We start from the raw sequence: 72,089 nt of genomic DNA on the forward strand, positions 1-72,089 counted from the left end.
TAAAATTCTCTTATTATGTTTTTAACACAATAACAAGTCGAATTTGGTTGTATGACATTCAAATGCTTTATAAATATAATTTTTAAAGAATTAGACACATAAAACTGAAAGAAAAAGATATACTGACTCTAATTAATATTTTATATTTCACCATTTTCATGACCTAGGCATTGTCTAACACTAGTTTATTTCTACTTATTAATGCTATATACAAATACTTATTATTAAATTAACATTATCTCACTGTGCTAGAAAGACCACCACCCAGGTCATGAAATTGGTTTGGAAGCTCCAAACACGCTTCGCAACGTGGACTTCAACCATGGATATGAATCCTAATAAGTCCCCCGGAAATTTTTGCCTAACATTTAATATAACATTTGACCTTTTGAAAGTCTTTATGTTGTTTTGATTCAATTTAAAATAGATTTGATTAATTAAGCACAACGTTTGAGAATTTAAATACTTTATGAAATGAGGCAATCGCTAGGATAGACATAAACCAAAGAAGACATAGGAAAAGTGAATATTGATACCATTTTGAAATAAACAATAAAGAATAGGTCAAATGATTTTTTCAAAATAAAATTTCGAATATGTTCTGTACGTTCGACATTATATTTAAAATTTTACATGTAGACACCTTACTTAATCAGCACCATTCCGATTTTTCGTACAATCTTAATGAATATACACTCTTTTTCGTAAGTAAGGAAGTAAATGCGGTCTCTGAGACTAAAATTTTTAACTGACTTCAAAAGAAAACTGACATTGGTCAAGACTATATTTAAGATGCTATAATATATTATACAGTCTGAAGTCGGTACCTAATGTAACTAGTAAATTCAGTGGCATCCTATTATATATTGCACGCCTCATAAGCGAAGCGTTGAGGTGGGTACTACTGTCACTTCGCGCAAAACATCTGATTTTTCAAACTTAAAATGTCTTTATGTATCATACATTGCACTTGTAAGATAATACATACACACACATATTAAGAAAAAACACTATTTTTAACGTTCATGATATTTTTGATGTCATTTTTGTTATTTAAACTAGTTAAAAAACAGTTTAAAAAAGTTCTGTCTTGGACGTCCGTGTGTCTGTATGTGCGGATCCTTTTTCTTGTTAACACGATAGCGACCGAAATACTTTACTAATCGAGTCTTTTTTTTTCTCTTACGCTTGAGTATGCTCAGGAATAGAACCCTTTCATTTTTCAGGGTCTGATTCGATGTGGTTTAATTGTTATTAAATAAACAAAAATAATAATTAATAAATATTTATTAAAAAAAAATTATGAGGCGTGCACTTTTGGATTTTCCAAATTATTTACATCTTAACGGAGTTGATTAGTTACATATTTACAAAGAGTTAATTTGATTATATATTGATATGATTAGATATTCGCTTACTATTCTTCTTCATCGTACTTACTATTTTAAGAGTGAATCGAAACAGTCTTTTTAACGGTTCAAAATTTTAAGATGAAGAAGTATTGGAAATTAATGCCAAAAGGTCAGTATTTAAAGGTGATTTAATTTATCGTGTTGATATTTCTTTTTGTATCAGTGGAGGGTTAAAAGTTTAAAAGGATTTTTGAATCAAACTGCTGAATTATATTGCAAAGTAATAAAATGAATTTGAATTTGTTTGTAATTTGAATTTCGAAGGTAAGTAAAATCTATTTTATTTCAATACTTTTAAAAAATTAGCGGTTAAAACCACACATTTTATATTTATTTCGTTTGTTTTTTCAGTTATGGCAATGAGCGAAGACTTTTACTTCTTCTTCTTTTTTTCAAATGGCAACTCCCGATCCCAGTGACGAAGACTTTTTGCCAGTGTCGAGTTAAAAAGTTTAGCAGTTGTCAAGCTGACATGCTGATTTTTAGGTCTATTTTACAGTTTTTAATCATGGGTCAATTCCTAAGGTCAATTCAGATGAAACAATTTTTACAAAATTTTATGTACCTATCGTAGAAATTTGCCAGTGCACATAGATTATTTTTACGAATTAAAACGATTTAGATAGTTTTTCTTTCCTATAAGTTACGTATGAAAAGTTAAATTTAAGTAGGTTATAAGTTTATTTTTATATGTAAATTCAGATGGTCGTTTTTTTTTTTAAATATATACACATATTTTACATATATAACCGTGCGCGAGCGCACGCAATATTTAGTCTCATCAAAATTATAATTTTTCGGGAAACGTTTCATTATTTTTGTAATTGTGATCAATTTTCCCTATAGGAAGCCAGTAGAAAAAATTGTACACATAAATTGGAAAATTAAAAATATTATATGTACTTAGATACACTTATGTGTACACCCATAACAAGCAACCCGCCCGCCCAACTTTGCCACCAGCACGTGAGCTATCATTTAATTTTATGTTTTTATAGACAAAATGCTCACATTAGAGAAGCGGTATAAAACGGTTGCGCGAAGCTAGAGAAGAAAACATGGATTTTCAGGAAAAATTTAGCAAAAAATTTTTGACGTAATTTTGTTGTTTAAGTATTTTTTACGTGATCAGTAGGTATATGCAAAACTACAAGTCCCTTCGCGCTTAGTATACCAATAGTGGGATATAATATAAATAAAAATGCTTCACAATTTATTCCATATCCAAGTCCCCAAACATAATATCGTCTAGCCCAAATTCGTCAGCACTTTGTATCTGTGAAATTATACCTTTTTTTCGAATTACTATTATTTTTGGCATATTTGTACCATAGTTTGTAATCGGTAGATGTAATAAGAAAAGTATCAATATTATAGATACGTTAAGAAACAGAGCAATTTGACATTTATTTACATATGTATAAGGTATTGTTTTACACGCACACATTGTAGAAGTGATTTATTTTTGAACTATAACTAATATTATGGACCTGTTAACTCCAATTGAGATATTTATAGACGAAAAACTTAATTTAAGATCGCTTTATAATGATGCTCTTAATTTAAAGTAAATTTAAAACAGCCATTTTCAGTCCCGGAGAGTATTGTTAAGATGCATGCAGACGTACCTTGCTATCTTGATGGAACGGGATTCACGCCTTCAAAAGTACCTGTAAATAAATAAATTAATTCTTAAACAAATATTCTTTACTCAAATGTAATCCATCTAATTTGCACTTGAATATCTTCTAGTGTTGATTGATTCTATCCAATTAATTGTATATGCCCCTTAAAAAGTCTTTTAAATAAAAAAAAAATTAAAAAAATTGTTTTTCGAAACTACCCACCTTAAATCGGTTTGTATTTGGCGCATTCTGGTTGCTCGAAATGATCATAGAAGTTGTCAGTCACGTACTGGCACATGAAGTGGGTGATGAGCCGCTTGATGATGGCGATGAAGATGGAGTAAACGAAGATCTGGCAGTAGAAGCAGGCGAACTTGTTCATGTAGCTGAAGGTGATCGGCAGCTTGGGCATCTTGGTTAACTCTGTTTAAGATTGAGGGAGATTAATCATTGTTTTATAAAATGACTGAAATATTTTTCATCTAATCATAAAGTGCACGAAAATATTAAATCCTTAATTTCTCTCTCTGAATTAAATAAAACCGTTATTTAGCAAGAAAAGTACAAGTCCGATCTTATTGGCCAGGATTAAATCGTCGATCGATATTTAAATTTGTATCGTATCAGTTATTTAAAAAAGTAAAGTATTTTTTTTTTGTATCTGGCAGCATAGTTACCTACTGTCAACATTTGAATATTGAAATCAAGAAGCATTGAAATTCGTATCAATAAATTTACTCAAAGAGTACAAATACTATGAAATTTACTGGCGAATTGAAGTATAGTTAAAATATGATAAAATTATTCGCATCCTGATTCCTGAATCTAAAAGCGCATGCGCCCGCGCATGTAATTTTCTTAATTCAAATTGAATCAATTGATTTGAAATACTAAAAAAATCCTTAACTGTTGATATAATATAGGAAAGAGCCTAAATATAAGTATAAACGCATACCATTAACCACATGGAGTAAATAAATGAGTAGGTAATATTATAATTGTAAGCTATAATTTCGAATGTAAAAAGGAAAAAAATACTATTATTAAAATTGCTAGATAAATTGGAAAAATGATTTAGTAAAACCTTTATTTAGAAATTAAACTTATTGTATTCTCTTATATTCATGGCTTATTCCTGCGCATACGCATGCGTAGGTATATTATAGACTCAGATAACAACTCAATTGCTAGCAACCGTTTCGAAACCGTTCTTTCTACCTGGCTGCGCACTGCTAAATTTTAATACCGCTTCTTCAAAATTTTATACTAAATTTCGTAGTAATTTTGCCAGTGAATTAAGATTTCAAATTTTAGTAATCGGCAAATTATTAAGTTATTAGCACAAATCCAGGTAAAAGGTAAACATGTGCACGCGCACAGTATAATAAAATTTCAAGTTAAAGTCGCGTATAATAATTGAAATACGTAGCCAACTGGCTACGCTAATCCACAATTAGTATTTAGTATAAGCTGATAATTGATTTGCGATCTGAAAAAAAATGAAAATTGCACTAATTGTATGTAGTGCCCAAGTATAACTTCACGTATCATGAACCGCATGAAGAAATTTTAAAGTTTCTAGCTGTAATTTAATATGCGCACACGCATTTGTCAAATGCAAAGAGGAGGGAGGGGGGAGTGGACAATTAAGTTTTTTTTTTTTGGAAATGTAAAAAAATACGAACTCGCAAGGAATGAATGTAATGATTTGATTTCAATTAAGTATATCAATTGATACCAAAAAAAATTATGATTACCATCCTGTTCGGCGCTTGCTAATCAGCAGCGGGTGGGGGGCGTGGAGGAGAAACTTGGTAGGTATATGATCAACTTATGTAAGGAGGAGGGGGAGGAACACAACAAGCAAGGGGGGAGGGGGGACCAACAAATTAAAACTTAGCGAATATTTCGCTTAGATTTTTTCAACCCACCAAAGGTCAAAGGGTGTGGGGGGTAGGGTAGGTAGGTAGGTATTTGACCTACTTATGTAAGGGGGAGGGGGGAGGATTACAAAATGGAAAGGGGGAACGGGTATATTAAAAACTTAGACAACATTTCGCATAGATATTTCAAATGGAAAATTACAGCTGCAGAAGATCGAAAAGCCTTCATTTTATTTCATTTCATCATTAAAGATATAAAAATTAATAACAGGATAAGTCTCAAAAGGGGAGGGGGCGAGGGGCAATCTCTCGTCATATAATAATTAATGATAATGCTTTTTATAATTTGCTCTATTCAATATATTTTTTCTGAGACAGAATTTTGGTCATAATATAATAAATTAGAATTAAACGGTAGCGGAAAGCGCGAAAAAAATCATCGGACTTTTTTAGAAATAGAGATAAGTTAAATAAAAATTTTAATAATTCTATATTTTCTATTTTACGACGTCAAATGTAACTAATTTTTAGCATGAAAAATTAAAGTAGATTTTTACTAATTTCTTCTTTGTTCTTGACAAAATATAACGTAATTTTTTGTACCATAAAAAATTTAAGAAGAATTAGATACTAAATATCATATAAAATAAGAAAATAATATTTTTTAGAGAGCTTTGTACAATTTTCGGCGGAAAATATTGAAAATAACCTACAGTTCAAACTGATACTTCACGACGTGGTGGGCGTGGCGACTGACACGCCTTACCGCGTTTGACCTGTTGCTTCTAGTTGAAACGGCTTAACTTTCGTAAACATGTGTATGCGTATAAACTTTTGCAATTTTTTCGAAAACGCGCTTACCGATTTATTTTTTTTACACGGACGAATTTTAAATTAGAGAAAAAACATCTTAAAAAATTAAGATACGAAATTGAATTAAAATACGAAAAGTACAATTTAAAATGAGTATGAGTTTCACAAAAATCGAAGAAATTATAATTTTGTTACAAAATTTGAGCAAGAAAATTTTTATGCATAAAATAAAAAGATATTGTATAATTAAAAAACATTTAAAGAAAATTAAATATTTTAAATTTTATAACGCAAAAAAATTAAATGAACAGATAAATTTAATTCCTCCTTCAAAAAACGCTCTGAACAAAAATAAATTTTACAGAAAAAACAAATTAAACAATTGAAAATATTAATGAAAATAACGGTAAAAATGAAAATAAAGTAATACTTACCAAATCCTGAAGAACCGGGAAAATTGGAATTTTAATGGACAAAAAACAATAGGTATTAAATTTAAATATTTCGCCACAAAAATCGGAGGTTTGCCGCTAAAAAATTGGCAGAAAAAGGAGCGCGAAAATTTAAAATGGAAAGAGAATTTTCCGAAATACTGAGGAATATCAGAAAAATCTGATGAAAATTCAGAACTAATAAAAGCACTGACTCTAGTTAAAATGAGCAAGTGGCAGACTAGCAGAGTTTCTTCTTGATTTCAGTGATAACTCTTCGGCGACTAGTCCAGGACTGACGGAGGGCTAAAGCGCGGCGCTCTTATATAGGTGCATCCACCCGGGGGGTGGTATGACGCAAGAGCACCCCCCCAACCTGTAGCTGTGTTGCACTCCAACTTTTGGGGAGGAAACCACCCCTGCACCCCTTCCACCCATCGAACTTACAAAGATTATAAAAACTAACAACTATCGCAGATATTTCACAACATATTTTGCGTTTAAATTACGTTTAACCTTAAAAAAGTTTATTTTGAGTATTAGACTAGTTTTTCCTTCCAAAATTGGCCACTAATTTATAATTATCCAACTATTCTGAAAAGCTATTTAGAAAAAATTCAATTGTTAAAAAATATTACTTCTGTCGGTCGAAATCTTTAAATATATGGAAAATTCATTTAATTTAACATAAATTTAATTCAAATATGATTTAAATAAAATATTACAACATTATCAAAAAGCTATCCAATGATAGGTCAAGGTCAAATTGAATGTATAAGACACTCGGAACATTATATTGATCCTTCGAGACGGAAAAACTTGTAACTTTTCGTGAAAGAATTAAATATGTCTTTATTTTATTATAATGTATGATATTAAAAGAACTTGGAGATAGTTTTAGCTATGAACTAAGAAATATTCAATAACTCAATTAAATTATTATTACTTTATATAAATTACATGAAGAAAAAAGAACGAATATTATTATTTTTTATTTGTAAGGTTATCTATCATACGTGTCCCAATTTTCGCAATTATTTTTCTTTTGTAAATTCTTCCTTTAATAATATTTTTATTTATTATATAAAATTCATTTGGAGATATTTTGTGGCATACATTATAAAAAATATATGTAGGTACATAACCTAAAATGTCTGATAAATTTTGCGTATTAATCTATGGTAAGTCCTTTTACAAATAAGTTACAAAATCGATATGCATAACGTACATAATAATACGTTCTATACAAATATCAGTCCGATTTCTGGGAATTTTACAAAGCCCACACAATGAAGGAGGGCGGGCCACGCCCCCTCGCAAGCCCCGCCCATCGAATGCCCCTTATCCCACCCGACTGAAATTATATTAATTGGAATTTTCTAGAAATTAATCGATTCGGCTTAGCACCTACGCTTTAGTACTTCCATTTTACACGTGTATTTTGTAAGTACTTTTCAGCATGTAATCGACTTGTTCTAGTTGTTATATAGGTTAAATTTAACTGTAAAATTAAATAAATGGACACTAAACTTGACCTACATTTGTTAAAAATGACATAACGTCAGCGGCTTTTATGAAATAGGGTAAAAAAGTTTACAGCGACCGCATTAATTATGTTACTCTTACTTTCTGAACGGGAACAGGAAAATGATTCAATCATTTCTATCTGTAATTTAATAAGAGGATTGTTTCGTTTTATCATTATAAGAATTATCGTCAGAACCTTTGTTGCTGAGGGTAAATTTAGCAAATTATTATCAGACAGCTTTTAAAAATCGATAGGGTTCGATGGAGAGTTTTAGTAGGTGTTATTTTAGTATATAAAACATTTCTTCAGCTTACCTATTATTTTCCTTATATAATAGTTATGATTACCTAGTTATTTTTCTTCTGAAGGTCCTAGTTCCTCACAAAATCTTAGCAGGTACCTAAATTAAGTTAATTTTAAACCTATCACAATAGATTTTCAAAACTGTAAATTTTTGGTAGGTAGAGGAGACCGGGTTTGGTTGTCTCACGGGTTGGTTGTCACAGCGGTCTTAACACAAAACTGAACTATCGAATAAGTCTGTTGAACGGCGTGGCAAGAGCGATACAGTGACAACGCTGTCCCAACTTCGCGTCAGACCGCTCCGATCTGCCGTGAGGGCCTCACACGTGTTTATTGTTTTCGCACAGCAAAAGTAAATTTTTGTGCTGCTGTGTCGAACCTCGTAATTATACGTTCTTGTTTTACAGTAATAATCTTTCAGTTCATTTGATGATGATGAAATGTGTTTTATAATATCGTAGTATTGTTTTTTAGATATTCATTGATCGGAATTTATTTTCAATTTTATTTTTCTAAAACGTGTTATGGGGCTCGTTGTCACAAATTTTTCCCTGTATGCGAGATGACTTTATTTGCGTTTTGAGGTTGTTTGTTTTAGCCGTAAATTTTCAATCAACACCGGAAAATCACCCTAACAAACCTGCTGGAAGTCCATCTGTCCTTGATGACTCTATATTGACTCACGATTATTATTGTTTGCTAAAATTGTGATTGATGAATATTCAGACTGAAATAAAGACCGTAGACACGGTTTCATTTGGTTAAGAGTTCTTAATTAAAAACTATTCCGTAAAATTATAAGACCAAAGTGTGACTTTCTATTTATAAATTGCCTGTTATTTAGTATGTGACTACCTACCCTAGGCATTGTGACAACCATCCCTGACCCGGGGTTATAAGTCACATTTTTCTTTAGAGTGAAAATACAAAATATTACACAAAAATACGTTTATTTCTTTTGTAACAGAATAATTACACTATCTTTTGGTATACAAATATCATTCCTAAACAACGTATTTTGGAAGTTACATAAAAAAAGTTAAAAATGTGACTTTCATCCCCGCTCTCCCCTATGTACAATATAAATCTGTTACTATTAACTTCCGACGGATTTGCCTTAGAAAACTTTTTAATTATTTTTTTACAATACAATGTCTTAGTTAAGTATCATCAACAATCAAATTTATGCGTAGATAAATCTTATTTTGTAATAAATTTAAAAAAGAAAACTTCCCTGATGCACTAAAAAGTGTCTATTTTATGCAAACGTATTCTTGCTTCGTTAAAACAACTGTGATTTGTGCCTCTGTCTGTGAGTCTGTCTTCCTAAAATCATATAATTAAATTGATTTACATATTTAAATTAACATTTTCAAAACTCTACATCTTAACCTCAAAATTAACGACTGTTGCAATTTGAATAAACAATGGCTTTTTTCCTTTGCTATATTATCTGTAGTTCCTAAACGTTTATTACTTCTGTAAAACAGGACAAAATGGAATAGGCCGATTTTAATTACGCTCCAAAATACCTATGTGGGTGTTTCATAACCAGCTTTGAATATGGTTGTAATGACAACTGGGTCAGATAGACCCATAATATCATTACCTTGTGTCAATTATGTGTCGTGATTGTCGTCCAAGCTAATTGGATGTGGGTGTATTTAACCCTGTGTGTGTATATTCATACATATCATTCGATACAAAATTAACGAGAATTTGTAATACACAAATTAGAACAGGCATTGTTTATGCAGAATGTACAGGATAAATTCAGATTCATGGAACTCTAATATTAATTATGGAGAATTTAATTAATAAAATCATGTAGGTATCTACCTACACTAAACACCTACATAAAACAAACGAGAAGTTATTACGATACAATAGTTCCTTAAAATCTACCTACCTTTATAGGTATTATCTATAGATATATTATGCTTATCAAAAAGCACTTATATTATGTAATTACAAAGCACTGCATAGTACAAGGAGGTAGGTATAGCATACAGGTATTTAGGTATCTATCCTAATTTTAATTGCGATAGTCGATATCCATTGCTTATTAGACGAATAGGGCGGCCAATTTGAATAGTTTGAACCTACCATAATGATGTGATGTGATGCTGCTCTATCTTGTTTGTATTACCTACCCTCATATTGTAATATCATTATTAATAGATCGGTAAACATGGATTTAAAGTTTATCTCAAAGTTAGTTACTGATTTTGAATCTCTTCAGACATGTTTATTACAATTTATAACTTTGAGCGCAGTTTCATGAAGTTTTAAATTACCCGTTAATACTTATATATACCTATTAAATATGAACAGCTTATTTTTACCCAGGTAATTGAAATTCCATGATACATAGGTACAGTAATCCAAAAGTAATAATGCGCATAGAAATCTTCGTCACTGTTCGGCAACTGTCATATTCCCGGAGCGTCCGAAGACGATATCTATATAGAGTGGTTAAATGCATTTTCTTCATGCATAATTTAGTCAAATTATGTGTTTTGTGCTAAAAGAGATTAATATTGATTTGTAAGTAACGATTTTGTTTCGATAATTCCTTGTAAGTAAATAGCGAGGATAACCCCACGATTGCGACTAAGTATATCTTTGTTGGATTGATTTACTTGGAAAATTTTTATAGTATTTTTAGTGTCAAAGTGTCTTACTGAAGCTGGTGTAATGATGGAAGAAAAGAAGGTTAAAATAACACAACATTTATACTGTATAAAATATTGTTTTCAAACACAGTTTTAGAGCGGGGGCACACGATGCGTTGCGGCGCCGCACCGCAAAGATTTCACCGTGTCAGTGGGCACACGAGCGGTGCGGCGCGGTAACGTTGTTATGTCGCAGCGGCGTCGTAGCAGGGTTGCACAGCGTGTCCTTCCTTGTGATGCAAAACAACTGAGCGGTGCCGCTCCGACGTCGCACCGCATTCACCCCTCCCCGCCTCGTCTTGGTGGTTACAAGTCCGGTGCGGCGCCGGAGCGCATCGTGTGACATGCCACAGATATTTCTATGTAAGACGACGCAGCGACACCGCTCCGGCGCCGCACCGCCGCCGCAACGCATCGTGTGCCCCCGCCCTTACATTTAAACCATATAAATCTAATCATTAAAATCTCAGCTCAAAAGTTTTTAAAGTAGTGTTCATTCTTCAATATTATGACATTTACAAAAAATAAAAACAATTAAAATCAAAAGGGATTATCTTTATTTCTGACATTTTAGATACATCGGAACTTTCATTATGCTCTTCTTCATTTTCACTTTCCCTACTGCCATCACCTGTGTAAATCATATTTTCATCGATTAATTCAATTCACCTTTTAAAAAAGAAGGGTATGTAATAGCAGCTCTATATAATTCCACACAGCGAGAACACGTGCAGTCACCACCAATATTTAAAGACGACTGACGGATTTTTCAGTTTTTTGACTGACAGGTTACCGTCACCTACCGCCTGATTTGTTTTTGATTGTGTATGACCGTGAATTGACTTCTATTTCTTTTGAACAAGGTGTAAAATGCAAGTGCATTTTTTAGGGCTCTTACGATTAAATGATTCGAGTGTTTTCACAACAACACAATTAGCGAAGATTTCTATGCGCATTATTACTTTTGGAGTACTGCGACTTACGCCAAAATTAGAAGTTTCTACAAACTTCTTCCTACCTATGAAAATGTTTATAAATTTTAATAGGTAGGAAGAAGAAAATTTAAAAAATAACAACCTCATATTGCTTATTGCAAAAGGTTTTCAAATATCGCTTCATTTGATCTATTTCAGGATGTATTGATTTAAGGATTAGGGGATTACCATCAGGTAATATCGCTAATTGGCTAGTTCATATTAACGAGCTTTATGGAATATTTTTATAGCCCTCTACCAAATGAAATAATTTTTAGCTACGGCTTATATCAGCTGAAACTTATTTCTTGTTCGTGTTTTGTTGTTGCTAACCCATTTAATATGTATATCTATAATATTAAATGTAGGTAAGGTATATGTAGTTTACCTACCAGTATACCACTGTAAAAACTTTGTCAATTTGAAGGAACCTACATAGTTTTTTCGACCATATAGGTACACTCGACATTATACTTAGGTATATTCGACCTTTATGTGCCTTTAATGCTTCTTAGATTAAATTGGCTTTGAATTTACATTTATGATATCGCACGCTGAGAATGAAAGTGACCTAATACGAAATTCTTGTTTTTTGGGAATCATCAAAAAAGTGTTCGTAATTTACAGAACTATTTACAAATCATGTAATAATTTGTTCGCATGCAAAGTTATATAAGATATTAAAGTCTGATATCATTTTAGAGGATATTGTCCACCCATACAATCCATAAAAAATAAATTAAATTAAATTTAAATATTTTTTATCTTTTTTTAAAAATTACCATTAGATATTGCGTCACTTTAGTACTGAAAACTTGTAAATCATCTTTGACTAGTTTGGGAATGAGTCACTTTAGTATTTTTTTTCTATGCATGCATTTGGACGTAACCTGAATTATGTCAACTTAGTATTAAAATATTAATGAGAAGTAGTCTAATGAAACCAAATGTTAACTAAGAAATTATATTTATTGTTTGTTTCAAGACTCATTTTTACTATTTACTTAATACGTATGGGCAATTAACTCTAATATTGGTATTATTGATCAAAAAAAAATTATACTTTAGTATAATTAATTAAAAAAAGTAATACAAAAGTGCAGTTTTAGTTAGGAACTAGCGGTCCGCCCCAGCTCCGCCCGTGGTACATATTTCGCAATAAAAGGTAGTCTATGTTCTTTCTCAAGGTCTAAAGATTATCTGTGCCAAATTTCATTAAAATCGGTTCAGTAGTTTATGCGTGAAAACCATACATACATACAAACCTTTCCTCTTTATAATATTACTAGCTTACCGCCCGCGGCTTCGCCCACTTTGTTTCAAACCTAATAAATTATACACTAAAACCTTCCTATTTAATCACTCTATGTATTAAAAAAAACCGCATCAAAATCCGTTCCGTAGTTTTAAAGATTTAAGAATACAAAGGGACATAGGGACAGAAAAAGCGACTTTGTTTTATACTATGTAGTGATTAGTATAGATTTATTTTGCACCTCTTAAAGTGAAAGTTTATCTAAAAATTTTGACTCAGAGCAGATAGATAAATAGCGAACAAAACGCAAGTAAGATCCTGGGAAGTACTAAGTAAAATTCTACTAACAGCTGCGAGTGAAAATCTAGGTAATGAGATACGATGCAGAAACAAGTGGCCGAATGCCAAAAGGTTACTAACGAAAAGAATGAAGCATACCTATCGTTACAGCAGACCTACACTTGCAGACGAGAGAGAGCATAAAGCGCGACGAAGGAAAAAAAATAACTACACAAGAGAAAGAAGAAGAAATGTGTTGATGTCAACTAACTTGAAGAGATTGCTAAAAGTTTCTCAACGAAAGACTCGAGAAACTTTTACAGCCAAACTAATAGAGGTAGGAAAGATTTCAAACCTAGAACCTCAGCTTGTAAAAGTAAAGATGGTGAGCTACTAAATAGTAAGAACGATATTATTAAAAGATGGAATTAGTACTTCCAAGAACTGCTAAATAGCACAGAAACTGCTGAAACATCTTCTGCCATACAAAATTATACTAACATCCCAGATATCTCGCTGCCTACAAATAGACGAAGTTAAATTGGCCATTAGGAAACTCAAAAATCATAAGCCACCAGGAACTGATTACATCTCTGTGGAATTGCTTAAATATGCTGAAACTAGCTTTAAGGAGAAATTTTATGAGCTGATAGTCCAGGTGTGGTAGTCTGAAACGACGCCCTGTTATGTTATGGGTTTTAATGACAACAACGATTATTTAGCACAAACTTTTCTTTATTCTTTCTAAAAGCACATTGCCTTACACATTGCATAGGTACATTAACCACAGACTTAGTACAGGGTTGCCACAACAGTGACATAAGAAAAATTATAGTTAAGTTTTTCTAATATAATCTAATACACCCGATGAGTGGAACATCGCAGTAATATAGGGTATATTACAGCGGTGTGTACAGCACAAAAAAGGTGACATATTTGATTGCCAGAATTATCACGGTATATCTCTTTTAAACACGGCATATAAAATCTTCGCCTATGTCCTTTTCAATAGAATATCTCCATACACAGAAGACAAACTAGGCGACTACCAGTGCGCTTGGGGCCCTAACCGTTCGACTACTGATCAGATTTTGAAACACTTGAGTTCAATGTCATAACACACCATTTTATTTTCGTGAATTTCAAGGCTGCATACGACAATGTTCACCGAAATTTCCTGTACCAAGCGTTGACTGAGATCCGCATTCCACCACAATTGGTGTTACTTACAGCAATGACGTTAAAAAAAAAAAAATGTGTGCGTGTACTAGAGTACACACGTAAGAAGTGAAACTTCTTTATGTCCTTATTTTTCAAAAAATAATTTACTATATACAATATTAAAGAAATACGTTAGTCACACGCTCGTCGCTACCTACTTAAATATTTACACCGGCCGCTGCTGCAACTCGCTCGCTTCGCTCGCTCGGCTCGTGCGGTAGTTCAAAAGTTAACCTAAGATGCTCGTCGCTTCGCTCCTCGCTACCTATTTAAATATGTATTTACACCGGCCGCTGCTGCAACTCGCTCGCTTCGCTCGCTCGGCTCGTGCGGTAGTTCAAAAGTTAACCTAAGATGCTCGTCGCTTCGCTCCTCGCTACCTATTTGAATATTTACGCCGGCCACTGCCGTTTTCAGCTTATAAAGGATTTCGACTTAGGCGGATTTTGTTTGGACAGAGAGTTTGAGGTTTATTCTTATAAATTTTGAATTAATAAAATTATAATTGAACACCTGACACCAATCAAGCAAACACGTGTTTACGTGAGTCATAGATTTATTATCGTATACTCCTAAAATGTTTTCTAAGAAACAATAGTGTACTTACATTGTCGGCACGTTCTTAAAGTCGGTAACTTATTTTTGTTTGAACAATAGAGGTAATAAATTCCTAATGATCAAGTTGTAAAGGTTGTAAAATAAAAAATATTCTATATTAAAACGTATATATAATATGTGCGTCATTAATTTCTGACTGTTTCGAAATTTGGTGCAAAATAAAATAGTGTGTAAATAAAATTTGTAAAAAATCAATAAAATAAAACAATTGAGTAAAGATCTATAGGCATATTATGTATGTATTTATACAAGATATGTTTAATATTTATACAGGGAACTTCTCAACGTGTTATCTATGAAATTATACTTTTACTCAATTGTTTAATTTTATTTACACACTGTTTTATTTTGCACCAAATCTCGAAACAGTCAGAAATTAATGACGCACATAGTACATAATATATACATATTAAGACAGAGGTTAAGCTTAAATAACTTGAAAAATAAATAACATGATCACGCCCACGTGTTGGTGTTTTAAAATATTCAATCATAAACTGAGAATAACTGTAAATATTTTAGAATTAGAAAAATAAATATGTACCACAATAACATTCAAGTATTAGAAAAAATTTATACATAATTCCACCCACGTGCTAGTGTATCTATACATATTATCTATACATATTATAATAAAATTGAAAAAATTGAAAAATACAATCAAAAAGTGAGGTTAATTTTAAATAACTTAGAAAAATAAATACCATAATTACACCTAAGTATTAGAAAAAGATATGTAATTACTTACTTTTTTTTTTAAATTCACTGGAATTAGAATAATTAAAATAAACACTTTGATTGTGCTGATCACTTTAATATAATATTATCACGTCACCATAGAGCGTTGGAAATAAATACGAGTGCAATAGAAAAACGGTCAAGTAAAGTGGTAGGACGTACGTTAAAACGATACGATATCCCTACTCCGCTGGAGAAAGTATACGTCGAATCACGCGTGGTAGGGATAAGAAAAAAAATGTCACGAGTACGGCGTAACGCAAAAATGTAACGCGCGCGGCGTAACGCAAAAAATGTAACGCGCGCGGCGTAACGCAAAAAATGTAACGCGCGCGGCGTAACGCAAAAAATGTCTCACAAAATTTTTGTCCACCCCCGATAAAGAAGTTTCACTTCAATAAAAAAAGCGTCGTTCGGATCCATTCAGTATCTTGCAACCTTTTAGGGCAATGGAAGGCCTTAGGCAGGGTGATGCGCTCTCCAGCCTTCTGATTAACATAGCCTTAGAAAAATGCATCCGAGATTCCAGAAATTGAGACATCGGGCACTTTATTTTTCGAATAGATACAAATACTGAGATACGCGGATGATATAGACCTGGATCGGGAGGACGCTACCAGCAGTGATCCTCTACTGCTGTTAACGCATATCTTGCTATAGACCAAACTGCCCAAAAGCTCGTTCTACAAGTCAAGTTCGTGGCTGTACGTGACTTTGTGTACCTGGCATAATTAATAACAAACCAGAACGAAATATCTGCAGAAATATGTAAACGAATTATGGCTGCTTCGGCCTTCTAAGATATTTTTGATCGAAACTGCTATCCCGAAACATAACTACTGCTATAAAAGACCCTACTAAGACCAGTACTAACATACGGGTCCGAAAGTTGGGTCCTGAGCAAAAAAATGAGGATTGCCTGCTGGTGTTTGAGCGAAAAATCCTTAGACGGATTTTCGGTGCTGTGCTGGAAAATAGACATTGGAGAACGCGGTATAACCATAAGCTTTATGAAATGTACGAGGAGCCGAATGTCTTATAGACCATAAAACTAGGACGTTTACGCTGGGCCGGATACGAGGCACGTATGGACGACAAGAAGGCACCTCTGCGTCTTCTCTATGGAAAACCAGATGGGCCGAAGCTCCGATGGTTGGATGGCATCGAATGATTGCTGTGAAAAGCTGGAGAACTCAGACAAAGGACCGAGAGATCTGGAAGAAAATACTGGACCAGGCCAAGGCCCACTAAACAAATTATTATTGAAACAACGACATAAACTTTAATACGCCATAAAATTAACATAACGAAATATTATTAAAACGGCCTATTTATACATAATACACTTAAACAAAGAAAGCATTTAATAAAGTACAGGCATAACGAGAAATATGTCGTTACCTTTAGAATAGTTGATAATACAAAAATGACTTAATGTGATTTAAGTCACAATTCAAAAACTGCATTTTAGTACGAAAGTGACCTAATACGAATAACGGTCTTTTTAAGATTAGAACATTGACAAAATATTTACTTACCTTTCGGTAAATAAACGCCGCAATCAGGATTGAATCACTTTAAAACTAAGAAATGTAATCACCGTGCCGACATAATACTAAAACGGTCATCACTATTTTAGCGGAGGGACGTTTAAAATACCCAAATTATAAAGAGACGCAACATACGTGTTTTTCGGTTTCTAGGTGACATAGGATAGTTTTTGATTTATTAAATGATAGAATACCTTATTCTGAGTCATTTTATGAGTATAACTCATTTTTGCAAAATTTTGAATTAGGTCACTTTCGTTCTCAGCGTGCGATATCAGAATATGGCATAAAGTCAATCCTATTCTTTGTTGAATCTATTAAGATAGACATGTTAAGACATGTGCCTACCTACCATGCGATCTTTTTGAGAAAAAATTGTTATTTTTCCATTGCTACATTTAATAAGTAGGTATATATAGGTATTATACACAGTTTAATACTCCCAAGTCCTTAGACATAACAATTTACAAGAATAGAATATTGTTATCTTTAACGTTTGGTAGTCATAACAATTTTCCCTTAATACTTGCGTGGGTACTAAATAATTGCCCTTCTTATAGAATACGGCCCTGGAAAAAAATCCCACTGATTTTCTTATAATTCTCAAATAATTTTTTTTTTTAAAGCTAAAAATTCTTTAAAATACATACAGATTTCTTTTTTTAAGCATTGCTAAATTGCCCAATATTTAGGATTCGAATTACCTGCTTGGTTGATTTCGGGTTTCAGGTATTTGAGTTTCTTGTCGAATATCATTGTTGGAAGTCAGTTTAGACAATGTAGGTATTTTGACGCGTCCGCGTTAAAATGTAGAAGCCCTTCTGGCTAACATTGAGAGACACCACACAAAAAAAATAAGTATTTTGATTTCGAATGAATCGCTTGCATTCAATAAATTTTATTCGTTGAATTTGATATTTTTAGTTTCATTCTACTCTGCAAATAATTATAATTTCATTCGTTTTTAAGACAAGCCTCAATAAATTTGGTAGGTACTTAGGTACCCGAAGATTCTTTTAACTTTTAAATGTATAAATAAAACACATTCTTTTTGTGATATAAAAATAAAATTTATTATACAACTACATAACACCATTAACTATAAAAAAAGATTTTAACAAGCACCATTATCCTATAAAAATAATAGTTTACAATGAGTTTACATAATATACTTCCTTCTACCAATAGTTTATCTTACATACGATTTTAATTTTATTTTACAATGCATTCACTTCTTCTTTTAGTCTTTGGAATGTTCAGAAATTAATACTATCAAAATTATTCAATAACTATGTAATTTGAAAATATCTTAAATAATACAAAATGCGAAAAACATTGTAACATTGAATCAACTGCTTAATATCAAATTATCATCGTAAAAATTGTATCAAAATCATTCCAATCACAATACATAATATAATCTCAATAAAAGTTCATTAATAGAAAAACATAATAATAAAATCTGATATAAAAACAAAAACCTCTACACAAAGTTTATAAAATAATATGCATACATCATTAAAATAGTCTTTGTCAACTTAACTGATAAATACACCATGCTTTGCCTACAATTTAGCAGATGCATTCTTTTTAACAATTTTGTTCAATATAACATGGGCTTCATCATAATAAGGGTTGAAATGTTGTTTAACTTTTGGTCACCAAGCTGCTATGTTAGGAAACTTCTCAGCGGGATCAAAACCAGCCATTCCTGAAAAAGAAAAAGTATTTAATTATCTGTATCTTTGTAATTGTAAGATATATAAAATACTAGCGGTCCGCCCCGGCTTCGCCCGTGGTACCTACATGTTCAAACTATCCTATCTCTCAAGTTGGATCGAACTGCACATGGTGTGCGAATTTTATTATAATCGGTTGAGTGGTTTAGGATTCCATTGAGGACAAACATTGTGACACGAGATTTATATACATTAAGATTAGTACAGCATACTTATTGACGATTAGATGAGGTGTGAATGTGGTTAATTTTTTGACTGATAATTATTATTATTTTTTTAATTTAAATAACAACATGCATTATTTAAACTAACATTCTCAATATTATAACATTCATAATTTTCAAATTCAATGTAATGTATAAAACAAATATGCTTTCAGCTGTCTGTGTGTCTGTATGCTTAGATTTAAAATTATGCAACAGATTTTGATAGGTTTTTTTTTTTAATAGATTGAGAGGTTCTTGAATGTTTTAGCCTATAACTTGTTAAGTTTTATACAAAGCGATTGAAGCCGCCCACATAGATATAGTTAAATAGAACCCATACTTGGTAGTTCCAATTCGACAGCTGCCATCAAATCAGCCACAGTAATAGTGTTGCCAGTTACAAACTCATGTTTCCCCAACCACAGAGTATCAAACTCTTGTATTGCGTTGAACATTCTTCTTTCATAGCCTGCTAATTGCTTGGGATCTGCTGGCTCTCCTGTTGTTATTGGTGTTAAGTACTGAAATATGTATTTATTTATATTACAACAGTTGCAAAAATAGCAATTGTCAGGCTTGCTTTTGTTATTATAAAGAGGACGTAAAATGAGATATAATAAGTCTGAAACTATATAAGTATCATTTAATGGTGGATGGTTGGTCTTAGCATGCCCTTCCTCAATAATTAATGGGCTATCTAACACCGAAATAATTTTTCGGACCAGTAGTTCCTGAGAAAAGCGCGTTTAAACAAACAAACTCTTCAGCTTTATAAAATTAGTATAGATTTGTAGTTGAAAATAATTATACCTTGACTCGGAAGTACATAGCGCAATGCAACCTGAGTCCGACATGTTGCCATTCTAGATATTCATCTACTCTTGCTTGTGCCCTGGATTCAACTGGATATAAGCTCTTTGGTATTATGTTTTCGCGCGACAGAAATCTTATGATTCCTATACTGAAAGTTAATGAAAATATTGTAACAATGGAATAAAATTGTCTTTGTTGGATAGGCAAAACTATATCGTAGTTATTTTATTACCTCTCTGTTAATATAAAACCGTTATGGGGCCGTTCAAGTATTACGTAAGCAGATTTCTTACCATTTTTTACCCCCCCGCCCCCCTTGTCATCAAAAGTAAGCAAAGCTCTTACCCCCTCCCCCTATGCTTACGTAAACATTTTGAGTAATAAATATTTTTTTATATTGTTATTTTTAAAATAGGAAAATTCATGAAAATATAATCAGAAAATATAAAGAACATAACTAACATAAAGAATATTTTTGGAACACATTAACAGTCTTCAGTCCATGAAACCTGAATCCATGATTCTAAGTTATCGACGACATTGGATTGCTGCTCAGTGTTGTGAGTCTGCTCACTTTCATCCGATTTTGGAATGTCTACGTCACTCTCATTGAGCCATTCAACATCTTGGTGCTCTAACTAACTTTTCCCTCTGTGGGCGTGTTTACTTTTTTTTTACTCACCTTGGAAAAAAAATGAAGCAGATTGGATTTATTTTTAGTCGCCGCTTGCAATTCTTCTTCAATTCTCTTACAATAATATCTAGTTCCTTATCTGACTTTGCTTGTAATTTATAATTTCGCCAAACTTCGCTAACTAACTTTTGTACATTTTGCACTTTCGTCCCAGTATGAGATTTTTTTAAACTTTCGAACAGTTTTTGGTATAACTTAGATTTGTCTATATGATATGACATTCTAATAAGATATTTAAATTTAAATAATTAAAACGTTAAACTTTGGCTAATTGCATCAACATAAACACAAATGATAACTTTCAATGCTTACAATACGTTTAGAATCCAAACAAAACAATACTGATAGATGCGCACTTGCAGCCGGCCGGCACGAGAGTGAATAATTATTAGACAAGTGAATAGCGCACGGTAATTTCCCTAATGCGCGGTAATTCCCCTAATCAGTTCTCAAAGCGAGTGCCTACGCATATGTATTATTTGCGGGAATCCCCGAAAAAACTTAAATAGCTAACGATGACGTAATCATCATCTAGACCCCCCCACCCCCCATGTCATCCAAAATCCCGCTCCCGTTACCTCTCCCCCGGAGAAGACATCGCATGTCACGTTGCCAGCTGCTCCTCAACGTGACTACGCCGCCGCAGCCGCAATAATGACTGCGACCCCCAAACCAACAAAAGGAGTAAACGCACCCGTGCGGAAAAGTTTACCTTCAAAAACGAAGGGCGTCGACGAGGATGGCTTCACAAAAGTCCAGAAGAAAAGGAAGCTGACTCGTCAGAACAAGTGTGGCACCGCAACGAGGGATCCAAACTTGCGGATGCGCGCAGAGGTACCGACGACGCCGCTCTACGTGTCTCGTGTGCACTACTGTACCAAGACTGAAGATGTTGTCGAGTACTTGCATGCGAAGACAGGTTTGACTCTGCGAGTGGAACGGCTGGAGTCTTGCCATAAAGTAAGCTTCAACTCCTTCGTGGTGAGAGTACCGACCGCCAAGCTGAGCGTCTACATGGATGAAGGGTTTTGGCCGCAGGGAGTTGTGTTTCGCCGCTTCCGCGGACGGATACCCGGCCCCCCGGAATCGCGTCACACGCCGAAGACATAGCGTGTATTAATTTAGTTTAGTTTTAAATTATTATATGTATGTTAGTCTGTAAGGTATTTATTCTATGGGTCTGTACAATTTATTGTCTGTTACCTGAATTAAATGTTATAAAAAAAAAAAAAAAAAAAAAAAAAAAATAAGCAAAACAGAGACCCCCCTACCCCCCATTGGTGCTTACGTAATACTTGAACGGCCCCTATAGTCTATTACGGGAACTTTTTTAAACTTATTTATTGACGCATATTCTTCCGTAAAATGCTCCCCTGAAAAAACAAAATATTATTACTAGAAACAATGAACAATACAATATCGTATTAAGTAGGAGATAAGGAATAACCCCAATTTTATTACCTCCTCGTAGATTCACTGGTTTTGGTTCAAAATTATACTTAGCTGTTTTTAATAAAATATATAGAGCCCTAGAAGGTTGTGACATAAGGTCATAGTATAATTTTAGGGCCATTTTATTTTGCGCACTAATTTACAGAATATTCTTCACTTTTTGTAGTTATAAACTTGATTTTTGACCTTAGACCTAAACTTTGAAACAGTACAACAAACAACATCTGATAAGTTTTGACATTTTGAATGACAATTGACAATATACAACTTTTGGTGTTAGAGGGTGCATATTCATTTTACATAATACAAATGATTCAAAATGTCCTGTGACGAATTTTTGTTGGCAATAAAAAAATTGGCGTTCAATGTATTTATACTTGTTTTTACCTCGTTTTATATAACAGCTAATTATTCTAGTTTTCTACGCTCATTTTATTATATAATTGATATTTAAAGTCAAAGTAAATGTTGCGTGTAAGTCACTTAGTGTTTATTGTGCTTTATATTGGGAATATTACAAGTCTGTTTTACTCTGTACGGTATCTTATAAATCTGTAGTCTGTGGTTAAGTCATTCGTTAATCGTTTTCATGAAAAATGAACGGTGAAAACTAAAATTGCAAGCAAATTGGAATTATTTAGCGTTTTGTCTGAAAATAAAAATATCACCATTACATTGTATTGAGAAGAGTAAACATGGCGTCTCTTGATCTTTTAACGCCACATTTAGATAAAATCAAAATACCAACATCTCAGCAATTGGTTTACAAAGATGAATGTGTATATTCGTTCGACAACCCGGTGAGTTGCATTTTGTTTCTAACCATAAAATTTTTCCAATTGAATATGTTTCAACAGGAGGAAAATATTTATATAAATTCCCAGTCAATAATTTTTTAAATTGTTAAATAATCTTGTTTTCCGAAAATACTAAATTCAAGTTTCATTTAAATCATCCGAGAGTCAAGAGCTACCGAAATAATAAGCAGACAAAGTATTTATTCAAGTTAATTATGTATAACGAAGATATAAATAAATAAAATATACCTACATTAACCCACACAAAGCAATGAGTAAAACCAATACGAGAAAGCTTGATTTAAAAAATAATTTAATTTACATAAAAACTTCTGTATTGAAATATAACTGTGTTACACTCGCAATTATTTGAGATAATATAACTATTAATACATTACAATAGCTTATTCCTCTATTAGGGCATTTTCGCCAAAATGTCTACAATCCAATTCACGGGATGTCCCACACATAAAAATTGCTCAGGATTTTATGATTTAGAAGTGTTGAATTAATTTTAAATAGTTAAGGATGACTTAAGATTTCTTGTTTTAATTTTACTTAAAAGAGAAAATTAAACCAAAGTTCCAAAATTTAATCCTGAAAACTGACATCTTACGGATTGCAGTACTGTCCCCTTTTCGAAATGTGATCTTTATTTAACAATTTCTCAGCAATTTCCCTATTTATTACTTACTGCAAACGTTTAAATTATTGTAATTTCGTTGTAGTTTTCAAGTGTAATAAACTCATAATACATTTTAATACAATTATATTATTTTAAATTAGTTTTAATCGTGTCCCCTTGGTATCTGTTAACTGGACATGTCCTGCACCGTTACCGTAAATGCTCAATAATTTCGTTCGGTTCTTTTTCTACCTTCCACAATTTTTTTATACAAATAGCAACACCAAATCGAACACGAGCTATGTCAGCAGCCATTTGAAGTTTAAGCCATTTTAGCGTTCATTTTTGACAGTGTTTTGAGCGGTAACGGTCATTTTGCAAAGTTTTCACCTCATACTGAGCGGTAAATGTTTCACGATTCTAGAACGATTTTGTAATGTTAATGTTAAAAAAAAGGTAGTTTCACATGGTGACATTATTTGTGGTTTTATATAGATTAAAGATATTCAATTATCTTAACACATATTCAGTTAATGATTAAAAATCTAAGAAAAGATGTGCGACCGTTACGTCCTTTTCGTTACCAAATGGCTGGTAACGTATTAGCTGGACCAAAAAAGTAACGAACGGACAACGTAAACATATGGATACACTGAGAGAATTGAATGAATGAAAGCTTTATTGTACACACCAAAATAATGAAATAACATTAAGTAAAATATACATAAATTGCACAATAGGCGACCTTATGGCTACAGAGAATTTTTAGTACTATAAAATTGCTCTGCTTATTAGCCACCTGCCAAATTTAACTTGAGGTTTATAAATTGGCTTTTGTTCTGAATTTAAATTTAAAACAAATTGCATGTCAATTATGAGATAAATATGCTAGCTACAAAACTACATCAAGTAAAAGCTTTAAGTAGTCATTCTTAATTAGTCCCAGTATGTCCTCAACTTTACTATGTCAGGACCGTTACTGATTGGTCAGATATACGTGACTGTCCCCTGAAATATTGAAGAGTTTTGATAGTTTTTCTTTATTTTGTGAAAAAAAAAATAATATTTTCTTATATAATTTCGAAACAAATGCATTCTCAAGTACTGATTGAATTGTAATTCTAGATTTGCCCCTAGTTATTTCATTAATAAAATAAAAGTTAAGTATTGCATTTTCGTAAAAGTAACGGTCATGACAATTTGTTACAAGTTACAATAAGTAATTATTTCGTTTTTAACTAGAGTTTATGTTCATTTGCTAGACAAGACAATTCTTAAGGGGATGAATTAATTTTTCTAACATTTACGGCCCTTTTCAAACCTTCGTAATTTTTATATTATTAAAGTTGTCGTGATGAAAATTCTTGACAAGAAAGTTCAATAGTAACACAATACGTCTACCGTTTTAGAAACATGATTCCATGATATTTTCTCGATAGAAAAAAAATACAAAGTTATCATTGTTATTTTTTTTTAATCTCTGGCATCTTCAAAATAACAAACGTAAAGTTACGACTTTTTGGATATTAACTATAAAATATACAACCTATACGTCTACCGTGTTAGAATTTTGAAATATGCGATGGTTTTGAAATAAACAAGAAATACTTGAAATTAGCGCGCGACCAGCCAATATAGCGAGAGCCGCCCTGTACCTTCTTACCCCGATCGCTGCACGAGTCATTCCCGCTACGGCCGTCACACGGGGAACTTGTGTCGCTCGCGCAATCGTAAAAAAGGGTGACAACACGATAAGACAAAATGAGACAAATGGGGACAATAAAGAAAATAAGAAGAAGAAACATAAAGGTTGGAGGAAAAAGAATGCTTACAATTCGAACAAATTAATGAAGTAAGTTGGTTTTATTTTAAATTTGATGATAATTGTATTATAGACGATGTTTGATATGTACCCCTGTTTTAAGTACATAACGAATGTGTAAGATTTTTTCATTTATAGCATAAATAATCTGTTCAGAAATCCGGAATCCAGAAGGAAAATAAACCCACTGATTGTTCACAATGTGAATCCACTCCTTCGTATAGGTATATTAAGAAGAGCTGGAACGTCAACACATTTACACATTGCACATGTTAGGCCGGGAGATACTGACACAAAATTTCGGGTCTTTTGTAACAGGATGGCGGTCTAGAGGGGTCTTAGTACGTAATGACAAAAAGAAAAATGATGGTCAGAACGCTGGTACCGGCGGACTAGTCGCGTGGGCGTTAGTCACACTCGTCGGATAAATAGCGAAAGTCCAACGATTTGTAACACAAAAATTTTAGAATTTACCGATAGCCCTTAAAAAAGATGTAAGCGGTAGTGTCATGCCATACTTTGACGATGTGACTTACAGTCCGCCATACCGACGTGAATGCGTTGATTTAAAAAAAACAATTCAACCATTTGTACCGGGCTAACTTTTGCACAGGTAACCATCGTCGTGCAGCCATTTACTAAAATCGCCATGCCATACTTTTCGGACGATTCCAAATGGTCGCCATACCGCGGATAATCTGCAAATTTTTGAATTTTTTTTTCTCGCCAAACGATTTGTACCACCCTACATTTTTTTTTCAACAACTCCTGAATGATTATAAATAGAAGTGTGATAATGCCTGTGGGAGGTGACGAATGTGTATAAGATTTTTTTCTTATTGTAAGATTTTATTCGTAGTTTGAACGATTTGTAGCAGTATGGCACTAATTTTTCCCTCTATCAAAAGTATGGCAAATATAATAATGGTCACGTTGCATCATATACTTTCCAAAAATGCCGTATTGGTACAAATCGCCAATTCTTTACATTTTTTTTAAGTCTTGGCTTAAGTCTTACAATCATCCGCCCCATGTTTGCATTCTGCGATATTTTTTTCTAGGTAGAATTGTATACAAACAAACAGAATATAATGATCCCATACTGTAAAAAATTATTTTACGTATTGTACAGTCTTATTTTTGAAACGTGACGAATAAATTAATTTTTCAAGTATGGCAGCACTTTTTCCCCCTACTAGAAGTATGGCAAATATAATAATGGTCACATTTTATCAAATACTCTCCAAAAATCCAAATGCAATACTGGTACAAATTGTTTGGCGAAAAAAAATTTTTTTTTGCAGATTTTCGGCGGTATGGTGGCCATTTGGAATCGTCCGAAAAGTATGGCATGGCGATTTTCGTAAATGTCTGCACGATGATGATTACCTGTGCAAAAGTTAGCCTGGTACAAATGGTTGAATTGTTTTTTTTTAAATCAACTTTCGCTATTTATCCGACGAGTTCGACTAACGCCCACGCGACTAGTCCGCCGGTACCAGCGTTCTGACCATCATTTTTCTTTTAGTCATTGCGTAATAAGACCTCTGTAGAACCGCCATTCTGTTACAAATGACCCGAAATTTTGTGTCAGTATCTCCCGGCCTATGTATGTGTCATTTTTTGCAATTGTTTATAAATACAGGGTGATGTAATTGGTGTAGTACGAATAATTATCTAAAAATCTATGAAGAATTTTATGATACAGTAAATGGAAGAATTATAGACTATTTTACAGTATTTAATAAAATCATTTAATTTTTTGTTCATTTTCATTAGAAATGTCAATTTTTCTCACCAAGGTGGAAATTTGGATGATAAGGATCTTGTTAGAAAAATATAAATTTTGACTAAAATCGGCATTTTTTTTTCAAAAATCAAATTACTAATTAATAATCAGAGTTATCACATTATTAAAAAAATAAGCCAAACTATACACCATTTTTACCTACTTGATGCAATCCTCAAAGATCATGGACATAGTGTATTGCGCCTTCCACCATACGATCCAGAACTCAACCCAATAGAGTTACTATGGGGCATAATTAAAGGGAAAGTAGCATCACAAAATGTGAACTTTAACTTGAAAACTGTGGAAGAATTATTTAGAAAGGAAGCAAATGCTATTAGTCTGGATATGTTTAGTGACGTTTGGAGAAAGACGCGAGAACATGAGGAAAAATATATTCAATTAGAACCAAAAGTAGATAATTACACTGACTCATTTATAATAACATTAAGAAATTCCGACGGCGAGTTCTTCGAGCGATGAAAGTTTCAGTGAAGTAGATGATTACGATTATGATTAAATAGATTATTCTTCTTCTCAATAGATACTGCTTTCTGAATTGGTGGTAAATGTTAAAACTGTTAAACTGTTATGACGATTCAAAAGTGCTTCTAGAAGAAGTCTAATTGTATAAATGTTTGAGTTTGAGTTTAAAACCAATAGTGTGAAAATTATACAATAAACATGTAACACATATTTGGTAGCGCGTATTGGTAATTTGGTAGGTATTACGTACTTACTACAAATATAATATTTCTTAGATATCTTTACTCGACCAAAGTCAGGACAAGACTGCTCCGCAACTGCAGAAGACGTCCGTTATTTAAATCATTATCAAAACAACCATCCGTGTGTTAGACCGGGGTCGATAATTTTTGAAACAAAAAAAAATGTTGTGTGGTTTTATGAAACCACGGTAAAAGTGAAACTGTTCGAACGGTTCCGAACACTGCTTTGTGTAGCGCATGTCGTGTGAAGGTATACCTACTCGGCAGCCGCGATACACGCGACATGCGCTACACAGACCAAAAAGTTTGAGACGATGTAATAAAAGTTTCACTTTAAAAAAATAGTAGTAGGATGAAACCTATTAGAAAAGGAGGGGAATGTGATAAAAATTAAAGGAAAAATAAATTACAGACAATCCGATTATCACACTGTTTGTATGCATTTTCTGAGTAAATTTACTATGGTAATGTATATTATATTTTAGACCATTAGAAAGTCAGCGCACGTGTTATTTGTATTGTTTTTATGACCTGAAATTTAATTATTATTTGATAATTGAATAATTATTAATACTTTTATCCAATTGATTATTATTAGAATAAATAATTAACTTCATCAATTGATTTACTTTTAAATTATAATTTTACAGGTAAATTATGAGAGCTTTCATAATTATATTTGCATATATTTATCTACAACGCACCCATTTTACAATTCAAGTCTAAAATGAAACTAGAGTCGCATTTATTTTTGAACATACTGTAAGTGAAATTGCATAAGTGTGAGTACTGTGAACATGCCAGCTTTCCTTAATTGACCGATAAGTACCTTTATTCAGTCAAAAATGTATGTTATCAAAGCTCTACTGGTTTTATCGCATGATTCCATTTTTAGCAAAAAGCAACAAAGTGCAAAGAAATAAAAAATCATGGTGAACTTAGTGGAAGTATGGCGGACATAATATGGAACAGGAGCTCATTGGAGTAGTATTATATTTAAAAAAAATACGAAATAATTTCAAGAATTACATTTCTTAGAAGGTGGTAGATAAATATGTTGTATAAAGAATTTGATGTTGATATTTATTTCATTTATACTTACTACACCTGTGCGGGAAATTGCTTAGTAATAAAACAGGTTTATATTCATATTTACATATTAATGTGAGTTTTCATTTCTAAAAATTTTGTGTAAGTATATTAAATTGAGTTCCTGGGTGATCTGGAAACACAATTGGGCCCGGAAGATGGCGCTGCAGTCACTCCTCCTAATGACATGAACCGATTTGGATGAATATTTGTGTGCACATTTCATTTTTGTGGGATGATTGGTTGATTCGCTTTCACATTAGCTAATATTATGTATTTTTGTTGTTAGAAAGTAAACTTAATTTAATGTTTATAATACATTATTATTGGTATAAATAAGCCAGTGTTCGTCTCACATTGCTGTACCTGCCTACCTACCCTACCAGGGCCTAACTTTGTTCTGGCTATTTTATTTTTATTATTTGTAATGAATAATTACAATTATAATAGAGTGCAAAAAATAAATACATGCGTCAATATATTTTGTGTTTTTTTTAAACAATTTTTTTATTTAAAAAAATATCATTCCAACCGCGGCTTTGCCCGCGTGGAATTAGATTATATCGTGAATCCTGTCTTATCCCACAGAAGTGTTCAGTTCGGATAAAAAGTATCCTATGTGTAAATCCAGGCAATTAGCTATATTTTATCAAAATTGGTAATGTAGTCTTGACGTGATTAAGTAACAACTAACAAAAAAATATACAAATTAACATCCAAAGTTTCGCATCAGTTTTACTGTATTAGTGATATCTTCCACTCTTGACTTTGACTGAGAAGAATTAGGGTTTATAACTTCTTTCAGAAATATTACCTTTCATTTCTGGGCATGACGTAATATCTACGTCAGCATCAAATTCTATCTAAATCCATTCAGTAGTCCGCTTTATTGAGTACCATTTCATTTTTTCAGAGTAACAATATTTTTTGTTATTTTAAAGATTATTTATAACCTGTATTATTTTGTAATAAAGTAAACATTACGAAATAATAATAATTATTAATAATGTCTAAGTAGTTGTTAAAAAGAAGATTATTTGTTTATAAGCAAGAAAATAAAACCAATAAACCAACAATTAATTATAATATGTATAAGAATATTATAACTGTATGACGACTCCATACATGTTTGTCCCGAGTCGGCCAGCGGCAGCGCGGCGAGTTTGCAAGAATGACTTCGCGCACACCCGCGTTCGCGATAGCGAGCTATTAGACTCCGCCCGCCAAGCAGTAGATTTTTTTTGTGTATCGTCTTAAGCTACTACATGCCAAAAAAACCCAATTCTAACTTTAGTTTTATTTCAAAAGCAAAATATTCTTAGGTAACGTTCTGGACCAAAAAACGTGCCTTAGTTCCTATTTTTCACTATTTCATATAAAATCGGGGTTTAAAATAAAATTCAAAAACATTTTTAGTAAAATTTAATTAATCTATTACTCTAATAAACCAACAATTACCCAAAATACTGAAAACAATATTCAGTAGCATATTTTGAGAGGTGGTACCAATTGAAAAAAAAATGCCCATTATATTTATTATTGGCCTGTCTACGGTTTCTAATTTCTATACAAATGAATCTACTTTGATGTTTGGATAAATAGCAGATTACATTAACACTTCGCTACCAATTACCAATTATTACCAAATTCAAATTCAAATTCAAATTCAAATATATTTATTTGCTCGTATATGGTTCATAAGGGTGTTACACAAAATTTTTTTTATCGCATATACTGCCATTTTAAATGGCGTGCAAAAATTTACAAATTAATATAGTCAAATTATAAAATACATTAAGGCTGCAGTCTAGCAAAATTGCGTTTTCAACAAGTTATTTGACAATTTTTTCCCGGCTAATGAAATGATAAACTGAATTTTTTTTTCTTGTTTATCAATAAGTGTTATATACGCAATGCGCGTGAATTTTTTCACATTTATAAAGTTACTTTATGTTACCTTAATCAGGCCTTCAAGATAAGTCTCTTTCCCCCAAAGACATTTCGAGCTAAGTTTATTTATTTATTTATTTATTAATACTTTATTGCTCTTAGAATCATTACAATAATACTTAATCTAAGGATACATTACAACAATTGGCGGTCTTATCGCTATGCAGCGATTTCTTCCAGACAACCGGACGTACGGAGAGAAATTAAATTAGAGGAAAGGTGAAGGGTAGAGCATAAAATATATATATTTATAAAAGAAATAAAACAAATAAATATAACACTAAATAAATTACCTGCGTAAAGATATATCCATATAATATATAATAGATACAGTATTAAATATATATTCACAATCAAATAAGAATATGTTACGTAACAATAGTATAATATTCATACATATAATATAAATAATTTATATTAAGTACAGCGAGAGAAATGATAATCACGCACCAATGCTTTAAAACTTGATATGGATTGTGCATTCTTTATATGTACAGGTAAAGCATTCCACAATTTGATTGCCTGAACGGTGAATGAAGTGTCATAGAAGCTGGTGTTGTGTTGTGGCATTATTAATCGGAGCATTTCAGTTGACCGAACAGGTTCACCATTGTTACCTCTAAACACAAATTTTTCTTTGAGATATTTCGGCATTTTCGGGAAAAACAGTACCTGATAAAGAAGATGTAGCACATGAGCATCCCGGCGAAATCGGATCGGTAGCCATTTGAGTTGAGACCGAAACTCAGATACATGGTCATATTTCCGTAGACCAAATATGAATCGTATACAGAGATTTTGTAAACGTTCAAGCTTGTTTAACTGGTCTACGGAGAGATTGACAAAACTCACATCGGCGTAGTCAAGTATAGGCAAAAGGAGGGATTGTGCTAGTAAAATTTTGGTAGGGAGAGGGAGGAAATTTTGTAAGCGTCGCAAAGACGCCACAGTTGCATAAACCTTCTTACTTACCTCTCTGATATGATGTTTCCAAGAAAGAGTGTTGTCGAAGTATACTCCCAGATTCCTTACAGTTTCGCTATAAGGAACTGAAGTGCCGTTAACTGTAATAGGTGGGAGATTCACCCAATTCACCCTTGCAATTAGAGAAGGACTGCCAATTATTATAACTTGTGTTTTTAATGGATTTACTTGTAGGCCATAAGCCGCACTCCAAGTTACAACGTTATGCAAATCCTTGTTAGTTAATTTGATGGCATGATGTAAATCGTCAAGGGTTGATTGGGTGTAGATTTGCAGATCGTCGGCATACATGTGGTAGTCGCATGTTAGTTTACTTGAGATTACTAGTTTGTGCACTCACTACGTTGCAACCGATTACAATTTATACAATCTGATCAGCGCATTATTATCCTTATATAGTCGTTATTAAAAACTGCTGAATACAATTGCCGAAAAACTTATGATTTTCCTAATTAGAACGTTATAAATTCATTAAATTTCCCATTTTTTGCCTTACAAAATCTATTGATAAATACTGCTAAAAGTTATTTTTTCCATTAATTTATTCGAGTTGGTTGAAGACCAATGAGTATTAATCCTTTAAAAAAATTTTTTTTTGAATTTTGATAATTCTTTAAATATAAAAAAAATATTTAAAATAATTAGGAAAAATCCTAGCGAATTTCTTTAGTCGCGCTCCTTGGGCCGGAGCGTTCTGACGTGTGCTCTACGCTCGATTTTCCTTCATACCGAAGTGAAAGTTGCTCTACTTCATTAAATTTAATATTTTTGTTAATTGATTATTTTTATCTTAGTTTTGTGCAAATATTCGTATTTTTAAACATTTGATTTCGATATGGAAAATAAACGAAAAAAATACGCGTGTAACTACTAGAAAAAAAATTATCTTCGAACATAAAGTTAATGAAACCAAATAGATTGCAAAGGTGATTGGCAACAATTTCTTTATTTTACGGGGTGTCAGTAAAGGGATGTATATTTCTTTAAAACTAAAGTAAGCTCATAAATTTTCTTATAATATATTTTTTTTTGAAGTTCCAAAAATGTTCATTTTTCGTTTGAGAAATACGAAATATAATATAAACTTGTATTGAGAACTTGAACTTCCCAAGTTCATCCGGGGAAATCCCCATACGGGGAAAATGATTTGTTTACTCCAAAATTATATGCCGAGGTGTTTTAATTTTTTTCTTCTAGTCATTTTCAACGTAGCGGCATGTTGTTTGATTATTAATTTTGTAACTTAAATACAGGATGTTGGTTTTATATTCTGATCTTACAGACGCGCTGACAAATATAGTCCGCCATTTCTAGTTTAGTCCACCAACTCTAAGTACCAATATTAAAACGAATGGATTATCATCACATCATCAAAACTCAGATGTAATGGAAGATCATAGAAAATTCAGTGGGTGTTGAGAACTAAACAAACACAAGTAACAGAGTCGCGAAGAATAAAAAAAGAGGACGAAAACGATAATTCGTTGATGCTTTCCCTTTTCGACGTATTGTTAGGGTACATCACCAATCTGCAAAAAACAAAACTGATGATTCCCAATTGCTGATTAAAAATGAAAAACAAATAATCGACAACAGTGGTGAAAATTTGCTGATCACAATGAAACATCCTTCAGTGGTAGCAGATTTACTCATTTAAAATGTATCGGTGAACAGCGTAAAGGAGAGGAGGACAGGAAAACATTATGAATGTGGATGGTGGATTGTATACAGGGTGTAATCGTTAAGTATGTGCAGGCGATTATGACGTTATTATTGCAGGTATCAAAAAACTTAAAACTGATATCGAAATTACTTTACCTAATGAGCAAAATGACAATAATAACTTTTTAAAAGTATAACGAGAAATATCTAAAAAATTTACTTTATACACTCCCATATCAAAAAGGGAAAATGGGACTAGTAGAAGTTAAATGTCTAATTCCGGCAAAAGACATGAATGCGGAAGATGCGGTTAAAAATAAAAAAATTAATATTTGAAATACAATGCAAAAAATAACACTTTTGAAATACAAATAAGCAGACTTCTGCTTCTGCAACTAAACGTTGCAGAAGCAACTAAACGTTGCAGAAGCAGAAGTCTGCTTATTTGCTGTTTGGACTGGAGTGAATCATTCGTTAAAAATAGAATATATAAAAAATTATGTAACGTTTAGGCAAAATAAAATGATGGACCATTATCAAGATTTTACATAAATTGCCTACTGTCAGAATTGATTGATTCGAGACTTCAGCATTCGATGCCCATCAAGGACCCATCCTATATCATTCAAGCGATTGAAAAAAAAAGAGATAAATCCAGTGCAACCGATAAAGCATCAGAATGCTAGCAAAAGATTTATTAGGTTTATCAATATAAATCTATATATTATACATAATATAATAAATCTGTAGAAGACGCGAAGACCGACATCCGCGCGGACGGAGTCGCGGGCGGAAGCTAGTCAGAAATAAATATCTTTTGTTTTCATTTGCGTATTTTTCTATTTTATAATTTTTTAACACAAACATTACATTTTTTTATTATATACAAAATTTGTTTATCCGTTTTATTAGTTAAACTGAACAACTTTCACTAAGAAACTTAGGTCGAAAAAAATGTATAGAGTTATGCATTTTGTATGGAAAGCTTATATTTTTTATATTTCGTCCAAATTTCTTTGTAAAAGTTGATCAGTTATATAAACATGAAGTTGAAGATATCAATAGAAAGTATTCGCAAATTTTGTGTACTGATAAAAAAAAATCACCCGGTGTAATTTTCACGAAAATTGTTTCAAATTGTCATTTTTGGTACTTATTACGAATATTAAATTATGCATACGAATGATTTAATTTTTAAAAATTAAGTGGAGCAACTTTCCCTTAGTACATTTGTATTATTTACATATAGGATGACAGGATGCATTTGTTTGCACTACTAGACCAAGCCCTTAATAGACAATTACAAAATTATACACAAAATACATTAATAAACAATTACAAAAATTACACATAAAATTACAATTAAATTAAATTAAGATTCATATTATATTCATGTCACGATCATTTAAATATTCCTTAATACTATAATAATTTTTAGCTTGTAGCAGTCTATACAGTTTATTTTTGAAAAAATTCAGTGTCAATTTTTTAATTGATAATGGTAAGTGGTTGTAAATAGTTATGGCCATGCAGTACGCATTATTTCTATATAGTGCAAGGCGGATCTTAGGTGAGCGCAATCTTTCTTTGTGTCGTGTAGTATTTGTTTTATCATATTTTTCAAAGAAGATCATATTTTTTTTAACAAATAAACATATTTCCAAAATGTATATACAAGGTAATGGCAAGATTTTTAATTTTTTAAAGAGGGGTTTGCAGCTATCCATAAAATGTACTCCACACATTGCTCTAATACATTTTTTTTGTAATTTAAATATTGATTGTATTGCTACAGAGTTACCCCATATTATTATACCGTATCTAAGTACCGATGATACGTACGCGTGATAAGCGATCATGGCCACATCTAAATTAATGGTCTGTTTCAACTTTTTTAGTACATACACAAAACGATCTAATTTATTTATAATTTTTGCAATGTGTGGTTTCCAGTTACAAACTAGAAACTACAGTTGTCTAGTGGTATACCCAAAAATACACATTCATTAACAGTAGTCAGCTGATTATTTTCGTATTTTATGTCAAGTTGTATGTTTGTATTATATGATTGGAAATTAATTATATTTGTCTTACTCATATTAATCTGGAGATTATTTAGTTTTAACCATTTTATAGCGTCGTCTAGAGCTTTAATTATGTCCCTTTCTAAGTCTTCCTTATTTTTACTTTTTATTATAAGTGTAGTGTCGTCTGCGAAAAGTATACTGTCTACGTTTATTGCATCTGGGAGGTCGTTAATGTATACCAAAAACAGGAGGGGGGCTAATATGCTGCCTTGTGGTGTACCATAATTGTTGCATGTATATGTAGATCTGTATGATTTTTGATGGGATTTATCGGTTTTAGTGATTTCCACGCACTGTTGTCTATTTTCATGTAACGTAGAGAAAAAACGATAAAAATCCTATACTGTACTATCCTACTATAATATTGTAAATGCGAACGTTTGTGAGGATGGATGTATGAGACCTATTTGCTATTCTTTCACGCAAAAACAGCTGATCGGATTATCATGAAGTTTTGGTAAGTATATAATATAATATTACGTAGTAGTTAGGTACATATTCATTAAACAATATGCTTTTAAAAATATACGTGTTTGTGAAAAAGTAAATTCTAGCCTGTGTTCAAATAAAACGAGTAGGTAGCGTTTATTTCCCTCTGAGTAGCGTGTATCGTGTACCTATCAAAAGTAACATTCAATTATGTATTGTGTTAATTTAATTTATTACGGATTCAACATCAAACAACTCTACGGTAAGTATCAAGGTGCGTATTAACTATAGAGCTATTATTTATTACCTTATAGCTAATTACTGCTGGGCGCTGGCTGCGATTTTGTCCATGTATCTACTGAAAGGTTTCATGACATAATATGAGCACAGGGGAATAAAATAAAAAGACCAGTATGTACATCCAAAAATATTTATTTCAATTATTACAAATTATCCTTAATCTAATTTTGAAAATCTAATACTGAATTAGATTCCTTACAATATTATTCAAATTAATAACAAAATAACGTATTTTACGACAAATTAATATTGAACTAATTATGTAGTTAAAACACGAAAGCGCATTACCTTGTTATACCAGCTGCATTAACCAAAAATTTTATATGATAATATAATATTTTCAACTGATATCAAAATGTACGAAAAATAGTACTTAATAAGTAATTGAACTGAGAACATATTTTAATATTCACACAAAGCTGTATTGTTTCGATATACGTTGTTTTTATTGTAAACTGCATTACATATTTTGATAAAAAAATACTGTAAAACAACAGCTATGATGAAATTTTCAAAATGAAAAAAAAAAAATACAAATTTGCCGCGCAATCGACATTTGACAGCTCTACGACTGAATGAGGCGGTTAAAAAAGTTTGTATAATATTAATAGAAATAATTATCGAGATTTAAATTGCTCTACACAAGATTTATTTTGTTTGTTTTATTACTATACTTCTTAAAGACACAATTAACTCGTACTCGTAATACGATACCTTGGAGTTGGAGCGAAAATATTGTTTGTAATAATTTGGCTAGGAAACTAATTGAAATTAAAATAATAATAATTAGAAAAATGTATTGTGAAACTGTTTAAAGCAAAAAACGTTTCGTTACACCAATTATGTTTATGAATGAAATACAAATGATTGCATGCTTTCAAAATACAAGACTTATGTACTAATGAAACTTTTCATGCATTTTGTTCGAAACTGTTGAAAATATATCTCAATAATCTAAATTTTGATACTGGTAGCACCATCTGTTGGCATTAATACTTACTAGAGTTCATTGATATGTTTAGTCTGTAGTTATCTGTGCAATAAATTCAGTTCCTTGTTGAAGCTAAAAACGTTGTTTCATTATAGAAACACGGTAGTAGGTCCGCCGTGTTTTGTTAGTTTTTAAAGTGACATTCGAAAATGAAACAACGATTTACGGAAAAGCACATAAAAATATAACATCACAGGGAGATAGAAACGCGTTTCATCGAGATTGGGTATCTAGTACCTATAAAGATAATTGGATGATTGGAATACTTAATGAAAATAGGAATTGTAGAGTCAGTATGTAATAATTCAGATTAGTAATTTATTGATATGATATTAGATACTTAGGTCGAGTGAACGCGTTTTTACAATAATTATTCGTTCTATTATACAAAGTATGTTTTAAACTAAATTTTCGAATTTCATCGTGTATTTTACAATAATTTGTTTTGAATGATATATAGATATATATACATATATAGTTAACTAATTATAATACTAACATAGTTTTAAGGTACACACTAACAATTATAAGGATGAATAGATTATTCAGATAGAAATAAACGAAAATAAATAAATAGTTCCCGTTCCCGTGGGATTTACGGGATATAACCTATCCTATTTGTTAATCCAAGTTACCTTCGATTCAGTACCTAGTATTTGCGTGAAAATGTAACAAACATATTCACATACATACATGCTCATACATCCATCCTCACAAATTTTCGCATTTATAATATTATAGTAACTAGGATAGGATAGGATAGGATAGGATTTTGATCATTTTTTTCTCTACGTTACATTAAGTAAATATAAATATATATGTATTCTGTGCGGTGAAACTTTGTTTTGTTCTGTAGGCAGGTATGTTATAACTATGGAAGCTTCAAAATAATTAAAAAAACAATCTTTCTACTATTTTAACCTCTATTAACGTGAAAGCTTATACGATCTATGAAATTATACCTATTTGTTATTCTTTCACGCAAAAACAGCTGATCGGATTATCATGAAGTTTTGGTAAGTATATAATAATATGTAGTATTTAATAAACTACTTATATGCTTTTAAAAATATACGTGTTTATGAAAAAGTAAATCCTAGCCTATATATTAATTAACACATTACAAAAGTTCAATTTAAATCAATCGAATGTGACCGGTATTAAACATAATATTATTATGAAGAAGATACCTAACCACCTAAGCAATTTTGATTATGACCATTTCTGACTGAAACGAAAGTTTATGTAAATTAGAATATTGTAGCCATATATCTGTTAGTGTTTTAATAAGTAGACAATTTTGTATTGACTTGTTATTTTTGTAAGAACACCGGTCTTCAATACATTTAAATACATACTTCCTATTAATTTAAAACCTCTATAAACGTGAAATCTGAAATTATTATATTTGTTATTCTTTTACACAAAAACAGCTGATCGGATCATCGTGAAGACTAATAATTGGCAAACTGTATATAATATTATGTAGTATTTAATAAACTATAATATAATGCTTTTAAAAAGTATTTTACAATAATTTGTTTTGAATGATATATAGATATATATATATACATACATACATACATAGCCTGTCAAAATCATAACCCTCCTTTTGCTTTGCCGTAGTCGGGTAAAAATATGTTGAATTTAATAACTTATTACCTGAAATTTTTTAAATTATATGTATTTTTAAAAGTGTTTTCCCGTTCAAAATATGTAATTACTAATAATAATTAATCAAAGTTACTATACATTTTTTTTATTGACTTTATATTTTTAATTTCACAGGTACAGCCAAGGAATCGGCTAGACTCTAGAGAAATAAAGAAGATAAAAGAACGTGCGGTGAAAGTAAACGACGACTTTAATGTAAAAAGAAATGAAAAACTTTGTGTTAATATGTTATAGGTATAAATAAAAAGAGATACCCGCTCTGCTACCCGAGAGGCCGAGACATATTTATTTAATACGTCCTTATATACGTATAAAATCAAATGTTTTTAAATTCTTAAGTCGATAATTAATGAAAATTGTATTTTACTTTTAATATTTTATTTTAAACTAAACATGTAATGCTTTGGGGTAAAACCTGTTAATTATGTACTTGTTATGAAATAAAATAAATAAATCAATTAATAAATTAATGTATTTTATTTATTACCTCTACACCCTTTACTTAACACACCTGTATGAAAATGAATACAATTTGAGAGGAAATTTTGTTATTTATTACATAGTTTGTTAAAAAATATATATTTGGAATAAACATGTTTATTCTCCTGTGAAAATCTTGTCAAATAGACGCTAGAGCTCCTTCCTTCAATGCGAATAAAAAACTAATCAATTCATTTTGGATTGAATTTGGTTTATATTCTATATATATGTTTGAGGACTCCAATTACTTACATTTTCAGTATCTTTTATATATTATATTTATTTATAGAATTAATCTGTATCTAATTTAATTTATAATATATTTTGTTTATAAAAACAATAATAATTTTTAACAAAAAAAACTGATATGTCTTTAAATAGTCAGAACCTAACCAATTGGGTCCAAAATATGCTTCCAAACAAAAAAAAATATCATCAAAATCGGTTCACCCAGTCGAAAGTTCTGAGGTAACATTGTAACAAACAAAAATACAGTCGTATTGAGAATCTCCCCTTTTTGAACTCTCTGAAAATAAAGGTTAACCGCCCACTTCAATAAATAAGATAATATTTTAAATAAGACAATATCATATTTTAACGTCCTTATTTACTCAGTAAATAATATAAGGACCTTTTAAGGTTACGATTAATATAAGTTCAAAGTATATTTACGCCTATATAACTGTAAGATAATATTATATTTCACATCCCACTTTGTAAGAAAGTCGAATTTTCTTTTCATCTCTTAATTGCGCATGTACTTGGAACTTTATCGTTTAATAGATCTAATATACCTACAATTTATGGTTGGGTTAGCGCAAAAATTAACTAGGTATGTATACTATACAGGTGACTTCATATAGGTGTAAAACAAAAACAAAAAAGTGAACATTACCTAGCCAAAACTTATTACTTTCAGAAATATTTAACGTTTTTTGAATATTTTCCAACTCCTTCGGGAAAACGATAAAAATTAATACTAATACTAAAAAAAAGTAATACTATACATGTTTTAAATATTTTATTCCACATAAAATATATCCATGTGTGATTAAATGTGTCTAGTAATTAATCTACTTTATGAATAAAATAAGAAACAATGCTCTTGTCGATCTAAATTTTTAGTAAAACGCATTTTTCCATACAAGTAGCTAATATTTTGGGTAGTTAAAAGTTTCAAGGTACATTGAAAAATACGGAAACAAGATCTATAAAAAAAACAAACACAGTGTTTAAGCTTGTTTTATTGGCTATTCAGAACAGTTAAAACATTTCAAGTGAGCCTCAGGAGCGAGTCACAATCAAAGTTTTATTACGGCGCGTCGTATTCCCAGATTCTGTCAAAGGTCAGGTGGCAATCGAGACCCTTTTTTTTTGCGCGTAAGCAACTGAGCGGTTAGATACTAAGTCCCTCTACTCCCCATAACCCGTTGGTCCACTACCTACTTACGGGACACCTGTGGGCATTTTCACAAAAATGTATACCCCCCTGATTTTCAACTGTCCCTCGAATTCATTAAATTCTATATAATGAAGTAGTTGCTAGAATTATTTATATATGTTATCAAAGTGATTATACGTATACAATATTTTGTTTTTTTAACAAAAACTATGACAAAATCTAAAATAAAGTTAAGTTAATTATAAATAACAATCGAAAAATGGGTAATTTTACGCTGTCCCCTGCTTACTCTTACGCGTTTATTACATTATTTCTTAACTTTTTTGTAAGAAAGGTACCATCTTTTAAGGTTTTATTTGGTCCAGGATAATCAGTTACTGTGATAATAGTTAAAATATAATAACCTTATATAACAAAATAAAAGATAAAAAAATAAAAAAGAAAATCAAAAAAATTGTCCTTCCCGGAACATTCAGTTGTGTCACCGATTTTCTAAAAAGAAAATTACTGTGGTTCAATTAATTTTGCATTACTGTCAACACCATAGCTACTGCTATGCAACTTATCAGGTTAGAAGCCGTCAGGGTCAAAAAACTGCTTAGAAGGAGTGCACGCGTGTTTGCAAGCTGCAGGGACCAAATTCTTCATTCAGGTATGTGACCATATTTTGGCTTATTTCTATCTATTTATCTTGTAGTATTTAGTTAATTTTGTTTTAAATGTTTTATATGTAAGTTGATCAAAAGTTTTGATGAATATAAGTGTTGTGGTTATATTTTAAACCGTTTTTATTACTAGAGGATTATCAAATGTGACTTCCGCTGTGTGACTATTTGAGCGGTCACATATACGCTGAACGAAAAGTCACAACATGCCTGAACACATAAAGCAATGTTTACATGGCGATTTTCTTGAGCTATAAAAATATTTTTCTAAGACATTTTTGACTGAGTAGGAAACTACGGCAAAAAGTAGATTTCAAAAATAAAAATTATTTCCCCATCCAAATCGCAACAGCTGATTGATCATTTTGCATGAGGAAGTAAAATTTTTTTTTTGAGGAAAAAAAAAAGAAGCATTATGCAGAAAAAGAAACAAAATAAGCCAGCAGAACTAAGAATCTAGACAATGTGCCTTGTATAACAACGAAAGATAATAATGGAACAAAAATTAATTTTTTTCACGATATTTTTCATTGGTTTTTTTTTTATTTACAGATTAACCTTCGTGTTTGCAGCGTCCACTGAAACAAGATTTTTTTTATCAAATATGGTGATTGAGATTATTTAAGGTTAATAATAAACGAATCACGAAGACTGATTATCGACTGATTAATTTGATTAGTGCCAATATAAAACATAAAAGAGACTTCTTATTCTTGAATCTTGATAGTAATTTACCCTTTAGATAAATAATAATAATGTGATGGCTTAAGCCCGAACTGATTGTGATAATTTAGTTTGAAGTTAAGTTAAGTTTATAATTATATTTATTATGTGTGCCTGCGTACTTTTTTTTCGCCATGTAAACGCACCCTTTCCCTTTTTAGGTATTCGGTTGTGTGACTGTCCCTATATTACGGAGCTGAATTTTTTAAATATTTCAGTAGATTTTACATTTAATGCCCTTCAAATCAGTCTCTTTAATGGAGAATAATACATAAGTGTAATATTTGTTGCCTTTTCTCTAAAAAAGTATCTAACATTTTAAATGTAAAGATAATAATGACAGTTGAAGTACCAGAGTCACAATACTGAATATACTATTGTTTTTTTTAATTAGCTTAGATCCAAAAGTTGGGAATAGTGAGTGTTTAAAATATACAAAATAACGATTTTAAGTTAATAAATAAACAATATCTAAAAATTCTTATATTTTGCACTGTTTTTCCAGCTACTGAATATAGTCACACAACTGATATAAAATTGCGAGACTTTCCATTGTGTCCTATTATTTTTACAGTTTTCTCATTTTAAACCCATCATATTATATGTTTTCTTGAAGTATATTGAATTTCCGTTTTAAAGAGACCAAAAAAAGTTTAAAATATAATACTATCAAAAAAAATATATTTTTCAAGGAGGGGACCGTACATTTTTGTGAAAATGCCCCTGTCTATGTATTGCGGCTTAAAATATACTTTATATCAGAGATATCTAGTGGTGAATAGAAGAATCGAAATTAATAATGACTACATCTTCTCTCTAATAGATGGCGCTGTATTTAATTTCAATATTATACGGTTCATGAAATATAATGCTAACACTTTAAAGTACATACTAAGAAAAATATGTATATATAGTTAAATTTTTTGATGGTTATTTAAATATTGATATAATTCTGCAAACTTATAATATCACAATAATATACAAACTACTAGCGCCATCTACATCAATATCAGATTAATTATATTTTATTACTGTGACATCTAGCGATGACAGGAAATAACTAATTGCACAAGAATTACTGCCAGATTCTAATAGATGGCGTTGTTTTGTATTTCATAATTACTGAATATTTACGGAATAAAATTTTAACATTACATTATGGATGGCAAAAATCAGTGCAATATGAAATAAAAAATGCACTTTTCATTTTTTATGTTAATTATAATGTTGCTTTAGCGAAAAAGCTTTAGTTATTTAAATAATTAAAACTAGTGGCGCCATCTACATTAGTTTCCTGTATCATTTATTTTATATCTGTGACATCTAGTGGAGACTAGAAGAATCGAAATTTATAATGATTACAGACTCCTTCTAATAGATGGCGCTGTATACAATTTCAATATTATACAATTCATGAAATATAATGCTAACACTATAATTCACAAAAAAATGTATAGTTAAATTTTATTGATGGCTATTTACATATTGATTTAAGCTGCAAACTTATAATATCACAATAATATACAAACTACTAGCGCCATCTACATCAATATCAGATTAATTATATTTTATTACTGTGACATCTAGCGATGACTAGTAATAACTAATTGCACAAGAATTACACAACTTATATAATAATACAGAACAGAGTATAAATTAAACATAATTAATTCCCAAGGTGAAACAAACAGTCAAAAAGCAACGGGAAATAAAATTAGATGAGCGGTTTGAAAAACGTTTAACTGATAGGTAGAAAAAAAACCGAACGAAATTATTGAGCATTTACGGTAACGGTGCAGGACATGTCCAGTTAACAGATACCAAGGGGACACGATTAAAACTAATTTAAAAAAAAGACGGGTTGCACTCCGGGAGTGCCGGCAGAAGTGAAAACTTGATTATTAACGTTGAGCATGTTTGATATCCATCCGTCTTACGCTTTTTCGATCAGGTCACGTGTCCTGACGCGAGTTTAAGATTTTATACCCAACGCCGCTAAAGAAGTTTTCACTTCAATAATATAATTGTATTAAAATGTATTATGAGATTATTACACTTGAAAACTACAACGAAATTACAATAATTTAAATGTTTGCAGTAAGTAATAAATAGCGAAATTGCTGAGAAATTGTTAAATAAAGATCACATTTCGAAAAGGGGACAGTACTGCAATCCGTAAGATGTCAGTTTTTAGGATTAAATTTTGGAACTTTGGTTTAATTTTCTCTTAAGTAAAATTAAAACAAGAAATCTTAAGTCATCCTAAACTATTTAAAATTAATTCAACACTTCTAAATCATAAAATCCTGAGTTTTTTGCAATTTTTATGTGTGGGACATCCCGTGAATTGGATTACCGAACATAAACGCACCTCATCGCATCGAACGAATGTCAAACATAAACACTTCACATTAATATATTGAACATAGTCAAGGGGATTTATCCTAAATATATGTTTTTGAGGATACAGGATGCTGGTTCAAATTGTCGATATTACACCTTTTCTCGGATTTCATTCCACTCGATACCTATCTACTTATTCACCCATTTTCATCACGGTCTTTATGATGTTGAGTTGTTACATGATCATAGATATTATATTGGATGAACTTAAACATTATAATACAAAACTTACTTAAATTAATAAAAAACGTTAACTAAAGACTTAAAAGAGGCCGGTTATTGTTACCCCTTGAATGTCCTTAAACAAATTTTTTTTCACGATGCATACTGACTAGGAAAGAGGCAATGTAACTTGGTTGAGCGTAGCAAATTATACTTATTATTTAGTTTATGTAAGCGTACGAAGTAAACGAAGCTCGTCCCACCTTGATGGAGAATAAAGGACGGAAAGCTTATAAATTCATTAAAAATCCAACCATTGAGACAAATAAGCGTCCTTGGAACGTGGTTTTTGCGGCATAAACGGCTGTATCTTTTGATTGCGTTGGCTTAGAAGTTTGATTTTTTCACAGCTTCAAGGGACAGTAGACCTGAGTAATTGATATAAATTTCAGCTTCATACCTCCACGCGTTCCTGAGAAAAAGGGTCTTGACAGACGGACGGACGGACGGACAACAAAGTGATCCTATAAGGGTTCCGTTTTTTCCTTTTGAGGTACGGAACCCTAAAAACCGCATCAAAATCCGTTGCGTAGTTTTAAAGATTTAAACATACAAAGGGACATATGGACAGAGAAAGCGACTTTGTTTTATACTATGTTATATTTTAATTTATCCTGCACGAATTTTTCCTACTACTTTATTTTTATATTGCCCTCATATTGATTGAACAAAATATATGATAGATATGATGAAATAAGTCAGAGCGTTAACATTATATTTTAATTAGTTCGTTAATCTCTCACTTTTGACATTGAAATTATTAATTTTATAATTATTTAAAGCCGTCCAAATTCATTTATTCTTCAACAATATGGATACATCACGTTCAATTTTCCTTCACAACCTTTATTTAATTAACTCTCTCTAATTAATGAAAGCAGTAGGTGCCTAGTTAAATTTCTCAACACATCGCGCGTTAAGTGAAAAGTAACTAGGCGCGTGATTCCATTTAACCAAATATATAACAAACTCAAGGAAAGTTTGTTACGTTATGTAATTTCCTTTTTGTAAAGCATTATACAAACGATGTCCGGTTCCGGCTGTCGTACAGTGAGGACGTTGTTCAGTGCTTCCCAAAAGAAATAATTTGTCAAAATTAAACTTTAATGATTTTCGACTAAATTTTTTGAATTTCTGAAAGTTCATGATGTTAAATTTTGCATGTGTATTTATGAGCAAAAATGACATCTTTTTACAGGTATGCCGAAACGAAAATAATAATATTTTTCACTCCACCCTACTGTACAATAATAATTAGTACATTTCGCATTCAAATCATTCAAAACAATTGTAAAATACACGATGAAATTCGAAAATTTAGTTTAAAACATACTTTGTATAGAACGAATTGTAAAAACGCGTTCACTCGACCTAAGTAAGTATCTAATATGATATCAATAAACTAATCTGAATTATTACTGACTCTACAATTCCTATTTTCATTAAGTATCCAATCCAATTATCTTAATATTAGATACCCAATCTCGATTAAACGCGTTTCTATCTGTGCTTTTCCGTAAATCGTTGTTTCATTTTCGAATGTCACTTTTAAAGTAACAAAACACGGCGGACCTACCGTGTTTCGAACAAAATGCATGAAAACTTTCATTAGTAGATAGTTAAGTCTTGTATTTTAAAAGCATGCAATAATTTGTATTTCATTCAAAAACATAATTCGTTTATCGAAACGTTTTTTGCTTAAAACGGTTTCACAATGCATTTTTCTAATTATTATTTTCATTTCAATAATTAGTTACCTAGCCAAATTATTACAAACAATATTTTCGCTCCAACTCCAAGGTATCGTATTACGAGTAGGTACGAGTTAATTGTGTCTTTATGAAGTATAGTAATAAAAAAAACAAAATAAATCTCGTGTAGAGCCATTTAAATCTCGATAATTATTTCTATTAATATTACCTATAGGTACAAACTTTTAGAACTGTCAATTAATGTCGATTGCGCGGCAAATTTGTATTTTTTTTTCTTTTTGAAAATTTCATCATCTGTTGTTTTACAGTATTTTTCTATGAAAATATGTGCAGTTTACAATAAAAACTACGTATATCGAAACAATACAGCTTTGTCTGAATATTAAAATATTATGTTCTCAGTTCAATTACATTATTACTATTTTCGTACATTTCGATATCAGTTGAAAATATTGTATCATATAAAATTTTTGGTTAATGCAGCTGGTATAACAAGGTAATGCGCTTTCGTGTTTTAACTACATAATTAGTTCAATATTAATTTAGTCGTAAAATACGTTATTTTGTTATTAATTTGAATAATATTATTGTAAGGAATCTAATTCAGTGTTAGATTTTCAAAATTAGATTAAGGATAATTTGTAATAATTGAAATAAATATTTTTGGATGTAGGTACATACTGGTCTTTTTATTTTATTCCCCTGTGCTCATATTATGTCATGAAACCTTTCAGTAGATACATGGACGAAATCGCAGCCAGCGCCCAGCAGTAATTAGCTATAACATATAGGTAAGGTAATAAATAATAGCTCTATAGTTAATACGCACCTTGATACTTACCGTAGAGTTGTTTGATGTTGAATCCGTAATAAATAAAATTAACACAATACATAATTGAATGTTACTTTTGATACACAATACACACTACTTACTCAGAGGGAAATAAACGCTACCTACTAGTTTTATTTGAACATAGGCTAGAATTTACTTTTTCACAAACACGTATATTTTTAAAAGCATAATATTATAGTTTATTAAATACTACATAATATTATATACAGTTTGCCAATTATTAGTCTTCACGATGATCCGATCAGCTGTTTTTGTGTAAAAGAATAACAAATATAATAATTTCAGATTTCACGTTTATAGAGGTTTTAAATTAATAGGAAGTATGTATTTAAATGTATTGAAGACCGGTGTTCTTACAAAAATAACAAGTCAATACAAAATTGTCTACTTATTAAAACACTAACAGATATATGGCTACAATATTCTAATTTACATAAACTTTCGTTTCAGTCAGAAATGGTCATAATCAAAATTGCTTAGGTGGTTAGGTATCTTCTTCATAATAATATTATGTTTAATACCGGTCACATTCGATTGATTTAAATTGAACTTTTGTAATGTGTTAATTAATATATAGGCTAGGATTTACTTTTTCATAAACACGCTATTATTCATATTTTTAAAAGCATATAAGTAGTTTATTAAATACTACATATTATTATATACTTACCAAAACTTCATGATAATCCGATCAGCTGTTTTTGCGTGAAAGAATAACAAATAGGTATAATTTCATAGATCGTATAAGCTTTCACGTTAATAGAGGTTAAAATAGTAGAAAGATTGTTTTTTTAATTATTTTGAAGCTTCCATAGTTATAACATACCTGCCTACAGAACAAAACAAAGTTTCACCGCACAGAATACATATATATTTATATTTACTTAATGTAACGTAGAGAAAAAAATGATCAAAATCCTATCCTATCCTATCCTATCCTAGTTACTATAATATTATAAATGCGAAAATTTGTGAGGATGGATGTATGAGCATGTATGTATGTGAATATGTTTGTTACATTTTCACGCAAATACTAGGTACTGAATCGAAGGTAACTTGGATTAACAAATAGGATAGGTTATATCCCGTAAATCCCACGGGAACGGGAACTATTTATTTATTTTCGTTTATTTCTATCTGAATAATCTATTCATCCTTATAATTGTTAGTGTGTACCTTAAAACTATGTTAGTATTATAATTAGTTAACTATATATGTATATATATCTATATATCATTCAAAAGGAAGCGCGGGAAAAATTTTAATACAAATAGCCTAGAAAATTCAGAGAGTGGTCGCCAAAGTGTCAATTCTAATACAAACTCTGTATCGGTTAAGGAAAATATTTCAGTTGGTTTGCAATCTAATTCTTTAATCTTTAATACACTGAACAGGATGCTTTCCCATTTATTGTTCATGTCCAAAGAATAGAATCATCTCCTGGTGATGGTTCCGTTTTACATCCTATAACATTTGGAAATTTTTTGAAAAATAATTGTTTTAAAAATATTGTAGCAGGCAGTGTCAAAAGAATAGGCAGAAATAGATGTGTTGTCGCTTTTTCAACTGCACAAGATGCTAATTCATTCATTAATAATAAATCCTTAGAGACATTTAATTTACGAGCAAAAATCCCAAGCTTTCATGTTTCTAGGATAGGGCTAGTAAGAGGCATTCCATCAGAATGGTCTCCTGAAGAAATTAAAGATAATATAGTTGTTCCTAATGGATGTGGCTCTATAATTAAAGTGCGCAGAATCAATTATAAAGTTACTGTTGATGGTGCAGTTACATGGAAGCCTTCACAGTCAGTTATATTAACTTTTGATGGGCAAACACTACCATCTAGAATATTCATATGCTTTAATTCCTTACCTGTGGAGCTATACATATTTCCAACCATTCAATGTTATAATTGCTGTAGGTATGGTCACACAAAATCGATTTGTAGATCCAAGCCCCGTTGCTACAAATGTGGGCAGGATCATAGTGGTGAAACTTGCTCTGTTGAAGAGGATGGTGCATCGTGTATAATGTGCTCTGGTTTCCATTTTGCAAATAATAAAAACTGTCCTGAATATAATCGCCAAAAACAAATTAAACATACTATGGCTCAAAAGAACTTGTCATATGGAGAGGCACTGAAATTACACCCACAATCAAAAAAACCTTATGCTGAAGTGCTCACCACTTCAACATTGCAAGTCTCACCAAAACATCCATTACAGAATGCTAATAATTTAAATACCTCTTATAAAAAGACTGTTTTTAAAAAACAACGCTCTCCTCCTAAAAGTAGTCAAGGCTATGATAGAGCTGCTCATGAGGCTTTGCTTAAAGCTTCACGCGTCCTACGTACATTATTTGCTCGTAACTAAATCAGTATGTTATAGTAGGACGCGTGAGAGATTATTAAAGAGTGCCAAATGCCTACACCTGACAATGGTTGTGCATACCTACAAATCTCAGTCTAGTGATACACAAAATTGTGAATTAATGGAAATTATAGTTGCATTAATAAATTTATTAAAACAGAGTAAAACATTAAGACCGTCCAACGTTGCATTACTTAATAAAATGATTAGTAACACAATTCATAACAATGGCTTCGAACATAATACACTGGAATTGCAGGAGCATTCTTCCTAAAAAATCAGAGTTGTTCCATATCATTAATTAATACCTAAATATAATCCAATAGTAATCTCACTAAACGAGACTTGGTTAAAACCACAGTTAAAACCATATTTAAATTTTCGTAATTTCGTATCCCTATTCCCTGGTTACCTTGACATTTGTTTGAGGGATGATAGAACTGACGGATACGGCGGTGTTGTTGTTTTAGTTAAAAATACTCTTATTTTTAAAAAACTACATTTTTTTTTCAACAGATCGACAAAAATTACAATATTGTCGGAACTATATTAGATTAATACGAATGAATGTTTATAATTTTTCATTTATAGTTTTATTGAATTCAAATGCTATAAAAATCAGAAGCAAAACTTAACTTTTTTTAACACACACCTCAATTTATTTAGGTCATTCTATAAAATAAAAACATATTTTCAGGGCCGGATTTAGAGGTCCATAGGCCTCGGGGCAACAAAGGAGTGGAGGCCCCCTCGCCCCAAATTATTTTCCAAATAAAATGAACAATTTTTCTCAGTCGAGTTTTTCAATAAATAATTTATTGTGAAACCAAGTAACTAGATTCTCTTAGTATTTAACAAACGCATATAAATATAATCGGAAACATGAATTATCTGAACTAAATTTTAGTGATAACGAACGGAACCTTTCGAGCTTTTTTTGCCGAAAAATCGTTGATGATTTCGCTGGAATCCAGTTCTCGGAGTAAATCGCTTTCAATGCTCAGGAGAGAAAGCTTTGATAGACGGTTTTGTCCCATCGTGGTTCGAAGCCTATTTTTTATAATTTTCATTTTTGAAAATGAGCGCTCTTCAGTGCAATTTGATACCATCAAGACCAAATACATTCTCAATGCAATTTCGAGGTATGGGAATGTAGCTCTGTTTGGAGAATGGCAAACTCCCATAGGACTCTGGGCCTGATCGTTACACTGATGATTTATAGGGGATTAAATAGATAAAAATATACAGATTCTATGAATATAATAATTATAGATCTGTTCTATGGGATAGCAGAGATATTGGGGTGTAAAGTAACAAAAATAAAAGTTAGTTTGCTTGAATGAAATGAATTGCATTGCCTTTTTCTAGGTCCAGGTAAGTTTATTTTCTATCTACATTGTCTAGTTAATAATAGTGTAACAGTAGAACAGTCAGGTAATACAAATATTGGATCCAACACATATTATTCAACACACATTTTAACTTACCAAAACATCAACAATCACTAATAGTGGAAAGCGATGCTTTTCGCCACACATCAAACATTTCCGTAGCTAATCTTTCGGATAAATCATGAATTTTGTTATTTTATCAGGTTTAAATTCATAATATCTAATAAATATATAATATTTTCTTAGCATCAGTATTATAAGTTGGTAATTGATTCACTGGGTACTTCTCTGGCAAACAAAATACAGGACAACATGTCGTTTGTCGTATTTTGACTTGCAACATTTTACTGTAACAAAGCGAAATTATAGATAGAACTCACATCAAAAATATTAAATTATGATCTTAATTGTATTTACGTGTAAAATGTAATTCAGAAGTATTACTAACATTAGTGTTATTTCCTTAATGGCACTGTTTAAAATCAATGTTTCCTATAATAAGAGTCGGCGCAAACGGGCCAGCGATAGCCACTTTTTTATATACTTATTGATATATTGTGTATTCTGTGTCTTCCCGTTGGCAACCAACGAGATAACACAGAATCTGATTTAGCGTTAATTTGTCAAAATTAAACTTTAATGATTTTCGACTAAATTTTTTGAATTTCTGAAAGTTCATGATGTTAAATTTTGCATGTGTATTTATGAGCAAAAATGACATCTTTTTACAGGTATGCCGAAACGAAAATAATAATATTTTTCACTCCACCCTACTGTACAATAATAATTAGTACATTTCGCATTCAAATCATTCAAAACAATTGTAAAATACACGATGAAATTCGAAAATTTAGTTTAAAACATACTTTGTATAGAACGAATTGTAAAAACGCGTTCACTCGACCTAAGTAAGTATCTAATATGATATCAATAAACTAATCTGAATTATTACTGACTCTACAATTCCTATTTTCATTAAGTATCCAATCCAATTATCTTAATATTAGATACCCAATCTCGATTAAACGCGTTTCTATCTGTGCTTTTCCGTAAATCGTTGTTTCATTTTCGAATGTCACTTTTAAAGTAACAAAACACGGCGGACCTACCGTGTTTCGAACAAAATGCATGAAAACTTTCATTAGTAGATAGTTAAGTCTTGTATTTTAAAAGCATGCAATAATTTGTATTTCATTCAAAAACATAATTCGTTTATCGAAACGTTTTTTGCTTAAAACGGTTTCACAATGCATTTTTCTAATTATTATTTTCATTTCAATAATTAGTTACCTAGCCAAATTATTACAAACAATATTTTCGCTCCAACTCCAAGGTATCGTATTACGAGTAGGTACGAGTTAATTGTGTCTTTATGAAGTATAGTAATAAAAAAAACAAAATAAATCTCGTGTAGAGCCATTTAAATCTCGATAATTATTTCTATTAATATTACCTATAGGTACAAACTTTTAGAACTGTCAATTAATGTCGATTGCGCGGCAAATTTGTATTTTTTTTTTCTTTTTGAAAATTTCATCATCTGTTGTTTTACAGTATTTTTCTATGAAAATATGTGCAGTTTACAATAAAAACTACGTATATCGAAACAATACAGCTTTGTCTGAATATTAAAATATTATGTTCTCAGTTCAATTACATTATTACTATTTTCGTACATTTCGATATCAGTTGAAAATATTGTATCATATAAAATTTTTGGTTAATGCAGCTGGTATAACAAGGTAATGCGCTTTCGTGTTTTAACTACATAATTAGTTCAATATTAATTTAGTCGTAAAATACGTTATTTTGTTATTAATTTGAATAATATTATTGTAAGGAATCTAATTCAGTGTTAGATTTTCAAAATTAGATTAAGGATAATTTGTAATAATTGAAATAAATATTTTTGGATGTACATACTGGTCTTTTTATTTTATTCCCCTGTGCTCATATTATGTCATGAAACCTTTCAGTAGATACATGGACGAAATCGCAGCCAGCGCCCAGCAGTAATTAGCTATAACATATAGGTAAGGTAATAAATAATAGCTCTATAGTTAATACGCACCTTGATACTTACCGTAGAGTTGTTTGATGTTGAATCCGTAATAAATAAAATTAACACAATACATAATTGAATGTTACTTTTGATACACAATACACACTACTTACTCAGAGGGAAATAAACGCTACCTACTAGTTTTATTTGAACATAGGCTAGAATTTACTTTTTCACAAACACGTATATTTTTAAAAGCATTATATTGTACATAAAATCTTTAAATTTGGTAAAAAGCAATGTTTTATAAAACGGATATAAGAATAATCGCAAATAACATGATTTTTTAATTACACTTTATAAAAAAAAAATAATTTCAACTTACAACTAATGAACGGCTACATATTTTATTAACTTGATATTCACATTAAAGACTCAGATTTATAATACATTTAAGCTATAATTAAAATAATATTCATATGCGGCATATTCTGAAAACCGCAACTACTAGCAAGGGAATCAAAACCACGGGTCAAAAGTTAAGTGGACTTGGTTAAAAGCAAGGTATTACAGCACAGATAAAGAAAAATTCACTAAAAATATGTAATACAATTAATGTGTTAAATTTCTTTTCCAGTTTGTCCTTCACAAATTACATAGTAACATAGTCACATTGTCCTATATATAGGTCATAGTTAAAACCATTGTTCCCGATGTAGGTTTTTTTACTATTTTTCCAGCATATATACACTTTTAACCATAATATACTAAAATTAAAAGAATTCCAGAGAGGTTACGGACTATAATTTTTATAGTTGATTATATCGTTTTAAACCTGAGGACAATAAATACCACAAAAACGATACAATACGATAAACAAAACATATGTACATTTTATATTGTATGAAATTGAAAAATTTAATTGATGACGAAATTAAAAAAAAACGTGTGCGTGTACTAGAGTACACACGTAAGAAGTGAAACTTCTTTATGACCTTATTTTTCTTTAAAAGGTAGGGAAACATAAATTTCTATACATATTTACAGACTTACGCACGCGTATAATCAGAGAAGCAGCAATATAATATTATACAACATTTACACACAGATATTTACAACACTAATCTACATATGTAAATAAAAAAATATAGGTAATCAAAAACTAGCACAACTTCTATAAAAAGGACATACATTTATATGTATACATTTATATAATTATTTATAGATATTTAGACGAGATAAGAATTATATATATATAGTTCCGACAATATTGTAACTTTTGTCGATCTGTTGAAAAAAAAATGTAGTTTTTTAAAAATAAGAGTATTTTTAACTAAAACAACAACACCGCCGTATCCGTCAGTTCTATCATCCCTCAAACAAATGTCAAGGTAACCAGGGAATAGGGATACGAAATTACGAAAATTTAAATATGGTTTTAACTGTGGTTTTAACCAAGTCTCGTTTAGTGAGATTACTATTGGATTATATTTAGGTATTAATGATATGGAACAACTCTGATTTTTTAGGAAGAATGCTCCTGCAATTCCAGTGTATTATGTTCGAAGCCATTGTTATGAATTGTGTTACTAATCATTTTATTAAGTAATGCAACGTTGGACGGTCTTAATGTTTTACTCTGTTTTAATAAATTTATTAATGATCAACCAGTCAAATGATTTTTGTTCTAATTGTATTTTGGTAGTAGTTTGTTTAGAATTTACATTACCATTGTTTAATTTTTATTTTGTATTTGCAGTAAAATAAAAAGATGAAAAACTTCATTAGGTATATTGTCTACTGTATCCTCCACAGTTGTGTGACCCCGACGTGCATTGAACACGCAGCTTTCTGATACTAGTAGCTAAAATCAAAACCACAGATATGTCTGTGATCAAAACCATAATAATATTTTTACCTACCTATTATTTTACTAAAAGTCGAGTGCATCGAAATCGTAAATATATGTTTTTCACCTTCCTGGTTTTTTTTCCATAGTAAATAGTGTTTTTGATTTGTTGTATTTTCCTAGCCAAATTATTACAAACAATATTTTCGCTCCAACTCCAAGGTATCGTATTACGAGTACGAGTTAATTGTGTCTTTAAGAAGTATAGTAATAAAACAAACAAAATAAATCTTGTGTAGAGCAATTTAAATCTCGATAATTATTTCTATTAATATTATACAAACTTTTTTAACCGCCTCATTCAGTCGTAGAGCTGTCAAATGTCGATTGCGCGGCAAATTTGTATTTTTTTTTCATTTTGAAAATTTCATCGACTGTTGTTTTACAGTATTTTTTTATCAAAATATGTAATGCAGTTTACAATAAAAACAACGTATATCGAAACAATACAGCTTTGTGTGAATATTAAATTATGTTCTCAGTTCAATTACTTATTAAGTACCTTTGAGAACATTGTCCATCACTCTCTGAAAAGTTGATGGAGAATTTTTTAAGCCCATGGGCATACGTAAAAATTCGTAGTGCCCATGCTCGACATTGAACCCTGTCTTGTGGACGTCATCAGGGTGCATTTCCACCTGATAGAATCCACTAGCTAAATCTAAGGTGGTAAAATATTGGCAATTTCCTAGCTTATGGAGGACGTCATTTATATTGGGGATGGGATATTTATCATCTACTGTCTTTTCATTAACCTTTCTGAAGTCTACAACAAGCCGCCACTTAGTTTTACCTGAAGCGTCTGCTTTTTTTGGGACCACCCATATAGGTGAGCTCCATGCAGATGCAGAAGGTCTAATTATACCTTGTTCTAACATATTTTTAATTTGGCTTTTGACTTCCTCTCTATGAATAAATGGATATCTGTAGCTACGAGTGTGAACGGGTACCTCATCCGTTGTCCTAATTCTATGCTTAATCTTATTAGTGAACGTGAGAGGCTCTCCCTCAATGTAAAATACGTCCGCGTACCTAGCACATAATTTCTCTAAATTGATACGTTCTTCCGGATTTAAATGATCGGTTCTAAGTTTGGATAAAACTTTATCTGCACGAGATGTAACTCTATTATTGCTAAAAACTTCTGCATTAAAAATTTCGCAGTTAATTGGTCTATCTAATGAAAAAATTACGTCATGCGGAGATGGGTTGTACACTTCCAGGAAACCTCTATTCTCCACTACTGAAGTTAAACATTGGGGTATCACGCAGCTGCCTACAGCCTGCTCAGAAATTATGACGTCACCATTTTCGCAATTAATGGGAATTTTAACCAATTTTGATGAACCGGCAGGTATGACGTCTTCATAGAAATTAACGTTACATGAGTTATACATGAGGATAGGGTTTCGAGCATAACGCGTAATTAAAACTCTGTCCTTCAAATCAATTTTCGCGCCCCAAAATTCTAACAAATCCAATCCTATAAGCCCATCAAAGAATTCATGAAATTTATATATAAAAAGTTTTATATTTTCGCTATCCCTAAATTCCGAAAAGCACGGTATAGTTATTGAATAATCATTGCGAGTTGTCGCGTGAACGTTCGTTACCTCAAAGGGATCGTAATCTAATTTTACATGTGCAAAAAATAATTGAACTGCTTCAGGACTTATAAACGACTGATTAGCACCAGTATCGATTAATAATTTTAAGGGTGGATCTGAAATTTGTATGAAGGGAAGCTGCCTTTGCGTTTGAATGTTAAGTTCTATCTTGGCTTTTTTAAGAGGCACTTTTTCGTAAAATTTTCATCATCACCGCTAGAGGGCTCTAACTCAGTTGTTACTACCTGGGATGAGTCGCAATACTGTTCTTCGATATAGTTACAGTCAAGGTTAGATGAGTCATAATCATTATAATCGTTAAAGTATTGTTCAGAGTCATAGTAACAGTTATTGTCATAATTGTTAAAATTATCGTCAAAGTAGTAACTTTCATGAGGTAATTGTGATTCATGCATGTGCATCTCCCTATTCTTAAAATTATGCGCAATTTGGGAAGATGGAATCTCTTTAGTTACATAATGACTAACACCGCTCATTGGTTTCGGACCTTGATTTTGATTAAATTTTGGTTGTAACCTAAAAACGTTACTTTGCGGATTATAATTCGGTGGTAAAGCGCGGAACATCTGTTGTGTTCGCGTCGGCTGCCCATTGAAATTATTAAATTGCGGCCGACCTTGAACAGGTTGATGCGTACTAGGTCTAGGCATCGGTGCAAATTGTTCGGAATTTCTTGGAACATGTGTATTATTGAATGAAAATTGGGGCCCCAAAGGCATGGGCCCTAAATTAAATTGCTTTTTATCTAACTTTTGAATACTATTCCTATTTTGCAGGTATGTCGCGTTAAGTTCCTCTTGCACGTATTCGAGGGCCTTTTCCATCGTTTCGGGCCTCATACACCGAATTCGTGACCCTAGAGGTTCTTTCAAACCGCGAACATAAGCCTGAAGGGCTACTTTTTTGTAGAGCGTACGTTTCGCTTCGATTGTACTTTCGATCACTTCGTGAAGCGAAACGTAAGTCATGATTGTACTAAAAAGTTGCTGGCACCTTTCGTAATATTCCTGAGGGGTTGAGGACCCCTGTGAAGCCATAGACAAGTCATTGTACAAAGAGATTTCATCTCTTTGGTCTGAAAAATTATTAATTAAAGCCGACCTTATACCGGCCCAATTTTCGGGAATTCCATTTGAGTTCATAAACCGAGAGGCAGAACCGGTAATTTTGTTTAAGATTCCGTTTATTAAGCATAAATTTGATAATTCACAACCCGGCCCTGTACTAACATATTGGTTAACTATTAGATCGCAAATCTTTATGAATCTAGTTGAAAGAAAGAGAAAGAAAATAAATTTATTGCAAAAAACACAGCCAACAACATTACAAAATTTATCTTAAGATTAGCAAACGCATACAGCCTCAGCAAAATGCTGCACAAGAACAGCGCTGATTTTCAGGCTGCACCGGCGGTTGAGGTCCGTCTTAATATTAAAAAAAAAAAATAATAATTAAGCGTATCTACTTAAAATAAATACATAATGAAGTATATTAATATTAATAATAAATAAATATAATAACTAGATGCATATATAATTTATGTTAGGGCAGAAACATATAAATATATATAAAATAATAATATACGTATATTAGAAAGCGTATAATATGTCATACATATAATATATATACATATATACAATAATACATATACATCGCAGGAAAGTCAAAACAGTACATTGAATACCGTTCTCATAGGCCATAGGTATATCATCACCCCAAGATCAATAGAAAGGAAGCTATTGGGTTACGGCGCGCCAGTCTTCAATTTGCTTTTGTAACAGAATGTCTTTTAATTTTCTTTTGAATGTCAAGAAGGATATATCCTGTTTCAATTTTAGAGGTGGCGGTAAGTCATTCCAGATTTTGGACGCGGCGTACTTAAAGCTACCTTTAAAGCCTGAGGTGTTATGCTTCGGTATCACCAACTGTCGTCTATCCACGTAGTTAAAACATTCGGGTTCCCGTCGAATTCGGGAACCGGGCGTAAGGCCTTATATATAACGTCAGGGTCATGTACAGCCATCTCTTCAAAAATACTTTCTAAGCTACCTAAATTCCTACGATTATTATCTAGATACGACCTACGAGATAACGTACTCGATGCAGGCTCCCGGGAAAATAATTCTCTCGGATGGAAAATTTTGGAAATATAAAAAATATCAAAAAGGATTAAAACTAAAAGGATAAGTAACACAGATCTATTCTATGTACTTACATTAACATAATTCGGCTTCTTTCGGGATCAATGTTTGGATGTCGCCTCCAGGCCGTAGAAACCGTAGATTCAGGATCCTCGTAGCGATAGCGAAGGTCACTACCTATGCCACTTATTTTTGAGGATCCTACCGACTGCGCCAATTATGTTTCAGACAGCCGGAGGCCCCAAAAAAAACTACGAATTCACTTAGAAATACTTTAATATAAACTTATTACAATACGTCTTGCTCGATGCAAGTCTTAACAATTAATAACTATAAAGCTAATTGAATATAAAATGAAAACTTAAAATTACGTTGCGCCAATGGAATCTGCTACGTCCGTACAATACGTTCCCGTGAGAAACGTCGACGCAGCAATGTCTTGGGGATCCGTTGGCGTAACTCACATCTAAATGTTTTATTTACTTAAATAAATTTTATTTAACTGACAGCAAAAAAAATTCTTATGAAGCTTTGTGTCTGTACTATTTATATACTCATGTGGTTGTAATGTGTGGTGTTGACGCCAACATTGGCCAATAAATAGGAATATTTGCAACTTAGCATAAATAACGTTAACTTCTGTTCATTTTTTCTTATAATACATCGGACACAACGACCGCCTCGAGACGACGATTTATTACCACGAGGTTCCACTTGAATTCGACCAGGAAAGTGATGAACGCTATCCAATCTAGTTTTACTTCAATACATGCAGTATTTCCAAACATATTGTAATTAAGATATAAACTAATCGGTAAAATTGTATTAAAATCGGTTCAGTAGTTTAAGGAGTCCATAGTACACAAACAGCATGAAACTTAAAAATATTTTGATTGGAATAAAGTAAGACGTGTTATGTGTAGAATTTCATGAAGAATCCTGGTATCAGGAATTAAAAGCTGTAAATCCCCAAACACTGATCGTGTTAGCATTATTATCTGTTCATTTGACAAAATATACAGAGTTATATTTCTTGATTTCAAATACTGTTACGTCCTATTGTTAAAGTAAGCCTTGGAGTGTCTTGTCTTCCATTGCCACAAGGATCGTTGTTTGGATCCATTTGAATTCTCTTTTATTGATACTCAAATGCTTACGAATCAGAAAAGGTTATTCTATCAAATACAAATTTTTATTTTCGAAAGAAAATTAAAATATCAAGACGGAAGTTTATTTTAGGGTTACCTAACAAATAAGTTATTATTGATTATGAAGTTTTAGACAGCAATGTGATATCTTCAAATAGAAAAATTGCATTATTCTTCTGGGTAATAGAAGCAGTTTTGACACCAAAAGGCAAAAATACAATAATTGTTATCGCTAGTCATTTACAAAATGAGAGGGTAGATTTACATTTGCAGGCGTACTGCAAATGATGCATTTAATTCGTTTTATTAAATAAGTAATGTTCCAAGGCAATTTTAAGTCATGAATGCAAATAAAAATAATCTTCAAACAGCGATCTACATCTTTAACATTCTGCCTACGAATGTACTACATATAGTACATAAGAATAAAAAACCGGCCAAGTGAGAGTCGGACTCGCACACCGAGGGCTCCGAACAAACCATTTTTTCATTATGTTGTAACTCCAAAATTTTATGTTTTTCGAAATTATTCCTCAATCTGCGCTATAAGACCTTATTTTACCCCGATTTCAAAACTCTACGTACACGGAAAGTACCCTGTAGGTGTCAATTCCCTTGCGAATGTCGAAATTTGCAGCATAACCCATTGAGCCCCGAACGGCCCAATCGGTCCACGATACAATAGATTTTCTATTGTGTCTGTGATTCCGGGGCCTGAGTTAATAAACGGCTTTATCTTTTGATTGCGTTGGTTTATCAGTTTGATTTTTTCACAGCTTCAATCGATTCAAGTATTCAACATAAATTTTAGTTTTATGTCACATCACGCGTTCCTGTGAAAATGGGTCTTGACAGACAGATGCAGATGGGATGGACAGACGTGATTTTATTAGGGTTCTGGACCCTTAAAAACCAAACCCTTTGGGATGCAGCCGTTAATGCTGCAATTTTAAACAAATTTTGACATTTGCAAGGGAATCAAAACCAACAGGGTACATCCCAAGTACATAAAATCTTTAAATTTGGTAAAAAGCAATGTTTTATAAAACGGATATAAGAATAATCGCAAATAACATGATTTTTTAATTACACTTTATAAAAAAAATAATAATTTCAACTTACAACTAATGAACGGCTACATATTGTATTAACTTGATATTCACATTAAAGACTCAGATTTATAATACATTGAAGCTATAATTAAAATAATATTCATATGCGGCATATTCTGAAAACCGCAACTACTAGCAAGGGAATCAAAACCACGGGTCAAAAGTTAAGTGGACTTGGTTAAAAGCAAGGTATTACAGCACAGATAAAGAAAAATTCACTAAAAATATGTAATACAATTAATGTGTTAAATTTCTTTTCCAGTTTGTCCTTCACAAATTACATAGTAACATAGTCACATTGTCCTATATATAGGTCATAGTTAAAACCATTGTTCCCGATGTAGGTTTTTTTTACTATTTTTCCAGCATATATTATACACTTTTAACCATAATATACTAAAATTAAAAGAATTCCAGAGAGGTTACGGACTATAATTTTTATAGTTGATTATATCGTTTTAAACCTGAGGACAATAAATACCACAAAAACGATACAATACGATAAACGTAACTGATAATGGCACGGAATTTACGAACCAAATTTTTTCTGAATTCGTTAACTTACATAAAATTAATCATCACAAAATACTTCCAAATTCGCCGAATGACAACGGTAATATAGAAAGATTCCATTCCACGCTTTTAGAACACCTTAGAATACTTAGATTAAAAAATAGAGAGGCTATGGTGACGCATTTAATACCTTACGCACTTTTAGCATACAATAGTACTATCCATAGTTTTACAAAATGTAGGCCGTATGACCTCATACTTGGTCATATGGATCCTAGAGACCCTGTAGATATTGATCTAACAAAACATTTAATGCAGCAATATATATTAATACACAGGAGTAGAGTACAGGAAGTATATAAAACGATTAACGAATTTTCTTTACAAAATAGAACTAATCTAATAGAAAATAGGAATAGAGATCGGGATCCCGAGATCCAGTACGAACCTGGTCAGACAGTATTTGTCAATAACCCATTAGCTGCCCGTAAGAAATTAGCACCCCGTTATACTAAAGATAAGGTTTTAACTAACTTGCCTATACATATATATACCTCTCGTAAAAAGGACCCCGTTGCAAAACACAGACTTAAACGTGTGCCTAAGACCGCCAAATTGTTACAGGATACTGATGCTTCTCACGATCCCCGTAGTAATGACACAGGAGATAAAACTTGACGACTTAGGAAATGGACCAGGACTACTGCCGTTTAAACTTGGACAAGCGAGACTTTTGACGCACTATCATACGTTTTTAGAATACATAGAACTTAATGACATTGACATTAAATTAAGGACATTACAGGACCAACTTATACACTATAAAAAGACTCTAGACAGTGAAGCTTTAAGTTTGTACGAAAATCAAATTGAGCACCTTTCTTCTAAATTAGTGCAAGTTTTAGAACAGCTTAAATCGCTTGAGCCAAGTCGTGTAAAAAGAGGTCTCATTGATGGGCTAGGATCGGTAATAAAAGGCATAACTGGTAATTTAGATTATACAGACGCAATAAGATACGATAGTGTTATCAAAAATTTAGAACACAATCAGGATCAAATAGTTAATGAATTCAATAGTCATATTAGTATAAGCAAAGAATGGATGAAACGTCATTCTGAACTTATATCCAAAATTGTCGAAAATCAGGTAAAAATAAATTCTACTTTATTATTTTTTATGACGCAACAAGACTATAAAATATCCCGTTTGATAAAATATGCTAAATTTGCCCAAATCCTTAGCATAATGACAGAAAATGTAGATGATATATTGCAAGAATTGGTTAGAATTGAAAATACATTAGCTTTCATTCGTACGTCCTCAACACATCATTCTATGTTAAGTTCAAATGTGTTAAAGGATATATTAATAAAATTAAATACTATATATGGTAAGGATAGAATTTTAGAGTTAGAATTAAGACAATATTACGATATAATAAAACCAGGATATTATTTTAATGGAAAAAAGATTATAATTGTTCTTAAATTTCCGATAGTGTCTAAGGATTCATTTACTTTTTATAAATTAGCTGTTTTTCCTAATAAGTACATGCAGGCTCTCATCCCTCCTTATCCTTTCATTGCCACAAGTACACAGTCTTTCTTGTACATGGAGGCTGAATGCCCGAAGTACGGTAACGGGTATCTTTGTGAGATAAAAACCAATCAGATCCAGACGAAAGCAGACTGCATACAGGATTTTATTCAAAGTCAAGTCTTGGGCCAAGGATGCAGGATGACGGAAGTAATCCTTTCTCAAGAAATGATACTAGGACTGGATGACAGACACTACATCCTATCTATGCCACACCAGACGAAAATACACCTAAAATGCAAACAGGACGATTTCATGACTGTTAATGGCAGCTTCCTCATAACCGTTCCTGAAAATTGTATCCTGGAATCAGATAAATTTAAAGTCAATAACGTTCAAGATAGAATTCGAGGACAACCGTGTACAACCCATCTCCGCATGACGTAATTTTTTCATTAGATAGACCAATTAACTGCGAAATTTTTAATGCAGAAGTTTTTAGCAATAATAGAGTTACATCTCGTGCAGATAAAGTTTTATCCAAACTTAGAACCGATCATTTAAATCCGGAAGAACGTATCAATTTAGAGAAATTATGTGCTAGGTACGCGGACGTATTTTACATTGAGGGAGAGCCTCTCACGTTCACTAATAAGATTAAGCATAGAATTAGGACAACGGATGAGGTACCCGTTCACACTCGTAGCTACAGATATCCATTTATTCATAGAGAGGAAGTCAAAAGCCAAATTAAAAATATGTTAGAACAAGGTATAATTAGACCTTCTGCATCTGCATGGAGCTCACCTATATGGGTGGTCCCAAAAAAAGCAGACGCTTCAGGTAAAACTAAGTGGCGGCTTGTTGTAGACTTCAGAAAAGTTAATGAAAAGACAGTAGATGATAAATATCCCATCCCCAATATAAATGACGTCCTCCATAAGCTAGGATTTTGCCAATATTTTACCACCTTAGATTTAGCTAGTGGATTCTATCAGGTGGAAATGCACCCTGATGACGTCCACAAGACAGGGTTCAATGTCGAGCATGGGCACTACGAATTTTTACGTATGCCCATGGGCTTAAAAAATTCTCCATCAACTTTTCAGAGAGTGATGGACAATGTTCTCAAAGACCTGCAGAACACGATTTGCCTAGTTTATCTCGATGATATCATTGTTTTTAGTACGTCATTGCAAGAGCACATGAATAATTTGGAAAAGGTTTTTGCAAAATTGAGAGAATCAAATTTTAAAATCTAAATGGACAAGTCAGAATTTTTAAAATTAGAGACATCGTATTTAGGCCATGTTATTTCTAAGGACGGAATTAAGCCTAATCCGGACAAAATTTCAGCAATAGAAAAGTATCCTATACCTAAAACGCCTAAGCAAATTAAGCAATTTCTCGGTTTATTAGGCTACTATAGAAAATTTGTACCCGATTTCGCTCGTATCACAAAACCTCTGACGCAGTGTCTGAAAAAAGGCAAGTATTAATTAATGAATTTACATAATTTCTATATTTATTATATTTTTGTTTAATAATAAAATTATTTGTGTTTTTAGTCCACTATATAAATAGTTTGTCTCTAATTTCACAAGCTTGTATAACCTTCCTATTAATCCACTCGTTGTTATTTCGTTCTTTATTATTAGTCTTAATTTTAATAGTAAATTCACATTTTTCATAGCAGTTTTTAAATTAAGTAATAATAAGTAAGTTTCTAATATGATATCAATAAACTAATCTGAATTATTACTGACTCTACAATTCCTATTTTCATTAAGTATTCCAATTATCTTAATATTAGATACCCAATCTCGATTAAACGCGTTTCTATCTGTGCTTTTCCGTAAATCGTTGTTTCATTTTCGAATGTCACTTTTAAAGTAACAAAACACGGCGGACCTACCGTGTTTCGAACAAAATGCATGAAAACTTTCATTAGTAGATAGTTAAGTCTTGTATTTTAAAAGCATGCAATAATTTGTATTTCATTCAAAAACATAATTCGTTTATCGAAACGTTTTTTGCTTAAAACGGTTTCACAATGCATTTTTCTAATTATTATTTTCATTTGAATAATTAGTTACCTAGCCAAATTATTACAAACAATATTTTCGCTCCAACTCCAAGGTATCGTATTACGAGTAGGTACGAGTTAATTGTGTCTTTATGAAGTATAGTAATAAAAAAAACAAAATAAATCTCGTGTAGAGCCATTTAAATCTCGATAATTATTTCTATTAATATTACCTATAGGTACAAACTTTTAGAACTGTCAATTAATGTCGATTGCGCGGCAAATTTGTATTTTTTTTTCTTTTTGAAAATTTCATCATCTGTTGTTTTACAGTATTTTTCTATGAAAATATGTGCAGTTTACAATAAAAACTACGTATATCGAAACAATACAGCTTTGTCTGAATATTAAAATATTATGTTCTCAGTTCAATTACATTATTACTATTTTCGTACATTTCGATATCAGTTGAAAATATTGTATCATATAAAATTTTTGGTTAATGCAGCTGGTATAACAAGGTAATGCGCTTTCGTGTTTTAACTACATAATTAGTTCAATATTAATTTAGTCGTAAAATACGTTATTTTGTTATTAACCCATTGACCACCGTAAGCCCCGATCGGGGCGCGACACAATAGATTTTCTATTGTGTCTGTGATTCCGAGGACTGATGGATTAATTTGAATAATATTATTGTAAGGAATCTAATTCAGTGTTAGATTTTCAAAATTAGATTAAGGATAATTTGTAATAATTGAAATAAATATTTTTGGATGTACATACTGGTCTTTTTATTTTATTCCCCTGTGCTCATATTATGTCATGAAACCTTTCAGTAGATACATGGACGAAATAGCAGCCAGCGCCCAGCAGTAATTAGCTATAACATACCTATAGGTATTAGGTAAGGTAATAAATAATAGCTCTATAGTTAATACGCACCTTGATACTTACCGTAGAGTTGTTTGATGTTGAATCCGTAATAAATAAAATTAACACAATACATAATTGAATGTTACTTTTGATACACAATACACACTACTTACTCAGAGGGAAATAAACGCTACCTACTAGTTTTATTTGAACATAGGCTAGAATTTACTTTTTCACAAACACGTATATTTTTAAAAGCATAATATTATAGTTTATTAAATACTACATAATATTATATACAGTTTGCCAATTATTAGTCTTCACGATGATCCGATCAGCTGTTTTTGTGTAAAAGAATAACAAATATAATAATTTCAGATTTCACGTTTATAGAGGTTTTAAATTAATAGGAAGTATGTATTTAAATGTATTGAAGACCGGTGTTCTTACAAAAATAACAAGTAAATACAAAATTGTCTACTTATTAAAACACTAACAGATATTAATATCATTTCATGGCTACATTCTAATTTACATAAACTTTCGTTTCAGTCAGAAATGGTCATAATCAAAATTGCTTAGGTGGTTAGGTATCGATATTTGCTAGATTTCATAATATACGTATATAAGAACGCATTAAATAAATATGTCTCGGCCTCTCGGGTAGCAGAGCGGGTATATATAAATAATATAAATGGTACATTTAAATACATACTTCCTATTAATTTAAAACCTCTATAAACGTGAAATCTGAAATTATTATATTTGTTATTCTTTTACACAAAAACAGCTGATCGGATCATCGTGAAGACTAATAATTGGCAAACTGTATATAATATTATGTAGTATTTAATAAACTATAATATTATGCTTTTAAAAATATACGTGTTTGTGAAAAAGTAAATTCTAGCCTATGTTCAAATAAAACTAGTAGGTAGCGTTTATTTCCCTCTGAGTAAGTAGTGTGTATTGTGTATCAAAAGTAACATTCAATTATGTATTGTGTTAATTTTATTTATTACGGATTCAACATCAAACAACTCTACGGTAAGTATCAAGGTGCGTATTAACTATAGAGCTATTATTTATTACCTTACCTAATACCTATAGGTATGTTATAGCTAATTACTGCTGGGCACTGGCTGCGATTTCGTCCATGTATCTACTGAAAGGTTTCATGACATAATATGAGCACAGGGGAATAAAATAAAAAGACCAGTATGTACATCCAAAAATATTTATTTCAATTATTACAAAATATTATCCTTAATCTAATTTTGAAAATCTAACACTGAATTAGATTCCTTACAATAATATTATTCAAATTAATAACAAAATAACGTATTTTACGACTAAATTAATATTGAACTAATTATGTAGTTAAAACACGAAAGCGCATTACCTTGTTATACCAGCTGCATTAACCAAAAATTTTATATGATACAATATTTTCAACTGATATCGAAATGTACGAAAATAGTAATAATGTAATTGAACTGAGAACATAATATTTTAATATTCAGACAAAGCTGTATTGTTTCGATATACGTAGTTTTTATTGTAAACTGCACATATTTTCATAGAAAAATACTGTAAAACAACAGATGATGAAATTTTCAAAAAGAAAAAAAAATACAAATTTGCCGCGCAATCGACATTAATTGACAGTTCTAAAAGTTTGTACCTATAGGTAATATTAATAGAAATAATTATCGAGATTTAAATGGCTCTACACGAGATTTATTTTGTTTTTTTTATTACTATACTTCATAAAGACACAATTAACTCGTACCTACTCGTAATACGATACCTTGGAGTTGGAGCGAAAATATTGTTTGTAATAATTTGGCTAGGTAACTAATTATTCAAATGAAAATAATAATTAGAAAAATGCATTGTGAAACCGTTTTAAGCAAAAAACGTTTCGATAAACGAATTATGTTTTTGAATGAAATACAAATTATTGCATGCTTTTAAAATACAAGACTTAACTATCTACTAATGAAAGTTTTCATGCATTTTGTTCGAAACACGGTAGGTCCGCCGTGTTTTGTTACTTTAAAAGTGACATTCGAAAATGAAACAACGATTTACGGAAAAGCACAGATAGAAACGCGTTTAATCGAGATTGGGTATCTAATATTAAGATAATTGGAATACTTAATGAAAATAGGAATTGTAGAGTCAGTAATAATTCAGATTAGTTTATTGATATGATATTAGATACTTACTTAGGTCGGGTGAACGCGTTTTTACAATTCGTTCTATACAAAGTATGTTTGAAACTAAATTTTCGAATTTCATCGTGTATTTTACAATTGTTTTGAATGATTTGAATGCGAAATGTACTAATTATTATTGTACAGTAGGGTGGAGTGAAAAATATTATTATTTTCGTTTCGGCATACCTGTAAAAAGATGTCATTTTTGCTCATAAATACACATGCAAAATTTAACATCATGAACTTTCAGAAATTCAAAAAATTTAGTCGAAAATCATTAAAGTTTAATTTTGACAAATTATTTCTTTTGGGAAGCACTGAACAACGTCCTCACTGTACGACAGCCGGAACCGGACATCGTTTGTATAATGCTTTACAAAAAGGAAATTACATAACGTAACAAACTTTCCTTGAGTTTGTTATATATTTGGTTAAATGGAATCACGCGCCTAGTTACTTTTCACTTAACGCGCGATGTGTTGAGAAATTTAACTAGGCACCTACTGCTTTCATTAATTAGAGAGAGTTAATTAAATAAAGGTTGTGAAGGAAAATTGAACGTGATGTATCCATATTGTTGAAGAATAAATGAATTTGGACGGCTTTAAATAATTATAAAATTAATAATTTCAATGTCAAAAGTGAGAGATTAACGAACTAATTAAAATATAATGTTAACGCTCTGACTTATTTCATCATATCTATCATATATTTTGTTCAATCAATATGAGGGCAATATAAAAATAAAGTAGTAGGAAAAATTCGTGCAGGATAAATTAAAATATAACATAGTATAAAACAAAGTCGCTTTCTCTGTCCATATGTCCCTTTGTATGTTTAAATCTTTAAAACTACGCAACGGATTTTGATGCGGTTTTTAGGGTTCCGTACCTCAAAAGGAAAAAACGGAACCCTTATAGGATCACTTTGTTGTCCGTCCGTCCGTCCGTCTGTCAAGACCCTTTTTCTCAGGAACGCGTGGAGGTATGAAGCTGAAATTTATATCAATTACTCAGGTCTACTGTCCCTTGAAGCTGTGAAAAAATCAAACTTCTAAGCCAACGCAATCAAAAGATACAGCCGTTTATGCCGCAAAAACCACGTTCCAAGGACGCTTATTTGTCTCAATGGTTGGATTTTTAATGAATTTATAAGCTTTCCGTCCTTTATTCTCCATCAAGGTGGGACGAGCTTCGTTTACTTCGTACGCTTACATAAACTAAATAATAAGTATAATTTGCTACGCTCAACCAAGTTACATTGCCTCTTTCCTAGTCAGTATGCATCGTGAAAAAAAATTTGTTTAAGGACATTCAAGGGGTAACAATAACCGGCCTCTTTTAAGTCTTTAGTTAACGTTTTTTATTAATTTAAGTAAGTTTTGTATTATAATGTTTAAGTTCATCCAATATAATATCTATGATCATGTAACAACTCAACATCATAAAGACCGTGATGAAAATGGGTGAATAAGTAGATAGGTATCGAGTGGAATGAAATCCGAGAAAAGGTGTAATATCGACAATTTGAACCAGCATCCTGTATCCTCAAAAATATATATTTAGGATAAATCCCCTTGACTATGTTCAATATATTAATGTGAAGTGTTTATGTTTGACATTCGTTCGATGCGATGAGGTGCGTTTATGTTCGGTAATCCAATTCACGGGATGTCCCACACATAAAAATTGCAAAAAACTCAGGATTTTATGATTTAGAAGTGTTGAATTAATTTTAAATAGTTTAGGATGACTTAAGATTTCTTGTTTTAATTTTACTTAAGAGAAAATTAAACCAAAGTTCCAAAATTTAATCCTAAAAACTGACATCTTACGGATTGCAGTACTGTCCCCTTTTCGAAATGTGATCTTTATTTAACAATTTCTCAGCAATTTCGCTATTTATTACTTACTGCAAACATTTAAATTATTGTAATTTCGTTGTAGTTTTCAAGTGTAATAATCTCATAATACATTTTAATACAATTATATTATTGAAGTGAAAACTTCTTTAGCGGCGTTGGGTATAAAATCTTAAACTCGCGTCAGGACACGTGACCTGATCGAAAAAGCGTAAGACGGATGGATATCAAACATGCTCAACGTTAATAATCAAGTTTTCACTTCTGCCGGCACTCCCGGAGTGCAACCCGTCTTTTTTTAAAATTAGTTTTAATCGTGTCCCCTTGGTATCTGTTAACTGGACATGTCCTGCACCGTTACCGTAAATGCTCAATAATTTCGTTCGGTTTTTTTTCTACCTATCAGTTAAACGTTTTTCAAACCGCTCATCTAATTTTATTTCCCGTTGCTTTTTGACTGTTTGTTTCACCTTGGGAATTAATTATGTTTAATTTATACTCTGTTCTGTATTATTATATAAGTTGTGTAATTCTTGTGCAATTAGTTATTACTAGTCATCGCTAGATGTCACAGTAATAAAATATAATTAATCTGATATTGATGTAGATGGCGCTAGTAGTTTGTATATTATTGTGATATTATAAGTTTGCAGCTTAAATCAATATGTAAATAGCCATCAATAAAATTTAACTATACATTTTTTTGTGAATTATAGTGTTAGCATTATATTTCATGAATTGTATAATATTGAAATTGTATACAGCGCCATCTATTAGAAGGAGTCTGTAATCATTATAAATTTCGATTCTTCTAGTCTCCACTAGATGTCACAGATATAAAATAAATGATACAGGAAACTAATGTAGATGGCGCCACTAGTTTTAATTATTTAAATAACTAAAGCTTTTTCGCTAAAGCAACATTATAATTAACATAAAAAATGAAAAGTGCATTTTTTATTTCATATTGCACTGATTTTTGCCATCCATAATGTAATGTTAAAATTTTATTCCGTAAATTCAGTAATTATGAAATACAAAACAACGCCATCTATTAGAATCTGGCAGTAATTCTTGTGCAATTAGTTATTACCTGTTATCGCTAGATGTCACAGTAATAAAATATAATTAATCTGATATTGATGTAGATGGCGCTAGTAGTTTGTATATTATTGTGATAATATTATAAGTTTGCAGAATTATATCAATATTTAAATAACCATCAAAAAATTTAACTATATATACATATTTTTCTTAGTATGTACTTTAAAGTGTTAGCATTATATTTCATGAACCGTATACAATTCATGAAATATAATGCTAACACTATAATTCACAAAAAAATGTATAGTTAAATTTTATTGATGGCTATTTACATATTGATTTAAGCTGCAAACTTATAATATCACAATAATATACAAACTACTAGCGCCATCTACATCAATATCAGATTAATTATATTTTATTACTGTGACATCTAGCGATGACTAGTAATAACTAATTGCACAAGAATTACACAACTTATATAATAATACAGAACAGAGTATAAGGGCATTTTCACAAAAATGTATACCCCCCTGATTTTCAACTGTCCCTCGAATTCATTAAATTCTATATAATGAAGTAGTTGCCAGAATTATTTATATATGTTATCAAAGTGATTATACGTATACAATATTTTGTTTTTTTAACAAAAACTATGACAAAATCTAAAATAAAGTTAAGTTAATTATAAATAACAATCGAAAAATG

The 72,089-nt window shown here is 31.4% G+C and overlaps 1 protein-coding gene and 2 long non-coding RNA genes across 4 annotated transcripts in view; 2 read left to right on the forward strand and 1 right to left on the reverse strand.

Moving 5' to 3' along the window:
* Positions 1–18,356: 18,356 nt before the first annotated feature.
* LOC149474956 (glutathione S-transferase theta-1-like) lies at positions 18,357–22,442 on the reverse strand. The gene is given in 6 exon segments (XM_089714040.1): positions 18,357–19,016; positions 19,591–19,771; positions 20,061–20,211; positions 20,296–20,322; positions 22,070–22,130; positions 22,219–22,442. Coding segments are annotated over 6 exon segments (678 nt in total). The 5' UTR covers positions 22,331–22,442; the 3' UTR covers positions 18,357–18,870.
* A 2,511-nt stretch (positions 22,443–24,953) lies between these two features.
* On the forward strand, positions 24,954–29,284 carry LOC149474957 (uncharacterized). Of its 2 annotated transcripts, none has more exons than XR_016318184.1 (3): positions 24,954–25,483; positions 25,592–25,671; positions 28,866–29,284. It is a non-coding gene; the product is annotated as an uncharacterized LOC149474957 (long non-coding RNA). The 2 variants fall into 2 exon arrangements; XR_016318183.1 differs by having other exon boundaries at positions 25,610–25,671.
* A 42,601-nt stretch (positions 29,285–71,885) lies between these two features.
* Positions 71,886–72,089, forward strand: part of LOC149474958 (uncharacterized) — a 1,443-nt gene continuing 1,239 nt past the window's right edge. Inside the window, exon 1 of the long non-coding RNA XR_016318176.1 lies at positions 71,886–72,089. This exon is cut by the window's right edge and continues 390 nt beyond it. This is a non-coding gene — a long non-coding RNA (uncharacterized LOC149474958).

This window comes from Colias philodice, chromosome 32, assembly GCF_061535455.1.
Source record: "Colias philodice isolate Cphi_HAF_F1 chromosome 32, ilColPhil1 Martin Lab GWU primary, whole genome shotgun sequence".
Taxonomy (NCBI): domain Eukaryota; kingdom Metazoa; phylum Arthropoda; class Insecta; order Lepidoptera; family Pieridae; genus Colias; species Colias philodice.